This window comes from Cucumis melo, chromosome 3, assembly GCF_025177605.1.
Source record: "Cucumis melo cultivar AY chromosome 3, USDA_Cmelo_AY_1.0, whole genome shotgun sequence".
NCBI lineage: Eukaryota > Viridiplantae > Streptophyta > Magnoliopsida > Cucurbitales > Cucurbitaceae > Cucumis > Cucumis melo.
Window position 1 is genome coordinate 22,528,801 of NC_066859.1, and position 54,308 is coordinate 22,583,108.

Genomic DNA, 54,308 nt, shown 5'->3' on the forward strand with positions numbered 1-54,308 from the left:
GGCGTTACACTTGGGATATAGAAGTGAGAGGCCCATGTTCATAATGTGCCTGTGATTTTGTTCAACTACCCCATTTTGTTGTAATTTGTGGGAATAGGTTATATGATGTTCAATACCATGTTGATCACGGAATGGAATGAATGTTTTAAATTCACCACCTCCATCAGTCTGAAGACTTAAGATTGGTCGACCAAGGCATTTTTCAACAAGAGCTTTGAACCTTTGGAAGGCAGAAAAGACGTCAAATTTAGATTGTAAAAAAATAAATCCATGTATATATCTACTGTATGCATCAACAAATTGATGTCTACTAATGATCATATCTTATACATACCATCGAGGTTATACTGTATATTACCATATGGATATTTGTCTATCCTAAATAGAAAGTAAAATTGTGCTATATATGTATGCATAATCTATAAATAAAATACAATTAAATCAATTATTTGTGTCATAATTATTTGAGGGATATTATTAGAGAAATTACTGTAAATGAAAAATTGTTAAAAATATCTACAAAATATAACAAAATTTCAGATTCTATAAAAACACTACCTGATAGACACGACATTAATAATTATATTTGATTAATTAATTAAGTATTAATAGAGGGTTCTGTGGGTCTTAATTAAAGTGAAAAATGTGAGAAAAATTAACACATTTTTTTTCTTCTTATTCCAATTGTGTGTTTTCATCTCTCTATATTTTTAATTAATTGCGTAAATGTCACTCTCTCGTTGGTTGTCTTCTTACGTTATTTAGTATTCAATGATTTTGTACTATTAAATTTATTTACATTTGTTCTTTTTTTCTCTTCTCATCCATTTTATATACTTTAAACTAAAATACCAAAATGTCCTAAACCAATTTCTCATTTATTTAATTTTCTATTTGAAATTTCATTATTTTCGTGTGTCGTTATTTTTTTTTTCACCATCAACATAAACAATGATAGATATCTCAATCGTATAGTTTAAAAAACGACCAATAATAATAAATTGTTTATTTGTTAATTTAACTTTTTGTAAATATTTGTCGACATCAATTTTTTTTTTATCAGGGTTGATATTTAAAACATGTTATTTAATATATATTCTTTTTTGTCTTTGGACTATTTAGTTCATTACAATACAATCTCTAAAATTTTAAAATAATTAAACTCCAAAGTATTTTTGGTCCTTTGTTATATTATTTTCCCATCATTAACACACTAGTCCAATATTTATTTTTTACCTATATTTTTCTGTTTCTAATTTGTTAAAATCATAACAAATATTATAACTATATAATAACTAAAACGATAATTAACACGATCTTCTCTGATTTTATTTTAATATATTTTTAAAAAATAAATCTATAAAAATTTAAAAACTAAATTAAATATGTTTAAAATTTTAAATAAAAAATAAAATTAAATCAAAAGTTAAAAGATCAAATTAGAAATTTTAAAAGTTAAATTTGAGAGCGGTTAAAAACGTGGAATAATTTGACCATAAAAATTTTGTCCATTTTGATAGAAAGTGAAATATTGTACAAAATGTTTCTTTAAGTACAATATTAGACTAAGAAATACTCTTAAATTTGTATGAAAACTATTTAATCTTTGACCACAATAATAATCACTCCATCATTCTTTAATGCTTTTTCGATAAGCAAATTTAATTTAAATGTAAACCACTTTAGGGCTCTCTATGATTACCTTCATTTTAGGAATTTAAGAACATCAAAGCATAGGACTAAATATTGATGTCATTTTCCTTGTAAGTTAAATTACATAGATTTTGGTGGATGAAACATTCAATTTTATGTTTATATAGACAATCAAACATTTTAAAGTTAACTAATTTATTATTCATCTAATTAAATTTGATGCTTAATACATCAACAAAATTTTAATAACATTATAATCCCAGTTTTGTTTTCTTGTAAATGTGTAGTTGATCAAATTAAGGGTCTATCAAATTCAAAATTAAAACTTAAACACATTTCTTTACCAAGTAAAAACTAAATTTTAGCAAAACAAAGAGGGAAAAAGATATCGGTAATGTCAATATTAGGAAAGATATCAATATCTTAATTTACAAAATACTAATAAAAGAATATTAAAAAAATGTTGATGTTGATAGATATTTATTTTTGTATTTTTCTTGTGTTAACAGAATTTTGGAAAAGAATTATAATTTAAATTAATAAGAAATGATTGTTAATTTTTCTTTGTAAATGTTTTATTTTAGAAAATTTTGCATAATTATTATTTTGTAACGTTGTATAATTTATAATACATTACATGGAATTTGAAAAAACTATTTCTGTCTTTAGTGGAATTTTGACATAGGGTGTGAATATTTTGTTTTTCTTTATCATTCTTAAAAAGAATCCTATATAATAAATATTTTAATTATAAGAAAAAGATCAGACATGATATATTATGGTTTTAGATGTGATTATCTTTATTGGATATGATTATGCATTCTAAAATTGTTTTTATAATTAGCATCTTTATTTGTTTAACTTAGTAAATGTGAGAATATATAATATGAACAAAATTGCTAATCAAACATATACATATTTTTTATTCCATGTATTTTTATTAAATTTTAAATGGAGTATCTTAAATCAAACTTTTACTATTTTCACACAATAAAATATAAGAGAGAAAAAAAATACTATAATATAAATTTATTGAAAATATATGGACTAAAATTGAAAAGAAATTGATAAACGTTGTAATTCCATAAAGTGATGGGGGTAGAAATTGCAGAAAGGTAAAAATGATAGTACTTTACTGCAACGACATTAATATTACTTGTGGCAAGAGGGACATTGTGTTAATCGAATCGGACCCAAAACATTCACGATTCCAGTTGATTTATTGGTCCCATCTCATCGCTTGATTGTTCGTTCATTTGGTCATATGGAAATGGAATTTCTCTTCCATTCCCATCTCCTACCCTTTTACTGAAAACTAAAGTCTTCCTTGTTAGGGTTCATGGAAGCTTCATTCTAAGGTCAGCATGGGTTTTCTTATTCTTCATTTCCTCTTACTATTTCCTCTTACTATTTCCTCTCAGTCTCTCTCTCTCTCTCTCTCTTTTTTTTTATGCTTAATTTTTCTTTTTCATGTTTCTTATGCCGAGCTCTTAGTAATTCGTCCTATTTTTCTTTTATTTCTGCGTAGAAACCGGGAAGTTTGAGTTTGAAGCTGTTTTTATCAATTGAAAATGGAAAATCCTGATCAGGATCAGCAAGATCCGAGGTATTACTCATCTGGGTCTCTTTGATTTTTGTTGCTCTTGTGACTTTGGCTCTAGTTTTCAGTGATTGAAGTGGTTTTAGTTCGTGGGTAGTTTTTGTTTTGTCGTTTGAGCTTGTGTAATTCTGCGGTTGGTGGAATTGGTCTTGAACAAAGTGCGTTAGATTTAGGAGATTTTGAGTAACTTTCTTCTTTAGGATTCTGGAGTGTGAATTTACTTGTTTGTCGTCCTCCTGAGTTGAGTAATTGTTTTTTTTATTTTTTATTTTTTTTTTTTTGTGGTTTAATTTGTTTAATATCAATAATTGGGCAGGTGTAGGCTGCTGTGCATAGGAAAATTTTAATGTTTTCTTTTTGTTTATATTTGGCTTCAACTTTTCAGTTTTCTCACTTATGTTTTGTATGTTTGTTTTCATGGATGTGCTATCCCGTTCCTTTAGTGATACGATCTAGAAACTTTAGCTCCGTAAGGATGTAAATGGGTTTGTTTCAAAGCTAAAATTGAGGAGAAATTTCATGGATGGATACTGACATCGGACAAGAGAAATGGAACTTGAGGTTTCTATTTAATTTAAGATCAGATGGAACTTCTTTGAGTTAATGTTTAAAAACATCATACAATTTTATGGGTTATTGTGAGAACGAACCGTACTCAATACTCTGATTGTATGTTTGGTTTGCTTTTGAATGTTGAAGTGTGCCTGTGATTGAAGTTGAGCCATCAATAGTTTACATTCTTTACTTTCTCTGCTTTTTTTTTTCTCACCTTCTTGTTCACTTTCTCTCTCCAGTTTTTGTGTGCTTTAATGATCATTGGTTGTATCAGGAGTGTTCCTGGTGTGGAGGACACAACTGCCATGACTATTGAGTTTCTTCGTGCTCGACTTCTATCAGAACGATCGGTTTCAAAAAGTGCAAGACAAAGAGCTGATGAACTAGCAAAACGAGTTCAGTGTTTATTTGTTATTTTTGTTGGTTTTATGTGCCTTGTATCTCATGTATTTGATCTGGAAATATATTTTGTTTACTATAGGTTGCAGAACTGGAGGAGCAGCTAAAGATCGTGTCTCTTCAAAGAAAGATGGCTGAAAAGGCCACAGCAGATGTACTTGCCATTTTAGAAGATAATGGCGCTAGTGATATTTCTGAGACACTTGATTCGAACTCTGATCATGAAACTGAACCAAAAGTTGAGGATGGTCCTCCTAGAGAGGATGTGAACTCTGGTACAGTACGGAGGAGAAATGAACATGAAGAATATTCAGGTTCTAATATCAATACTTCTCCAGTGCTAGGCGGAAGCTTGTCTTGGAAAGGTCGCAATGATTCACCACATACTCGTGAGAAGTACAAAAAACATTCTATACGAAGTCGAAGCAGTTTTACTTCGATTGGTTCTTCTTCACCAAAACACCAACTTGGAAGATCATGCCGCCAGATAAAACGTAGGGATACAAGGTATGCTTAAGCTGTATATTTTTGTCCTCTATTTATGAAATTCCTGTTGATTTGACTCATTTGTTAGAATGTAGGCTATTGTTTCTGGAAATTAAGTGGCATGTTGGAGTGACTATTCCTAATTACTGAAGTGAGGTTTTGGATAGATCTGGAATTAATTATCAAGCCATTTCAACCTCTATTGGTTTTCAACCTTGAAAGGTGTACATGTAAGGCACAACGGAAAGTGTTTACAAAAAATATAGCCTGAGCATTGGAATTCACAAAACATAAACATCAATTTTTTTACAAAAGGTCTCAATAAAAATGATTGTGAACTGAAAATGACTACAATCCTTAAAATTCTCCAAAACTTCTTTGTCTAGATATTCTGAATTGTCATAAAAAAGCCTCTCGTCAAGAGATTTGTCCTATGTTTTTCAATGCAACTTAGCTAAGTGACACCTCTACACATAATTAGAGGTTTGCGATCCCTTCTCGTAGAATGCACAATGCTAAGAGACCAAAACCATAATGAATATCTCTGGGTAAAGTTTATGGTGTTGATCCTCCCCAAAGCAACCTAGGAGGAAAAAATCCTTATCTTCTTTGGGATTTAAGTTTTCTCAAATATGAGCAAAAGGAAGGGTTATTCATGTTTCCTTAATTCAAGTTAAATAAAGAATTTGGATTGTCTATCAACCATATGTATTCTATGTAGTGTTAGATCGCCATTTCTATAAATGGTAGGAAAAATTACTAAATCTTTCACATTCCACCATGCTAGCCGCGTCAAACTTTAGTTGTTCAAACATACTCTTAAACAAAATGCTATATTGTAATGTTATTCCTTCTGTTATTTTTAATTTTTTTAAAATATGAAAATAACCACTTTCATCGAGAAAAAAAATGAAAAAATACATGGGCATACAAAAAACTAAGTGCACAAAAAGGAGAAATGCCCTTTACAAGAAGGGGCTTTAACTATGCAAAATCATTCCTAAAGAATAATTGCAAAAGGTCTTTTAAAATTGAAGCAACATGTAAACAAACAACCTGCTCTACTCCCCTAAACACCCTCCTATTCCTCTCATCCCACAAGATGCATAACATTGCACACACGCCAGCAAGCCGAAGAAACTGACCTTTCTCCCCAATAAGCAGCTTGAGGAAGGCCTCTGGAGAAAGGTCTCCTCGTTCATACCACTGATATCTCTGTGGTGAGCACTCATCGTACCAAACATTTGGAAAAGAGAATCCCCAAACAACACTCGCTAAGCCACAGCTCCAAATGATCTAGTCCAGATCTTCCTCCACTTTTAAACAAACAATACTGCCAAAAGGCCCAAAAAGTAGAGGCACCTTCCTGCCTAGCGTATCCAGCGTGTTGGCCCGGCCATGGAGAACCTGCCAAGTAAAGAACTTTGCTTTCCTAGGGACCTTAATCCTCCAAACAGCCAAAAAGACCAACTCACCTAGGGAGAGGGATCGACCAAACAATGGAAAAAATGACTTGCACAAGAACCCATCCAAAGAACTGGGACTCCAAAATCTGACATCCCTTTTTCTCAATCTAAAATCTAAAAGAGTGACCTCTAATCAGTTCTTCCTGATCTCGCTCTCAAGTTAATCCATTTAGTTAGCAGGTATGTTATATTTTTCCAGTCATCTTTAATAACCTTCATACGTTCTTATTTTGCCTCTTCTCCTACAGGAGGTGGAGTTCAATCCTATAAACCTTTTGAATATCCCTTTCCTAACATTTTTCGACCAGCAATAAAGCAGGCTATTTGTGGGCTCCATCTCCTGTAAAGAGAAATCTATTTATCAATGTGATTAGAGCAGTATGTTGGATACTTGAATGAATGGTATTGAATGGAGTTTTCCGAGACTCCCTTAAAGGGAGAGTGATATTAATTTGAAGATAATTTGATAAATTTTAACCTTTCTTTTGCGCTATTTTGGGAACAATTTTGGATTGTTGTTGTGTTATTCTCTTTGCTGTTTTTTATTATTTTTATTTTTTAATTTTAATATGTTATACTCCTTGGCTGATGATTGTGACTGTTTGTTCCCTTCTTTTATGTTCTTTCTTCAGCAAAGCAAATATTGCCCCTTATCTTTAAAATGAAATAGTACTCATTAGTAATTCTAACAGGCTCTTACCGAACCTGTGTAGCATGTCTTATAGGGGCGACAGATGATAGTTGGATTCTTCTACTATGTGATAGATCGTTAAAGTGTAGTTCAATCATTTGATTAAGTGCCAAAGAGATTTTGAGTTTTAAGCACTTCTTGAACTTTGCACTTGAAATATTAATTGTTATTTATGTATAACAGACCACTGGATGGGGAGCAAGAGCTCAAATCTGAGGCTCGCATGGATAGTTCTGAAGAGATACTGTCGACTTCTTTAGAAGACTCTCGAAATTACTCTGTAAATGGGCACAATATATTGAGAGATAACTATGAAGTTCGTGAAAAGACATGCTCAAGTTCTTCAGGAATTCATAATAGTATAGGAAATAGTGATCAGGATAATGATGTAGATGGATATGAAAAAGTGGATGATATGGAGAAGGCATTGAAATGCCAAGCACAACTTATTGATCAATATGAAGCAATGGAAAAGGCTCAAAGAGAATGGGAAGAGAAGTTCAGAGAAAATAACAACAGTACACCCGTATGTTCTATCATAAACTGATTACTTATGATGGTTGACTGTTCCTTCCCTTTCATTATATCCACGATTTAATTGAGATTCTTATGAAAGTTCTATTTTGATGCTAGGATCACGCATTCCCTTTTTTCTTAGCATCTGCCTTATCTGATGAGCTATCTTTGTTAGACTGGTCACTATTTTCTTCAAGTCTCTCCTGTTTTAGCTAGGTAGCTTCTGTTCACGTTAGTAATGTTGGCCACCCCTTTCTTTTCTCTAGTAAGAAGCTCCAGTTCATTCAGAAACGTAAATTTCCTTATATCATGAGAATGAATATTATTCCTCGAGTATGAATAAATTAATCTGTGAGATTATGAGGATTGTTTTATATGCTTTTGTAACAAAAGAAAAAAGGGAAGCCATTGGTCATGGCTTTTATTGCATGACAATCATGTTATACAGTCAATTCTTTCAGACATGTCTTTGCACCCAACCTTGATTTTGTAGTCTTTCTCCTTGTATAAGTCTGCAAATGTTGGTGGATGGTAGGGGGGGCAATTTGCCCTCTGGTTTTGAGCAAATTACATTGTATACACCGTGACAGTTTCTTCAACAACTTATTCTTCTTCCTTGGTTCATTGCTTGTGTAGGATTCTTGTGACCCTGGAAACCATTCAGATATTACCGAGGAAAGGGATGAGATGAGGGCTCAAGCTCCAAATCTATCAAATAATCCTGCAAATGAGGCCAAACCACATATTGCAGTCGTTTGTGGCGATAGAGATTTGTCCCAAGTTCAAACCAATGGGCTTGGCCCATCTATGTGTGCTGCTGATGTGGAAGACTTGCAGGATCAGAATACAAACAGCATTTCTACTTCAAAATCACTTGAAGAATTTACCTTTCCTATGGCTAATGTGAAGCAATGCCAAGACAGCCAAGAAAACAGTGCACAAGAACCTTCATGTACGTCCCACCTCAATCATGGGCTCCCGGAAAGGCCATTGTCATCTCATAGTGGTATCAATTCCTATGATCAAGAAACTCCATGCAGTAATAATGATCTATATGCATTGGTACCACATGAACCGCCTGCATTAGATGGTGTATTAGAGGCACTTAAACAAGCGAAACTGTCACTAACAAAGAAAATCATCAAATTACCCTCTGTAGATGGTGAAAGTGAATCAATTGATAAATCCATTGGACCACTTTCTGTCCTAAAAATGGGGGACAGGTTAGAAATCCCCGTTGGATGCGCTGGGCTCTTCAGACTTCCGACTGATTTTGCTGCTGAAGCTTCTTCACAGGCAAACTTCCTAGCTTCCAGTTCTCAGTTAAGATCTCCAACTCATTATCCTGGTGAGGGTGTTGCATTATCTGCAAACCATCAAATTTTCCCTGGTCATGAAATGGAGGATAGATCAAGTTTTTTAAGAGACAGTCGTTTACGCTGCAGTGGGTACCGCACTGGTTCAGGTTTTACCCGAGATGCATTTCTAACTGACCATATTCCTGAGAATAGATGGAAAAATCCAAGTCAGAAGCATCATATCGATCAATACTTCGATGCAGTTCAACCCTCTTCCTATGTACCCAACTATCCATCACGTCCTGTATCCTCAAACATAAATCCCAATGATACTTTTTTGAGAACTTTTCCCAGTCGGAGCACAGAAATGCCTCCGAACCAATATTCATTTTATGATGATCAATTTAGGCCAAATATGTATAGATAGTTGCATGTAGTTATAAATATATAGATTTGTGATACATTCTTCAGGTTCCAGGAGAGCTGTTTTTCTTTTGCAACTATAGACTCATGTACCATGGAAGACCATTTCTACATTCTATTGGCTTCTACAAACTTGCTGAAAGGAAATTGGCCTTAGGAGATTTGACCTTGTATCATACTGTAAGTGTGTAATATATTATTGTTATTTGTCCTGTAACTTAGTTGTGGTTTTTCTGTCTAGACATCAGTTTACCTTCAACTTTCCATAGATAAAATAAACTGTTGAATATTTTGAATCATACACTCATTTGGGTTGACTCTTCTAGATTAGTTCATATCAAAAGCTCAAAACAAGTGTTTGCTTAAATGTAATCAGAAGTTCATGAATTCCTAAGGTTCTTTAGTAAATTGCTTCATTTTTCCCCTTCGGAGAGAGGGACCCTCAAGCTGTGTTTGTATTAGGATACCTTCTAACGAGAGCACTCAGGACACAAAGAACACTGGAAAATAGAAATGCAAATTATAATGTCTAAAGAAGTTACAATATAATGCAAATTATATTGGGCCAAACGGCTCGTAGAGTAAAAAGAAAAGAATAAGAATAATAATAATATTTTATGTGGACAGAAAGAAATCTTAAATTGATAGTCACATGTAAAATTAATATCTTCTTAGTTGTTAATATCTATTTCCTAGGGAATGACTATTACATCCATCCCCACTTTCAATATTGTGCTAATAAGACAGAAAGTTAATATTCTACCTTTGTCAAATCATTAAAAGTTAGAACTTTTGCAAGAAAACACCAATTGGAAATTCAAAAAATTAAAAAACCAATTGCAAATTAAATCGTATTAAATTATAAATTTGATCTCATAATTTAAAAAATAAAATAAAAATTGATCCTTGGTTTGTCGATATCTTCATAAAAAAATCCAACTTTCTCCAAATTATAGGGATAAATTTATAATTTAGAAAAACAAATAGTTAAGCAGTTTCTCAACAAGCAATTATACATCTTCCTTGATCACATTAAATTTTTCACAGATATTTTTACATATTTATTGAGTTTAGACATCTTCCAAAAATGGTATTAAATTTTTATAGATATTTTCACATATTTATTTGATTTAGATATCTTATTTTATAAATATTTTCACAAATTTATTGGATTTCACACCGACATAAAATGTGAATCAATATTTTCATTATATCGTAAAAAAAAGTCTACTAAAAATAACAATAGTAAACAATTTGATAAAAAAATATCTTTGATATGAATGTAATAGAAATAACAAACATTTTATTACCATAAAGTTGAGACATCAAAATTTAAAATATGGACATTGTTTCAAACTCAATTGTATATCCCAATTAATGGTTGATGAGAACACAGTTGTTGTTACAGTAAATACTATTTATCCTAATTAACTACAATCAACATTATTTCAAAATCCACAATTTTTCTTCTTTTACCTTCATCATTTTTTATTATTTGTTACTGCATTTATTATATCCTTCTCAAACTAAAATAATTTACATCTTAAACGCATACTATTATAATTATAACTAAAATAATTTATACTTCAAGTACAAACTATTGAAATCGTAATAACCAAAGAAAACTTAAAAGGAAAATTAACGAAAACTTTTTTATACATTACCAGTGATTAATTGTTGCTAAGAATATTCATAAACAATAATAAAACAAAGCACCAAAAGAGATTGACATTTGAAAACACCTATGCTAAGATATTTTGGAAAAAATCAATATGATATTAACATCATCATCCATTGGATAACTTTACAAATTTATTTATCTTAAAATATCTATTTGTTTTCTACCTTAGGCAAATATATGTTTCATGTGGTGGGGTGGTTGGTATCACCAAAAATGTCCTTTTCTTTCTATTTTCCCTATTCTATTTTTTCCCATTTTAAGAATTTCATGTTTCTCTCCCTCCCTCTTCTAAATATAATAATAATAATAATCTAAATTTTACAAAATAAACTAAAATATTTATAGTATATAATACAATTTGGATTCCATCGATAGATAGAAACTAATAAATTTATATTACTGTCGATTAATGTCACTGATAAAAACATATCAATATTTATTATCGATAAAATATGAATTTTTCTTATATTTTGTAAATATTTTGTTAAATTTATTATTTTTAATAATTCCCCTAATAATAACTTAGGTAAATATTAATTTATATCTTTTACTTTTAGATTATATCAGAGTTGTTTCAATTTAAATCTTGGGCTTTTATAAATTTTTGTTCTTAATTTTCTACTAATTTGTCATTGATTTTCACATAGAATTTGCACTATAAATTTTAGAAAAATATATACATATATTATGTTTTCGTACTTGTTTAATATAAATTAATCTTGAGAGATTAAAATTGATGCAATTTTTTTAAAAAAAAGTAATTGAAAATACAAAACAAAAATAAAATACTTATCAAGATAAAAAAAAAAAAAAAAAAAAAAAAAAGATATGAAAAGTTAAGTTTACAATAATATCATAATGAGGAAACATTTTCATAATCCTTTTTTTGGAATATTGAAATTGTCAACTTGGAGAAACACTCATTTGTCAACAGTTACACATTTCAAATTGGACCCAAATAAAAAAGTTACTTTTCCACCAACAAAAAGAAAAAAATAATAATAATGATAATTAAATAATAATTTCTTTGAATAATTTTTTTTTTAAAAAAATAATAATAATAATATAGAGGAATGAGGTGTTGGAATCTTGATGATGAAATGTGACCAAAGAATTATGTTTATTGTTAATTGAGAGAGAGAATACAAACTCTTATTCCTTTATATTGCTAATAAAATTAAAACAAAACAATGTACTCACTTTCCCCACCAAAAATTCAAATATTCCTTTCCTGCTCAATTTATACTTTCATACAATTTTAATCAATATGTATACAATTTCAATATTTTCTCCCCAACTTAAGATTTAATTTAGCCAACGAATGCTAAAGATTGTATTAATTTATTCATGGATATAACTTATGTTTACAAAACCTGATTTGAGTAAATGGACTAAATTATAATTATAAATGAAAGAGATGAAATTATTTATAGGATAAAAGCATACAACCAAAAACCAACATTTATCTTCAATAATGTGTTTTAAATATATATTATTCACTTAATTATTTTTATTTTTAATCCTCATGTTACATGCTGCTTATTACTACAACTTAATAAAATCTACATTCACATACCATCAAACTTTTTTATATATATAACTTTTTTTTTTTTTTTTTTTTTTTTTTTTTAACCAGCTAGTATAAGAAAAAACTTTATTTCATGGTTCACATTTCCAATCTCCAATTTGGGGGTTAGAGAAGTCATACATTTTCATAATATTTTTTCAACAAATTCTCGAGACTTTCAAATTCCAAATTCTCAATTTCTCTATAATTTATTTATTTATTTATTTGTTGCCTATATTTGCTCCTAAATTTGTGGAGACAAAGCTTTGAGACCTAACTCTAAAAACAACATAAATGAATAGGAAATAATTAAATATAGGAGCTTTGAATTGAAAAAACATGTCTCAATTTTGGGTTAGATTGACACACAAGAATTGAGGTACCTATGGGACTAAAAAAAAAAAAAGAAAAAAAAAAACAATTATATTAATATGAGAATGATTGTATTTTAAGTTTCGAAGAATTAGGAGTAATTTAAAACTTCACAACTCTAAGTTTGTATCCATTATTGTCTTACATTTTCTAAATAATGGTTGAAAAAAATATGAAATTTTTTCGTAAATATAACAAATCGATAAAATATTTACGGGTTTGTGTAATAAAATCCATGAAGTTAGTCATTTTTAAATATTTCAAGTGATTTTTTTTTCTTTCCATCGTCTTTCTCTATTCTTCTTCTTATTCTTTTTTCAGGCTGTTATTTGATTCAAAATCGTATATCAAATATCAAATATCAATTTTTTTTTTAATTTTTTTTGAACTGTTATTTGGTTGTTATGAAGTTTTAGATTTGGGTAGCCAAATCTAAATGATTGTGTATAAAAAAAATAACAAAATCTAAATGATCGTGTACCAAAAGAATATTGAAAAAAAAAATCGTTTAACTAAATCTAAACGATAGCGTACCAAATCTAAGCAATCGTGTAACGAAATCAAACAAGAAAGAATTTTGAAAAAAAATTCGTTTAGATTTGACCAAATCTAAACAATCGTGTACAAAATATATTATGCGCGTTGTTGACAGTGTAGTTGATGGGGGCATATTTCGTATTTTCCATTGTAAGCCTGTGGGCTTTTTCGTTTTCAAAATTGTTCTATATAGTAAATATTTTGCCGCTTTGTTATATTTTTTAAAAGACCCCCCAAAAAATATCGTTTAAGTTTTTGAATTTATTTTCATTTCATCTCTAAGTTTTAAAATGTTACAAGTTTGCGTTCGAGATTTGAGTTTCGTTTTTATTTATTGTCTAAGTTTCGTTCTTAAGTTTTAATGTTTCAATTTTGAACTTGAGATATGAGTTTCATTTCAATTTGGTCTTTAAGGTTTTAGGATTTCAGATTTTTATGTAACTTTCAAATTATTGACATTATTGTCTAGTAATTAATTTAGATAACTATAAAGTAAAAAAGTATAATTAATTTTATTAGCAATGAATAGACATCAACAAACTAAAGATGGGTTAGTGAAAATCTGAGGTTAAAATTAATATTCAATCATAGAAACAAAATTGAAACAAAACTCAAGTAAGATTGTAATATTTTGAAATATAGGAAATAAATTGAAACCAAATTCAAAACTTAAAATAACTAAATGTGTTATATTGGTAACTAAATCAATTTAAACATTGGTTGACGATTCTAAAATCGTGGATACATAATTTCTATGTATATAAATTAACTTTATATTATATAATATTATAGGAATAAACTTAAATGATAAACTTTCTAAACTTTATATTAATTTCTAAAGTTCTTTAAATGCATATTAGATAATATGCAAGTGATAAACTTTCTATGGCTTACCTGTTCGGTTCTCGATCTTGTCATTTTCTGCTCCTCTCTTTCGAATCAATTTTCTAGAACCACTAGAGTAAGGGTTCTTTCTGTTTGAAGCAACCTTGAGTTTCTCTCGACGCAACTCGTAATAATGTTTGATTTTTCTCTTTGCACATCATGCCCATGTCCCTGTGACCATACTAGCTATAGTGATGTTGAGATAACGTGCAGAAATTGAGAAACTAACGTCGGTGCTTTGAATTATGTTTAAGTTTTCATTTTTACTTTGTATTATTGATGTAATTTATATTTGAACTACCTAGAATGTGTAATTTTTTAATATTTCAATTAATAACAAATTCAACTTGGTATTTTTGTAATTTTTTTTCAATTTTATGTTAATTATAATTCAATTTAGAATTTTAATCTTTTTTTATTAAGTTTACATTAATTAATAAAAGTTAGAAGTAAATTAATCTTTTATTAATTTTAGGTTATTTAAAAAAATAAATATGATTGCACTGCCGATGCCGCGTACTAGACAACGCAACGCACACAATGACATCGGGAGTGAGGTATTTGCGATGCTGTTAACACGCGTCTGTAGTTTCGTACTCTTAACGAATTACCATGTCGACGAAGAGTGCGTCTGTAGTAATCTTTGTCGACGCCGTCCCATTCACATGTTGGGAGAGGTGACGCCGACGCGTTTCTCACGATGTCTTTGCCAACGTCTTTGCCGACATCGACGTCGGCGTAGCTTCTACCAATGCATTTCAGGATTATGCCAATGCAGAGTTGCATCGGCATACCCCTCCTTCTTATAATGAAATTCATACCTTAAATTGATATAATTTTTGGTTTGAGATTTAATTAATAACACCTTATAATAGAAAAGTTATATATTAAGGGATAATTTTTCTTTAACATAACCTTTTCTTGGGCCCTATTCTTTTCCTAGCAATGTTGTTTTGTTGAGATTTATTTTCCATTAAAAAAAACTTATTTCTATTGAATACTATAAGATTTATATACTAGATTTGAATAATACTATATGATTTATGTAGAGGGTTGTTTTGAAATATACATAACTCAAGATCATCCATGTTAAATTATCAAGAATAAATTACATATCCGATTTCATTCAATAAGTTACACATCGGATTCCATCTTAAAGATATTTTTCTTGATGCTATACATGTTTTAATATGCTAAGACCGTAACCCTAAGTCGTTATATATTAGTTCAATTAGGATTTTCATTAATTTTTAATCAATCTAAAAATAAATTTAGACACATTTAATTCATATTCAATTAAAAATCATAAAAGATAGTTTAAACATATAACCATAATTAATATATTAATCGGAAAGAAAAGATAAACAAAAAATACTTTGAAACTCCCTTGAAACCGTAGAAAAGAAGTCAAAGTATGCTACAAACTTATCTTCTTTCTTCTTCTATTTCTTTTTTTTTGGATAGAGTTGAATGAATAGTAGGAGTTTCAAAAAGAAAAAAAAAATGTAAATCCTTTATCTTGCCTTATAAAACTAGGACATGATCCTGCATGTTCAACATATTTAATTTAAACTTGAGTAATAACACAACCACAATAAAATATCAATTCAACAATTTTTTAAAACAAATTGAATCCCTTAATCACTCTTAATGTATGATTACCCTTTCTTTTAAAATTTAAAAAAAAAAAAAAAAAAAAACATACCACTTGACATATATAAAAGGTGATTGAGTAAAGTTGTTTTTTTAGGATTATGATCCAAGGGGTTCAAATGAAAAAAAGTCAAAATTTTTAAAAATTATATTTTTTCTTACCTTCCACTTACATCATCATACAATCAAATTATCATAACAAAACTAATTAGGGGTGAGCATTGACATCAAACTGATTATGATCGATTTAGTAAATGTTTAAATCGAACTTGATCATGAAATAGTGTAAACTAACGTTAGTCGGTTTAAGCTTTTGAAATTTTTTTAAAAAATATTATCGATTTGAATTTTTTCAAACCGACGCTGATTGATTATCTTATTATCTTTGATAGACCATCTTCAGTTTTGGTTTTCGTTGGTCTGTTTAGGTTTTCGATTTATGATACTCACCCTCAAAAACAAAGACAAGAAAGAGTATGCAAGAAAGTAAGAATTAGCGGTGAATATTGCAGTGAAAAGCAAACTCCATACTAGGAAGGGTTGTATGAAGCAACTAAACAAACTTAATTTTCTAAAGAGTGAATTTTTATTCATGCTGGAAGAGGTCAAAATCTCGAAATCCAAACACTGATTGACATATTTATATGTCATGCTTAGTTGACTTACTTTGCTCAAATTAAGACTTAGATAATAACTTAATATTGATTTCTATAAATGTCTGAGCAGATTTGTTTCTTCTTTTTTAAATATGCATAAGAAGATTCCATTTTCCTACACCACTTTTGTATTGCAATTCCACTCTCTCAGTGATTCCAATTTAAAACTGTATTATATTGGTGGGGTTTCTTGAGTTTCTCTCTCAATCTCAATCCAAAGTCCAAAATTTTCCAAATGGGTTCTCTCCTTTTCTGTTTTTGCCAATTCCCAATCCCTCCACCATGGATTCAATCTTTTTCTCTGGGATTTTTGCACTCTCTCCCACAATAAAACAGTCACTATCTGATATCGACACCCACCAGTTGATTAAACTTTAGTTATACTTCCCACTTCCGTGCAAATTAATTCAAAATTTTAGCCTCTTTTTGCCTTTCCCCAGTTGGGTTCTAGCGTTTTCTTGAAATGATTCATCATGGGAATCAAATTTCGTTTTGGTTTTGGCGTGGATGGGATTGGAATTCCTTCAGATGTTGAAGCTGCCAAAGTTAGCACGATTTTAGTTGGCAATAGAAGACACTGTTGAATTGTGGAAACTGTTTTCATTGGGAAAAATTTGAGTTTCGATTGGTGTAGAAGAGAAATTTTGAGTTGAGGAGAAAAGGGTTTTTGTAGAATGATGTCTTCGGGAGTGAATTTGGTGATGACAGTGATTGGGTTCACTGTGAGCACTTTGTTCATCGTGTTCGTTTGTACAAGGCTTGTTTGTGCTAGGATTCATCTCAATGCTTCAAGGCGCTCCTTCCCAATCGCTTCTAGATCCGATCTCAGTGGGGTGAGCATGTTTTCTCTTATTTAATTCCCTTCCAGATTTGATGTGGAGGATATATGTATTTTAATTGTCTACTGGTTGGTTGTTTTTGTTTGTGTATGTTAGTCTCCAAGCAAAAGATGGGATAATTTAGTCTCCAAGCAAAAGATGGGATAATTTCCCTTCTAGCTCTTCTCCCTTTTTCTTCCTTTTCTGGGTTTTGATTTTGTATGCTAATTCACATGCTATGTTTATCACTGGAAAGTGGATATGATTGCTTCTCTGCATTATGGTTGTAGTGTTATTACTTCCATACTTGCCTCTCTGCCATTTTATCGAAGTTTCAGCATTCTTTTCATGTTGTGGTTAATTCCTTCGTTTTGATTTTGCTCCCTTTTTGCTCATTCTTTTTTGGTTTGCTGGGTCAGTTTCCTAGGCTTCATAGGTCTGGTAATGCGTAATCTTCATAGCCTTTTTGCATTGTCGCTTTTAGTCAAATACTAATGGATTGGGAGGCTCTACCTAAACAAAAAGGGTCTCTTATACTCGATTCTTGTTTGTTCTCTCAGGCAATGGTTGTGCATTTCTATTTCACATTTGGTTGTTGTCCATTCCTTTTATAAATATACTGCTTTTTAGATTTTTTTCAGGCTTTATGTGATTTATTTTCTTTGTTTGTTTTTTCTTTATATAAATATATATATACTGAGAAAAAAATTTGAAAGAATGGACAGGCAAACAAAAAGGAAAACCCCACAAAAACAAATCAAATTACAAGATAGGGCTCCAATCAACAGAAATAAGACCTAAAGAATAATTACAGATGATCTGAGAAACTGAAGGTCTGAGAGAATTGCTAGAAAAACTCTCAGTATCTTGTTTACCCTGTCAATTGGGCCTTTTATATTTTGGGTATTTCATTTAATCAATGAAATTGTATCTTATCTAAGAAAAATCTTAGAAATTGTATCTTATCTAAGAAAAATCTTACTTAAATTTATTGTTTATCTTGCCCCGACAAAATAGCGCACAGACTAGCCTTTACTACAATTTTTTTGTGGACATCTTTTATTTACTCGTTGAATTTCTTTGATACAGTTGGAACGGGGATTACACGGTGTAGAGCCTATGGTTGTAGCCAACTTTCCAACTAAGAAGTATAATGATGATTACTTCTCGTCTATGAGAAATGCTCAGTATGTGCCCCTTCAATTCACAGTTTCTCATTGCATTGATTTTCATGATTTTTTCAAGAAAATCCCTTGGATAAAAAATATATTTGTGTGCATGTGTAAATAGATACACTGCTAGTCGAAAATTACCACTGGAGCATTTTGTAACTAACTGACACGTGAAACGTTATTAATAGTTTATTTAGTACAACAATTGTGAGTAGGGGCGTTGAAAGAAAAGTTGAAAACCGAAACCGAAACCGAATGCATGCAGTTTGGTTCAATTTCGTTTAAATTGAAACCGCTTCTTATGCGGTTCGATTCGGTTTATGACATTAAACCGAACCAAACCGTAAGAGGGTAAGTGATCGTATAGAAAACTAAACAATCGTGTATCATTTGAAAGCTAAACGATCGCGTAAGAAGGTAAGCGATCGTATAGAAAGCTAAACGATCGTGTAAGAGGTTGAACGATCCTATAGAAAGCTAAACGATCGTGTAAGAGGTTGAACAATCCTATAGAAAACTGAACAATCATATAAGAAGTTGAACGATCGTATAGAAAGCTAAACGACCATGTAGGAGGTTGTAGGCACATACGTCTATAGTATGGGACGATTTAAAACCGAACCGCATATGCGGTTTGGTTTTGACTTGGTTTGACACATATAAGCGGTTTGGTTCGGTTTCGGATGAGATTTTTTGCATTTTGCAGTTCGGTGCAGCTTCAGCTTCAAACAGAACCTTGAACACCCCTAATTGTGAGGATCGAGGGTTGAACCTTTGACTTGTAGGGAGAAAAGTCATGCCAATTATCATTGAGCTAAAGTCACTTTGGCTAAATATGTTATTATTTGTTTCCTGTGGATAAGATTTTATCAAGGCATCGGAGAAAAGTTTGGATAATGTGTAAATATCATTTTATGTGAAGTATAATGGCTTTATCAATGAAAGGAGAAAGAATTGTGAGTGCATGATTTAGATCAAGAATTGTGAGTGCATGATTTACCTATGGGAATATGATTAGCTTGCAATGAGTCGGTCTTCTAGTTGATTGCTTTTTCCCTAAACATACTCATTTGTGAATATTGGGTGGTTGGATGAGATGTCACAAAACCAGATATTTTACCCCCATCACACTGTTCAGGTGGAAAAGCAGAAAGGAAAAAGCAACTGTTTGGGCCATATAAGGTGTTTCTAGGAATGATTGATGGCCTTTTGAAAATATCTTCAAAAAGTTGGTAGAATAGTGACTTTTTGATGAGATATTTTGGTAAGTTGGCTTGAAACATAGTCCTAATCAGCCTGGGGCCCTTAGCAATAGGTGTGGATTAAGGAATTACTAGTTAAAATCTCATGCTTGGAACAAATGATAATGTGTTAATGGAGTGCTCTCTTTCTCTTTCTTAAATACATATCTACAAATTGTTCAATATGTGATCATTGCATCTTGGATGAAAGGTAGTGGTAACCAATATGGTCATGTTGGAGTGGACCAGGGATAATTCAAGAGCTCCCTATTCTTTTCCTTTACCAAAATTTCCTAAATAATAAAAAATATCCTGCTTCCCTCTCAGCCAACGTACTTGAGCATGTTTACCAACCAATATCTCTCTCATATCCCTCTGATGAGCAACTTAACTAAATGGGCCAAACTCATAAGTTCATGACAGAAACCCTTTCCCTTACTCACAGATCAAGCCTCACTACCCCTCCCCTGGTCCCTCAGCTTTTCTCCTTCCATATACTTACACAATAGGGGTCTATTTCTTATCTAAATGAGAAAAAATTTGAATGGGAAAAAAATTGGAGTAATTGCAAATATAGCAGTTGGGCACAAAATATTAGCAAATACAGTACAATGCAAAAGAATTTGCGAATAAAACAAAATTTAGATATGAATCTCAAAGTCTCATTGATAAACTATGTACGTAAGACTGATGGAGTTAAGTAGTGATAGATGTGCTATTTTTGCAATTTTTGTACACAATTATTATTTTAAATTTTTGTTACACTTAATTATTAGTCCCAAGAGTGCTACCCATTGCAATTGCCAAAAAAAAATATATATATATATTACTTTTATAGTTTGGGCTTTTGTTTGACTTTGGGCATCACATTTTGGAATAGAGAGGTAAAGGTTTCCTACTTCCTTTATATTCTATGGTGGTGCTGTTGAAAACATGAGGCTAGAGATAGGCTGCCTACACCTGAAATATGGCTATAAGTCGTAAAATTACAGTTTATATGCTTTGGTCTATTGAGCTAGATTTTAAAAGTTTAACACACCACCTTGATTATCCAAGTGATCTCAGACTGATTGATAATGTTAGAGAAGTAGTAAGTATCATGGAAACATAAGTGGTCATGGATACTCTTCAAGTGTTCTTTTTTTTTCTTTTATCTGCGAGGAAACAAGGTTTAATCTTCAAATCTTGTCCAAAAGTCATATTGTCTAAATGCTATACCTTTTGTTACAGTTCTTGATGGAAAATAAATGGAAATCCTTAAACTAGTGATTACAATTCTTTTGGCAGACCTTTTGGTTTTATGTGAAGCTACATTCTGTGGTTTTGTCATCCATGTTTGTATAGCAAATCATGGAGATGGATCACAGAATATTCAGTGTGCTATTAGAAGCTTTGTGAATTCCTTTAGCCTTGGCTCGTGGAGTTTTGTGTGATTTAAGAACTACTATTTTTGAAGTTTGATCCTTTTCAATAATTTAAAACATAGATTGAGGGTGCTTTGTTTGAAATGAGATCCTGTAATCTATCACCGTCCATCTTCCCTGTAGTTTAGCAAATTTAATATACTATCCATAGTTTTCCTATATGCTAGTATTAAATTTTATGCACGACCATGCACCAACTTGGCAGAAATTTAGGACCACTTGAAAGTGAAAGGAAAGGGTCTCTTGGACGAGAAGAATGTCTATGCTAAAATTGAATCCAATTGCATTTGTGACTCTGTTAATCAGATGTCTAACATAGCTTTTATTTGGAGTGACATAGTAGTAATAAGATTGTTGTTTATGAAGTTCTTAGCAGTTTTTTCTCACCTTTTCCTATATTAAGGAGATCATGGAACTGGGAAGTTATTTATTTTTGGAGTTTAACATGTGGGTGGATGATTTGAATTTTTAACCTCGACAAGAGTATATGTCTAAACCAATTGAGCACAAGAACAAGAAGGTATTTATTTTCAATGATATAAAATAGTATTTGGCAACTTTTTTTACTTGGAATGAGTACTTTTTAAGCGAGCTTATTCGTTTGTTGATGAAATTTAACTGATTGGTTTTGGAGAAGGTTACCAGAATATGACAAGCAAATCTTTTAGTACTATTAGTACATAGCGCAGCTAAATTAGATTTTGTTTTGAATGGCAGATGCACAGTTTGCTTGGCAGATTATCATAGTGAAGACTTATTGCGCATTCTCCCCTACTGTGGACACTCCTTCCACGTGAACTGCATAGACATATGGCTGCATCAGCACTCAACATGCCCGGTTTGTCGTCTATCGCTACGTGAGGTCCAAGACAAGAAACGAACAATGCAACCCTTGTTTAGCTCAGCAATTCGCTCTCTCAACTCAGATCCCTGCCGCGGGTTCCCATTAAGAGACCTTGAAAACAATGGGTTGGAACAACCAATCCAAGAGAATCACTACACACCTGGGGCTAATGGAGCAGTGGATCCAATAGAGAACGCTTCCCCATTTATCGAAGGTAACCAGAATAGTAAAGGCTGTAGAAACAAAAATGTAGAAAGTCCATCAAATGCTTGAGCATCTCTGATAGGACACTGGACCCGATCATATAGAACCGTGTCCTAAAACTAAAAGTAGATGTCCTTCACTTAACTATCTGCTTAGAAAGCTTGTCTATCTTGTTATTTACCACTGTATATAAGTGTTGTTTGTAGTGAATTAATCTGTTGCTGGTTTTTTGGGGCAGTTCTGTTGATTTTTCTTTGTACAACATTAGTTATTATTACACCGTGAACCTTGCTTTTAATAGTTCATCTCTCTCTTTCATATTTCTACCAATGCATGGTGATAGCAGTGTTTTTAAGTTTTAAGCTAAATTCTTACCTTTGGTATCAGAATCTCATTCTGCAGCCGGCTGTTATTGAATTTTGTAGTTTTTCATGTACTTTCCTGTGGGCTATGGAACTCTGCAAGAATTGACCCAAATTCTCTCTCTCTCCACTTTCTGCAGTTACATTAAATATTGAACCACTTTTGTTATCATTTTGTTGGATTACAGTTGACCCTCACATGGATTTATTATATGCATTTCCTTTCTCTCCCTCTTTTCCTGACACTTGTAAACCAAGTGCGTTTAAGTTTTAGAACACATACTTAGCAAAACCATTATTGTGTAGTATTTTGTAACTATCCTTTTTCCTAATTTCTAACTCAATCTAAAATGGTTTTGCATCTTAAATACAGATTATTGTAACTATTAACTATAATACTCAACTCAGCTGTTGAAACAACTGTTTCTCCATTTGCTTTCCATCTCAGGTGTTTATTGTCTTTTATTTTGGATTGTACCTTCTTATTTTCTTTCTTTTTCAGCTCAAACTTGAGTGGTTGGGTAATGGGTATTATTGTTTTCTATTTTTGTGGATTGTGAATTCAATTTGTTTTACTTTTTCTTATATTGTTCTTGGACCAACATCAATATAAAAGGGAAACGAGCAGTTTTCCACTACAGTTTTCCAATTTTGGAAAAAGGAAAAGCTTTGACTTCTTCGGTCAATCTTTTGTTCAACCAAACTTAAATTCCCATATCTCTCTCTTTGAATCATGTATTGTATGAATTTATATAGGATATCATTATTGATGATTATGGAATTATGGATCAGATTATTTGATTTAAATCTACCAAATGAAATTATCAATAATGAATTCAAGTCTAACAAAAATAAATCCTTTTTTTCTTTTAATTATTTTTTATGTGCTAAAAACTATAGTCTTAGTTTCATTAGGGTTTGGTTCTATTCTTTTTAAAGAAAAAGAAAGCTAAATACATGCCTTTGTCATTAACATGTTTCATTTTTTTTGTTTTTTTTTTATGAAGTAAATTTTTTGACTTAGTCTTTTACATTAATGATGTTTAGTTATACCTAATATCAAAATGGGTCAATAGTAATGCCATGACCATAAAAAAGTTGATAAGAAGTAGGATCATTTAAATTAGGAAATTCCTAATTCTTCTAATAAATTTTGAAGTTGACATCTTTTCTTCTCTCTAATCTCTCCTAAAAAGTATCATGTCATGTTTTTCATTTTTAATTTTGGGGTAGAATTGTAGCATGTCATGTTAGTTTATTGTCAACTCAATCATACTATTCACTAAATACAACAAGGATATAAATTAAAATATGTTTAAAGTATAAATGACTAAATTGGAAAAAGAATTATAAATTTAGTTGGGGAATATTTTTTATTTTTAGGTTTATGTTTATGTGGTCAATTAATTGATTTATTATATTAGACAACAAAAAAAAAAAAGATTCTTCATAGTTTGTATTAGACAAAAAGTTTGAATTTTTATTTAGTAGTTCCAAACTAGTTTTTAAAGATTTAAAAATTTTAAGAATCTATCCCATTCGAAATTAGAAGCTTAGACCCAGTTGATTTACCATTTGCTTTTCTTAACCTTAATTTTCTTTTTTAATATTAAACTCATTTGCTTTTAATTTCTTTGAGTAACTTCCAACATTTTAAAAAGTTCTTACCCAAATTTCTAAAAGTAAAAAAACAAAAAAAACAAAAAATCCAAAGATTAGTGGAAACCAAAACTTGTAATTCATTCCCTAACAAATCATTGTTCTACTTCATTTTCTCAACTCATATATGTTAGATACAATTCATCCATATTAAAACATTTTTGTGTATCTCTAAGTTTGGGATATTTTGTAATTCTTTTTTTTTTTCTACCTCTCGATTGTTTTTTCCTTCAATTTTGTGATTCATTATGGAAATATTTATTTACAATTTTATAGGTTTATTTTATAATTTTACTTTTGTCATAGATTTTAAACATCAATATGTTAATTTTAGTTTCTTTTATTCTACTCATTATTGTTTTTCTAATTTACTTAAAGGTTTCAATTTGAAAAACAAATAGATAAATAAAGGGTGGAGAATAGGCAGAAGATGTGAGAGATTTAAGTTTTGGAAGAAAAAGAAAAGAAAAGAATTAGTTCTAAATTTGAGTTTATTTAAATCAAATGTTATAATAAATTAGCAAGATTTTTTAGTAAGTTTATCAACTTATTAAATCTAGAGACTAATGATTCAAATATAGAAAGTCTCGTTATTCTTTCGTTAAACAGTTAATAATTCTAGAATAGAACAATATACAGAGTTAATTTAGCGACATAAATTAGTATTATAGCTTAAATTTTTATCTTTTAGAAAAATGTTTTTGAAACAAATTTACCCTTTTTCTTTGATTTATGGATATATATTTTGGTAGTTGTGAAGGTACATCAATGACGGAGAGAGAAAAGCACATTTTCAAATTCCATCTTTCAAATTGGATTTTGCATTTCACAGTTTCTTGCGTCTCTTTGTATTCATATTTTCTTTCAAACTAACTATGCCATATACACTCATATTTGCTTTAACATAATATATTCCATTTCTTATTTGATACATACATATATATATAGTATATTGACAAAATGAAGATTTTGACTTGGGATTTATAACATTATACAATTAATTCTTAATTTGGTGGAGTTTCAACATTCCTTTTTAAAATATAACATTGATGAAGGTGACCTATATGCATAGGCATATCAATATGCATGGAAGATAAAAGATTCACAAATATATGTGTTTGGGGGTTAAGCTCTCAATTGTAAAAATTAATAGTCTTTAGTCTGTCTATTAGTCTATAATTCTATGAATTAAAACCATAAATTTTAAAATAAGACAAAAATAAATAAATAAATAACACAGGGAATAAAAAGATATATATAATTTGATAATCAGCAAAAAAAAAAAAAAAAAAAAAAAGCTTTGGAAAAAGAAAAAGAAAGAGAAAAAGAAAAAGGGGGAAATATATGTTAATTTTAATAAGTTTTTACTACAAAGAAACCTAACCATTAAGAACATTAAACTTCATCTTCTTCGTCTTCTTGTCGTTCTTCAAGCAGCTCTGGTTGTGGCAATGGCTTTAAGAGAATTCTTCATCACAACAGTAAATTCATACTTCTTCGTAAAATCCAATTCGCTATTCGCCGGATACGGACTCCATTCAAATTCCTGAACCAACCTCGCCAGCATCAGATGAACGTGAATCGTCGCCATTCCCAAACCCGGGCAAATTCTCCTTCCAACTCCGAACGGAATCATTTTCATTCCTTTTATCCCTGTCATATCCACCTCTTCCTCCCCCGATATGAATCTCTCCGGCTCAAATTTCTCCGGATTCTTCCACAGTTTCGGATCGTTACTAATTCCAGCTAAATAAACCTCCACACTCGCCTCCATCGGAATATCATATCCCCCCAGTTTTGTCGGCTCGATCACTGAGTGTGTCAGCGAGAAGTACGTCGGAGGATGCTTTCTCAGTAATTCCTTCACCACCGCTTGAAGATACGGCAATTTCTCAACATCGGATTCATCTACTTTTCTATCGCCTACTAATTGCTTTATTTCTTCGTGAAGCTTTTTCTGAATGTTAGGGTTTGAGATTAGCTCTGCGATTCCCCATTCGATGGCGGTTGCCGTCGTGTCCACGCCACCGTTGAGGAATTCGGAACAGAGAGTGACTAATTCGGCGTCGGTTGGAGTAGATTTCCGGCCGTCGACTTTGAGATCAAAGAGTGTATCGAGGTAAGAAAATGAAGTTGCATTAATGTCTGAACCTGGATTTTGAAGTGCTTTTTTTCTTCGATTAATGAACTGAACAACGAATTCGATTTGCTCTCTTCTTACTTCCATGGCTCGTTTCCTCTGTTTAGCGAAGAACGGCCTCAAAATCGGGAGAAAATCGTCGATTCTCGGATCGACGGTGATCAGAACAGTTTTAAGAACTTGATCCATTTTCTCAACCGATTCCTCATCCATTTCTAATCCGAAACACATCGCTAAAAGAATACAGAACACAGCGAATCGAGAGTTTTTCAACACCCAAACGGCGCCGCCGTTCGCCTCAGCGTCGGTTCGAATGCGTTGAACAAGCTTATCCATGGCCTTCTTTCTAACATCGCGAAACTCCTTCAAGCGAATGGAAGAGAGCATGTTTTCAACCATATTACGGCGGAGTGAGCGCCAGACACCGCCGTAGACGGCGGCGTTAACGGAGAATTTGTTGTTGCTGAAGACGATTCGAGTTGGATTTTCAGCGGGACGGCTGGCGAAAGCAGGGCCACGTTTGATTAAGGCTTCGTGGATGAGGTCGGGGCCGGACAAGATGATCATGGTGCGAGCGCCCATCTGAAGAGTGAAGATTGGGCCGTAAATCTGGCGGATGTCTTCAATATATTCGAAGAAATGCTTGCCGGTGCGAGCGACCTGGAAGAGGTTTCCGACGATGGGCCAGCCGCGGGGTCCTGGGGGGAGGTTGAGACGTGGTTTAGAGGTGCGTTTATGAGTGAGGAAGAAGATGAATGCAGAGAGGGTGAAGGCTAAAAACGAGAAGAAAAGTTGATGATCAGAGAAAGAAGAAGAAGAAGAAGACGCCATTGTTGAGTTTGGGGGGAAGGATTATCAGAACAGAGGAATGAGGAAGGAGGACAGATGGAGCCTTTTTTAGAGGGAAATTTATAGAACTAAAAGTTGATTTTATTATTATTATTATTTATTTATTACTTTTTAAATTTTTTGAAATTTACTCCCTTTTTATTTATTTATTTATTTATTCACTCCATCTATTTCTAAATTATTTAATTTTAACGCTTCAATTTTATTTATTTTTTTTTTTGCTTTTGACCAATAAGTGAGTTAGGCTCCATTTTTAAAATGTAACAAAATAAAAGTGAAATTGAGCGTTGTTGTTCTTTTAACACATGAGCAGCCAAATTCAACCATTAATTTAGGATTATGAACTCAAATCAATCGCTCTATGCTATTATGTCCTTCTTTCACTCTCCCTTTTTCTCCTTTTCCTTTGTATTCTCCTCCAATTCTTCCACTACTAATCAATCATTCCTCAACTAACCTCTGCTGCCTACGTTTTAACCATATACTACTCTATCTTTTGTTTCTCATTTTTCAATTTTCTTCCCATTTCTCTATGTTTAATTTATTATTATTATTATTTGCTTAAATACATTATAGTTTTCTAATAACAAAAAATATTTGTGTAGGTATTTTTCTACAAGTTAAAATTACCATACAAGTTAAAAATACAACGTATATGTTTTAAAGATTAAAATTTGATATCTTCACTTTCAATGATGGTATATATTAAAATAAGAAACACGTATATTTAATTCAAGAAAACTTTTAATACTACGATTACGATGTTCTAAATTCCCTCCATTCATTACTTGCCCTACATTAATAACAGTATCTCACAAGTATACATAAAATACTAAATAATTATTAATTAATTAATTAATAATTATACTAATTTAAACCTTGAACTTTAGATACGTATGAATTTAAATCTCAAACTAATAGGTCCATCAATTTAAACTCTAAATTTAACAAATGTATCTAAACAAAAAAATAGTAGAACGTGCAAATTGATAAAATTTTTGTAATTAAGCTCTAAGTCTAAACCGATGTATTTATATAAGTGCAACATCTAAATGGATACAACTATTGGTTTAAAGTTTAAATTAATACATAGTTTAAATTGAATATAATTAATTTAATAACATGTCAAATAATGAATAGAATGGTTTGTAATCTTTTTCACCTTTTTCTGTCTGCTTAAAATCTAGGTTAATTTTCATAAATGTAACAAAACACCAAACTATTTACGATCCGTGTAATAAAGCCCATGAAATTAACCTTTTTCAAATATTTCAGATTTGCCCTTCCGTATTTCTCTTCCTCTAGCTACAATTTCTTTCATCTTCTTTTTCTTTTTCTCTTCTTTTTTTATGTCGTTTAATAATATTGTCATCATCTTTCTTCTTTTCTTTTTTTCGTTGCGATTTATTTTCATCTATTTTTTCTTTTTCCTTTTTTTTACGTCATTTAAATTTGGGTAACCAAATCTAAATGATCATATACAAAAAAAAAATAGCAAAATCTAAAAGATCGTGTATAAAGAATTTTTTTTCCTCTTCTTTTTCTACGATCGTTTAAATTTGACAACCAAATTTGAAAGATCGTGTAAAAAAATAGCAACCAAATTTGAAAGATCGTGTAAAAAAATAGCAAAATCTAAAATATTGTATATAAAGAATATTGAAAAAATCATTTAGATTATAGTAGTCAAATTTAAACGATCGTATAAAAAAAGTAAATGTAAAAAAATATATCATTGTGTACACAAATGTGAATGATCGTGTACCAAATTTTGAGCCAAATCTTACTTAAATTTGAAGAAAAAAATCGTTTAAACTTGGATCGTGTAACCAAATTTAAACATAGCCAAATTAAACGATGGAATTAAAAAAATAAATTGCAGCCAAATCTAAACGACTAAATCTAAATGATCGTGTACCAAATATATTATGTGCACGTTGTTGACGGGCGTGGTTGACATTGATATTTTAGGTATTTTTTATGGTTGATCTATGGATTTTTTTCGTTTTCAAAATTATCAGATATTTTGCAATTTTATTATAATTTTTAAAAGAATCCTAAAATCTACCCCACAGGCACAGCTAATAAAATTCAATAAATAATTTCCATCATCTCTTTAATTCTTTAATCTTAATTAAAGAGTAAAAGTAAAAAAAAAAAAAAAAAAAAAAAAAATCATTAAAAGCTCATCTTTGCTTTCCCTCCAATAATTACAGCTATTAATTAATGTCATCACACACTCGGGGAAAATTAAAATATTACAAATAACAAATAAGAATTTTTTGTTAGGTATCAGAGACAATTTAGTTAAATTCAAATATATCTGATTAAAATTCATATGGAGACTATTCTTTCTCCTCAAACTTTTCTCTCTCTTTTCAATTTTTATTTTTTAATTTATAACTTAAATTAAAATTGAGAGCATTACTTTTTTTTTCTTTTTTTTTTTAACAAAATCACAAAAACCGTCTCTAATTACAAATATACTATCAGGAAAGAGCTCTTAAACTTCTAAAATATTAAAATTGGCTCCTCAAACTTACAATAATGATAAAAAATTAAACCTACAAATAATAAAAACTCAACCCACAAATAGAAAAAAGAAATTGAAACTTCAAACTTATACGATTATTAAAATTTAAGGAAAATATTCAATTTAAACCCTGAACTTTTGCATTAATTTAAACATAAAACTAACGATTGTATCAATTTAGATCCTAAATTTTTATAAGTATATCATTTAGACCCTCAAGTTACATAAATATATATATATATATATATATATATATATATATATATATATATATATATATATATATATATATATATATATATATATATATATATATATATATATATATATATATATATATATATCAATTTAAACCATCCATTATGTTTTATTTAGATACATATAAAAATCTAGGTGCAAATTGATACGTTTATACAAGCGTTCAGGGTTAAAATTGATATACTTATAAAAATTCATGATTTAATTAATTGATATAACAATCGACTTGAGATTTAAATTGATACAACTTTTAAAGTTTAAAGTTTAAATAGATATACATTTATATAGTTTATGGTTCAAACGGATACAACTCCATAGTTTAAGGGTAAAAATTTATACAACATATCTATGAGTTTGAGAGTCAAATTTTAACTTTTTTTTTTTTTTTTGGGTCATCTGAACGTTTCTTAATAATGGAGAGTAACAAAATTACAATATTAGGGGAAAAAATGTTAATGTTATTGTTTATATGTATTAATATGTTGTCCTAAAGAAGGGATAAATATTTTGAAAGAAGATTATATAATATATTAAAGCATGTACACTGTTGAGTATCCATGTAACTCTTGCATATATATATATATATATATATATATATATATATATATATATATATATATATATATGTTTCTTTTCTAATTATATTTGGCAGCAATAAAATAGATTAATTTGATAGATATGTAATTTAATTAGGTTTTTCATGGGAAGTGGAAGTACTATTCATGAATGGTCAATTTCCAAACAACTAAAATAATACTTGTAAATTGGATGGAAAACAGGAGATCCTCATAGTGACAAAACCAATAGACAATAAACTAATTAATTAATAATATTTGAATTAATAAGAATAAATAAACAATTCCAAAATTATAATTGTAGAAAAAGGTAAAAAAATATATATATATATATAAAAATAATATATAGGGGAGGGAATAGATAAGTAGAAAAGAGGAGGGGGAAAAAGAAAAGGATAAAAGGAGTTGGGTGCAATTAATAAAGTTATATAGATAGAAATGCATGGAATGCATGCAATTGCATTGGTGGAGGGGAACGGAACTTGTGTGATATTATCACTCTTCATTATACCTCACCGCGTTTTTAACCTAATTCCCTTCCTCCCCTTTTTCCTTTTTCCTTTTTATTTCTATTTTTCTTTTTCTTTTTCTTTTTATTTTTAACTATTTAGTTTATATTTTTAAAATTTTGTATCAATTTAGTTCTTCATCGTTTTTTTATATGAGATAATATGTCTTCCACTTTCACATTTCTAACAATTTAGTCTCTCACGTAAATAAAACTTATCAAATTTTGATTTCAATTTCTAGTATTTTATGATGTAGGCACATTGTGTTTTACAAAATTATTGGATCTCTACGAGTCTATTGATTTATTTACGTACAAAATCTCACTAAATTTTCACACTCAAATTCTATTGTACTAGGGACCAAATTGTTGCACATTTGGGAATTCAAGGAGCTAAATTATTAATTATATAGTAAAATTTAGGAGCTAAATTGTTATAGAATTAAAAGTTTAGGGACTAAATCGTTACAAACTAAAGTTCGTAGACAAAATATAACCTAGGGGTTAACTTTAGATTTTTTAAAGTTTAGATTTATAATTTAACCTAATCTTTTATTATTTTTAAATATTTCATCCTAATTCCTAAACCCACAAATGTGTTAAAATTTTAAATTAATTGATTACATCATTCTACAAGTATTTGTTAAATTTTATTTTAAAAATAATTTAAATCTAAAATAATTATTATTAAGTTTGGAGATATGAGAATGTGATTTGATTAACTATGAACAACTGTTAAAATGAGCATAACACAACAGATATATTGTTTGTACTATAAGTTAGAGACTTAAAAAGTGTAAAATCATATCTTTATCGATACCGAAAGGAAATATTTTAAGAATTAATTAAAAGATGTTAGAATCAAATTAAATTTGTATAGAAATGAAAGCACATAAAAAGTAGTTGGATAGACCAATAAATAAGGTGCAACAATTAAGTTGAGAAGTTCATTAATGTATGATCTAATAATAGGTTGTTGATAATGAATTGATGATGGATTTGGAATTTAGTGTAAAAAAAGTCAAATATACTTTTTAGAGTATAAGAAATTAATTAATGGTTTTGTAAAGAAAAAAAAAATGGAATGGAAAATTATTAAATATTGTGTGAAAGTAAAATTATAAATTAATCATAGAGGAAAGTTTGGAGATTTATAAAGTAAAAAACTTTCCAATTAATGATGAAATTAAAGTTTTGATGGAAATAAAGTTATCCAATATAAATATATATTCCAATTGTTTTTTGTTCTTAAAAGAAAAACTTGTTGCAATTATATTGGGATTAAGAGTCAACACTAATAAATTGTAGTGTTGTAGCTTTTTGAATTAATTTATTCAAAATTTAAGTTTGGGAGAATTTATTATATTGTTGGGAAACTATATGGTGAATTGAATTAATTTCAATAACAAAAAGTGAGGCATCTAGGTATATAATATGTCAATTATCACTAAGTTATGTTTACGTTGGTGAAATTTCGTTTATAAATCGAAGAACACTCTGTATTTGTACCATAAAAAAGACGCATTTTTGCTTTTCATCGTATACTTTAAAATGTCAATGCTTTAGCTCATTCGCTTTCTCTCTTTCTAGGTTGCACGATGCATCATCTAAACGTTTGGTTGAAGGATCTACTGAATTCACTAATTAGCTCTTTCGATCCTCTTTAACTTTCACAATCACAGCCCGCTTAAAAAAGTAATCTTTTATAACAATGTAGAAGAAAAACATGAACATATTTTTTTTCTTATTGATTAAAACATCTTTCATTTTATTTCCACCATATAATTAAACTCAAATATCTATCATTTGAGCAACAGACAGACATCGATAGATATCTATATAAAATAATTATAGTCTATCGCTGATAAAAACTAAAAATATGATATATATTTTTAAATAAGTTATTTTATTATTATATTTTGTTATATAAAAGGTTTTTATATATATATATATATATATATATATATATATATATATATATATATATAAATGAATAATGGAAAAGTGGAGTTTGAATAAAGGAAGGGTGGGAGGGAAGTTGAGAAAATTAAATTCTGTATCCATTTGCAAGGGACAATCTGAACTGGAGGAATCACCAATATTGTTTCATTATTAATGATTTTACTCTTTCAAATATGAAATATCCAACACTATAAGTTACCTTTTTATACATTTCATATATTACATATATATATATATCTATATATATATATCTTTTTATTCCTATATCAATATATTAGTATCAATTCATATTATGCACACACTTTATTAAATAACACTCTTACTTTCCTATGTCATCTCAATTGTCTCAAACGATTTTCAAGAGTATGAGAAAATTTATCGACAAATTATTTAATGGAATAAGGGAGCTCAAATGACCCATATGAAAAACCTAAAGGAAGCATATTGTTAGTGGTACGAGGTCATAAGAGACAATCCATGAAAGAGTTAGTCTCTGAACAGACCAGGTACTATTGGAGTTTGAGTGTAACTGTTAATACCCAAGTACTATTGGAGTTTGAGTGTAACAACTAATTAGCAATTCCATAGATCATAGGTATCTATTACATAAACAAATTATGTATGGACAATCGGAATCAATCATATATTCTCTGCTACTACCAACATTCATCTTAACTCGTAACCGACTTGAAGGTAAGAGTATAGGTGAGTTGTGATAAAGGAGGGTAAATACCAAATGTGAAAAATATGTAGAGTACGTCAGATGAAGTACAAAATGAGAATGAAGTTCAATAAAGATGAAAATGAAAGAAAGCTGCAATCTAATTGGGAGGCAAAACTTGGCCACTTATTTATTGGTTGAATTTTTTTTTTTTTAATTCAAAACAACTTTTTAGACCAATCTTTGGGAGCCCATTTTTTTTTGCATTTAAGTATACATCAACTTACTCCATATTTTCCAACCCAATCATGGCCCCATTTGTTTTTAATGTTGAGTGAGTGAGTTCATCTTCATTCCATTTTAGTTTCTATTCATAAGTATTTTTAATCTTTAATTTTGTGTTAAATAAGCCTTCAACATGTGTTTTGGCTTTTTATTATATAGTTAATCGTTTATATAATATAGTTTTATTTGTATCGGAATAAAGTATCATTTTATTTAACTTTTTTCAAACACACGTATCATCCTTGAATTATGGTGTGTTTGAATTGTCAAAGAAGATTATTAAACATTATAAACTAATCATTTCAATTTTGTATTTAAAAACACTTTCATCAATCAAGTTTTTCTTTAGTATATGGTCAGTCGAATTGTTCTTCAGAGTTAGCAGTTGAAGATAATCGACAAAGTTGGTCATTTAAGCTAGTTGTTGAAGGTGAGCGTCATCAAAGCAATCACCTAATGTGATTGTTGAAGTTTGAAACTAGAATTGTCCAACAAAGTAGATCATAAAAGCACGTCATCAGCAAAATCAGACGACAATGATTGCTGCTCAAGTTGATCACTAACAAGTGAAATCGTTAAAAACATTAAAGGGAGTGAAAGTTGGATATCATTTTAACCAACTGAACCCAATTCAAATTGGTACACTAAACGCCTCGCAAATGGTTATGGTTAGATAGGCGTTTAAAATCCAAAGTACTCTTTTAACCATAGAAATGCAAGTGAGAAACATGTGTTCCACATTTGCCCTCACAATTACACTGTATTTTCATATTTGCCTTGGATTTAAAAAGAAACAGTTTATTTCCTATTTCTTAGAAATGATGTTTTTCAAATCCTTCAAATTCAGATTTTCCTTAAACCTTTATCTATTTTGCAAGTATTAATATTGAATCTTATTTAACTTTGTATTGATTAAATTTTCAAATTACAAGTTGATCACTTACACTCATTCTTTATCTATTTCCCAATGGTAAAAAGAAAACATTTAGACGAAATCCATACCTTCTGTTGTGGATATGTTCAAACATAACACTTACCCCTTGATCGATTTCATAATGTGATATAGTGTAATGATTATAAACCGAGTCAAATTCTTTGAAATTCAACTTCCTTTGAGAAAACAAGATTTGAGTGAGAGAATTGAATAGGCTGTGTGAGTTTAAGAGATTGAAGCTTCAAAATTCAATTGGGAATCATTTTCAAAAAAGGAAGAATATATATTGTTGTTAAGTGACATTTTAATCAATCAACTATTAAGAGAATATGGAGGAAGAAAAAGATAGAATAAGAGAGGCAAAACTAAAATTAAATTTCTAAGTTGCTTGAGACGACAAAATTTTGGTTAAGATGACGAGAGCAAGCATCTTGTGACATTGAGCTAACTTCTAAAGATCCATTAAAAGTTAGATATACCTCTTTTGAGACCAAACTCGAAGATAACAACTTTGGAGATGGACGAAAAAATTCCAAACTTGAAAATGTCGATGATAATACTGACCAAACCCAAAATACCCCTTTTAAAAAGTGTCTGAGTTTTTTTAGAATAAAATGAAATTTGATTGATGAAAGAGTAACGTTAAATAAAAATTTGGCCAATTTCATTTATAATTTTATAGAGTACCATCTAACATTATTCGACTTTAGTTGGAGATGCCTCTTGTAGAGTAGCATTGGTCCCCCATATGTGGAGAAGGAAGACAGATTCCAAACCTAATCCTATTTATTTCCTATTTTGATTGAAACTTGGTATTTTGCATGTTTTGCTGGAGAAAAATCAGTTAGCCCAACATTACCTCAATTTACTAAATAACCATATTGGTAATCTATAGTTCGAATCCAAAAACAACCCAATATTGAAAATGTGTACATAGTAGGAAAGTACATACATACTAACATAGGGAAATTTTGTTATGTTTTGTTATTTGGCTGTATTTTGAACATGTGTAAATTTTATATAAGTGGCAATAAAATTTACACTTCATGTTGTCACGTACCTAAACTAAATATTGTCCCCAATGATTAGGACTAATATGAACTAATATTTCAGCACACATGCCAAATTCACTGTTCTCAGCAACCTTCTTTTCAATACACTTGAAAACTCTTAACCAATTTCACTGTTCACTATAAGACCAAACATGGCGCATTCATGTCAGTATAGGAACAATTCAAACAATAAGTGTTGGGGACCACATGTAAACTATGTTCCATCTAAATAAGAAGCTAATTAAGAATGAGATTGATGAAACTGAAACATGATATAAACTATACATATAGATCTGACATGGTAGAACTTTCAAATTTACCTTTCATTTTTCCTATCCTTGAGAAGATCAGAATTGTAAGCCGTAAAAGCTTTGGATATAACTTCTTTTTTTTTCATTTTTATAAAAGCGAATACATATTACTAAAGAGCTTAAAAGTAATGTTTTGACACAAAATTTCACAGATCAAAACTAGGAGATTCAAGGTTATTGGGAAGGTTATCCCATCCTCCAGCATAAGAAACTGGAACAAGGCAAGGGCTTCCTCCTCCTTCCTCTGGTGTGATAATATTATAGCTTCCTATGAACTGAACCGTTATTCTAATCTTCATCGAACTTGATCTTCTTGGGAGTTGGTTGGACACTACCCACCTGCAAGTTATCAAGAGTCAACACATTAGAAAACCGAAGTGCAATTCATATAATAGGACCAAAATCGAACAAAGAGAAGTTTGACTTCGACCAAGCAGATCTCACGAGGGGGGCAGCATCATATGATGTTAGAGTTCTTTAAAAGGTATTTACAAGCACTTAAAGTTATATAGGTCTGCAGTCCATTTCAACTCAAAAGGATTAGCTAAATTTCATCCTCCTGAAATTTCCTATACAAGATTTCCCATTACAATATTTCACATACTCAAATAGCCCATCATTTCGTATATCTTTAGATACGTCTTTAGATATTTCATGCAATCAATAAAATAGTTTTTTATTTAACACAAGGAAGAAAAGGAAAAAGAAAGAGAGAGAGGAAAGATATTTCACATGGAAATATCATCAAAAAGTGGGGTGGCTCACAGTCCCCAACCGTACGGAGATAATGAAAATGTGTAGTTAGGATACTATTGAGAGCTCTCACGAATACTCCCTTGCTAGATTTAATGCTCCTCTTTTTGAATGTCAATACATTAGGTCCTTCACATCATCTTCTTAACCTTACACTTTGGGTTGGAGGCATTTAACGCTTTTTGTTGAGTTCAGTTTTGTTTGGATCCTTTTCGTGGGCCTTCTGTTTTCTCAACAAAATATCTGGTTTTTTAGACGACTATATCAAAAGCAGAGTTACTTTCGGCATCAAAATTGAGTTTGATCACAAAAACAGAAATCAATCAATCAAACTAAGGAATGAGCTCACCATCTATATTAATATTAAAACTCCAAGAATAAGTAGAAATTAGGAGGCAAAAGGAAGTCATTGATCACATATTCTTCAGAGTTGTTAGTATGCAAGAGCTGTTTGGAATGACTGCTTCCAAATGTTTGGTTTCGTACTTGCTCATCACAGGAATATTAGTGATATGATCATGAAGTTTCTCCTCCATTCACCCTTTTGTCACAAGGGTCTTTTTCTTTGGTTTGTGTGTGCGATTATGCAATCTATGGGGTGAGTAGAATAATCAAGTGTTTAGCTTGTTGTAAAGGAACCCTAGTGAAGCATGGTCTCTGGTTAGATTTCATGTTTTCCTCAAGGATTCAATTTCAAAGACCTTTCATAACTATTCTATAAGATCTATTTTGTATTAGTTGGAACCCTTATAATTGAGCTCTTTTTGTGGGTTTGATTGTTTCTAGGTCCGTAATGTCTTTCATTTTTTACTCAATAGTTTCGATAAAAGAAAAAATAATAATTAGCAGAGATTAATGACTGGTAAATAAACAGCTCTCATGTTTTAAATAAACAGTTAAAATTTAATAATCTTCCGAGAAAAAGAATTACTTAAAACTATAAAATAAAAATCTTCTTACAATTTCTGGACACTCATAATCAATCCCAGCAGCCCTTATCCTCTTCTGTCTAGCCTGATCCCGCTTCAATATTCTATCCACCAACTTCTTGTGTTCCACCAATGTCCTTTCCTGAGAATTATCATAGAAAAAAGTAAGAAGACATGTAGGTTTACATGGTCTACAAGATAAATTTTCAAGCTTAATACCTTGTTATGCTGCTTACGCTCAAGTTCAGACCAGTTTAAGGGCGTATGGCGATAGTTAAAACCTTTCCATCTGCAAATATGCCAACAGTTAAATGAGAAAAAAAAAAACAACGTCCTTTGAAATATTCAACGACCATCTCCTCACATGGGTAGTTGACGCAAAAATGTAGCAGGGGAATGCAAATGATTACTTACAGTTTAGGATGAACATGCTCGGGAGCAATTAGATGGACTTTCAGAATGTGTTCATACAACAAATAGTTATGCATGGAATCAGCTACAATTTTTGCTACCTGTGCTCACGAAATTCAATTTTGGGGTAAACTAGTGATTAAGATGAATAACTAACATTCAGAAAATGTACAAAAGTCCTAAAATAGATATAGCACCTCTGGAGATTCAAATTCAACGTAGCCAAAATGCCTCGACTTCCCCGTCTACATATAACAACAAAATCATAAATCAAACCATAGATACAAGTACTTAGAAAGAAAGTACAATTACTGGTGAAAGTTTTAGTTATCAGTAAAAGCTAGTAATTTATTGCAATGCAACATTCTCCTGCGAACATAAATTCTTTTTGGAAGAAAAAAGCTTCGCAGATTCAGCCAGCCTTACCTTTTTATTTCGTGCAATTCTTAATCTTTTGACTTTCCCAAACTGTCCGAAAAACCCTATAGAAAACAATAAGGGTTAAGAAATAGCAGAGAAGATAACGAAAAACTTAAACCTCAAATTTCATTGAATGTAAGATGTGGGTTTAGGGTATTCGACCAAACCTTCCATCTCCTTCTCGAAGAAACCATGGGGTATGCGGCCAATGTAAAGAACAGTAGCAGTACTTTCCAATGGCTTCTGTACCGGTAACTTACGCCCAGGACCACCCTCCAACGGCTGGAGAAAATAAAATCAGAGGAAAGAGAGAGGAATAAATACATAAATCCCAAGAGAGGTAAAGAGATAGAATAACCAAATAACAAATAAAAGATCAGAGTAGAAGAGATTGAAGCATACCAAGAAATCGGCAGATTCCTTCTTGTCGGATGAGAGAGGAGTAGCCTTCTTGAGTTTCTTCTTCATAGCTTTCTTCGCCTTAGCCCCCATTGAACTAAAACAAACAAACAAACAACGAAGAACTTAGGGAAAAGGAATATTTCAGGTAATGGTTTTCTAGTACGAATTCAGAAATTGAAAGTAGATGGTGGGGTATCGAAGTTGAGAATTAGGGTTTTGGAGGAGAAAGATTAGGGTTTGGAGAGAACTGACCTGAAAGAGGAGTAGAAGGAAGAAGGAAGAAAGCAGAGGAGTTGGCGGCGGCGGAATGAGAGGGCTCAAGAGAATGGAGGCTACGTAGTGCGTAGGTCGAAGACGGGTTAAAACGCTGCGTTTTAGCCTATGACTTAGTCTCCGCCATTCATTCCAATTAAAGTCGAAAAATGAACTTTTAACTCTAATCAATTTTATTAACATTAATTTTACATGCAAATTATTAAGATTCTTTCATAAATTTCGATCAACATTAATTTCAACAACTAAATTTAAACCAACTTTTTTTATTAAGTATAAAAGTAAAATTATAAAAATAAAAACTTCTTAATCTTGGGCGTGTTTCTGATACAAATGGCCAATAGAAGTGGTAAACGAATTTGAAACACATGCTTCATAATTAACGATGCATTTGGTATCTCATTTAATTAGTTATGTAAACTAAGTTATGAATTACTAATATATCAGAAAAAAACCATTTTAACGATTAGGTAGTAGCAATATCATAGCTAATGATAAATAACAAGTACTACTTTTTGTGAACAGAAGATTCAAATCCCTCAACTTTCAAATATTATACTATTTTGTAAATTTATATCTCCAACAAGTTTTGATATAAGGTTTTAAATTATTATGTTATATGAATTTATACACTTAGAACTCAAAATGTTCATTTTTATAAGTACAACAAGACAGAATATGAAAATTTGAATATCCAACTTCGAGATAATAGATGTATATCATCAACTAGTCAAAACTATGAAACTCAACTTGCTTATTGATATTATTTGAACATCTTGACTTACAAATAAATTGTATATGTTTCATTTGGATACGTTTGTTGTATCTAAATATGTTAATACTCTAAAAGTTTGTGATATTTTAGCTTTATAAAATTATTCCTTGGGGAAATCTTTAGGAGTTGTTTGGCCCTCAAATTATGAAGGAGTAAAGTGGGTTATTTTCATGTTTGGTCCAAGGGTTATTATAAACGAGGATTGGAATTAGGATCATTGTACTCATTCTCTTATTTCTCTTCTGTCACTATTCTTCACTCCTCCATTTTATTCTTTGACACTATTTCTCACTCTCACATCTCCTTTTATCACTATTTCTCACTCCTCCAAGGATTATTACATATTTTACAAATTTTAATTATGCCACAACAAAAATCATCTAATAAATTTTGTTAGAAAAAATCTACTTTGCAAAAATAACTTAAGAATATGGCTTGTTAGGAAAAATATATTTGTAAAATTAATGTAGTAAAAATTACTTCGAAAATATTTCTTTGCAGAAATTTAGAAAAATTGTGTTAAACCGTTAGTGCCTAAACATAATACAAAAAATCAATTGTATTAAACTTAGAAAAAAATAGTAATTCCCAATTTATTTCAAGTTTTCAAAAAAGAAAAAAACAAACCAAGAATCAACAACTTTTGACAATGTTTGCTATAGAAATAAATAATCATAATAAAAATAAATATTGGTTATTAGGTTGGGTAAAATGAAACTATACTTGTATTTTCATTGAATCAAACTTTGTTTTAGCTTTTATTTCTAAATAAATCAAAGGAATAATTTTCAGAAAAATTACGATTCAACTTTTTTCATTAAAAATCTATTTTAGGAAAAGATTTAGCATAAAACAAAATTTGAATAATCAAATTTGTATCAGAAATCTGAAGAAGAAAAGATATGCATCATAATGCATTTTTTTTTTAAGAAGACAAATTGTGTTATAAAAAGAATGATATCATGATAAAAGAGAAAAAAAATAATAAACTTCTACCCTAAAAAGAATAAATTTGTATCATACTTAGGAAAAATAAATAATCAATGTTACTATGGCAAATGCATTTAGAAAAAAATGACGGTATGTAGTAGTTAAAATCATGCAAAATCTTATATAATTTTTTTTTTTATTTTCTTTACAAAATTAACAAAAACTTCCTTTAAAAATCATTTTTTGAAAAAAAAAAAACACAAAGTAATTAAAAACACTAGTAATTAAATAATAAAAATAAATAATTAGTAATTAAACTTTATCCTAAAATTATTTTTATGACATTTCATGTACCATATATATGCATGGTAAAAAAAATAGTGAAAAACCAAGTTTGGAGCTAAATTTATTAAATGAACATTATATTTAACAAAATTTAATAAAATCAATTGAAGAAAAATGTATATTTCATGTACATCATATAGATAAAAAAAACAATATTGGAATATCCAAATTATAACAGTCTCATCTCAAACACGAGTTATAATAATATATACTACAATAGTATGCACCTCAAACACATACAATAATAAAACAGGATATAATAGTTTGTACCTTAAACACAGATTATTATGATCTCCATATAATTATAATACTCGTACTATTATAATCCCAAACTATTATAAGTCACTTCTCTCTCCAAACGCTCCCCTTAAAGAATGACTATTTGGTACGTTATGTTTAACCATTTTTTAATTCTCTTGTTAGATGAGTCACTAAGCTAAAAGTTATGGACAGGATAGACGAAAGTTAGAGTAGATTGAAATATATATCAACAAATCGATAAGTTTATAAATTGAAAGGTTTGATATCAGTATTACTTATTTTCGATCTTTTATGATATACGAATTCAGATAAACCAAATGCTAAACTTCAGATATCCTTGCAACTTTTAATAATTCTAATGGCAAGATGTCAATATCAAATTCTTATTTGCTAAAACATATTTTTGTGAAATAGCAAATTATTAATCTTAACGTGAAATATAATGACATTTTCGATCTCCTTTCAATTTTTAATAATGTGAATGAGGAAATGACAATATCATCAATGTTAACACAAAATACAAGATATATAGTTTAGTTTGAAAATAAAAATATTGAACATTTTCAAATACAACAACAAAAATAGAAACTATTTACGAAATATAAGAAAACATATTCTACTTTTTATGGTACATTTTAATTTTTACTTTTTGCTATACAAATTTTTCTTTGCTGTCCATAAGAAATTGTCTAAAAATAACTTAATTATTAATTTAAAGATCTGTTTTATCATTTTTATTTATAGGAATTGGCATCAGTATGGATATTTTAATTTAAAAATGTTGAAAACCCAAAGAGAATGAAAAATCTTCCATCTTCATTTTTATGCTCCTCTCATTTCATCAAGAAGAATCAAACTACAACACATTCAGAACAACAAAAAAAAAGGGGAATATTAACAAACACAATGACCCTCTCATGGAGCTTGTAAAGTAATAGGGAGCTTGAACCATAAAACGCTACAAGACGTTCAAATTCATATAAGCCAAAATGTTAAACTTTGTCCTAAAAGAATAGCTGTAAAAATCATTCTATTTCTCACTAACCAAATGTATCTTGAATCTTCGTTATGAAAAGAGGAGCGAAGGACCTCGTCTATCGCAACTCTAAACCAAAGTCAAGTCATCCCAAGAATTACTCGTAAAACGTATTATGTATCTCCATCGTGAAAACAAGAGTGAGCCCGACAATTCCTAATTAGCCGAGCAAGGTACCGATCAAAATGAAGAAGATTCATATCTTTTTTATGGACTTCATGTATGTTCCAGAGAGGAGCAATTCCAATCTAGACAAAAAGTTCTTCTTCTTCTTCTTCTTTGCAGCATGCTTGATTGAACGCACACAAGCAATAAGAACAAAGTTTTCACCATTATCAACATCAATCTGAAACAGATCATCAAAAACTGATCTGACGTTATCTACCAATGTTTCGAAGAACAACTTGTTAGGAGGAATCACATTCATCACAACAATCCCATCTTCACAAAGAACTGATCTAACTTTCAAAAGAACATCTCTACCAACAAACTCCATTGGAGGAGCTTGAGTGGATGTTCGAGCATCCTTCGAATCAAGATCAACCATAACCACGTTATATTCAGAAAACACATGAATACCAAAGGATGAGGTTTCACTCTTCTCTTTCTTCACTGCTTTTGAAGCATAATCAAGAAATTCAATGGCGTCTCCAATGTTGATGTGTATATGTTCATTCTTTACTAATCCAAAATACTGTTCTGCAATTCTTACAACCTCCATGTCTATTTCTACACCATCTACTTCAAAATCCAAATGTGTTGCAAGAAATGTAAGCAGAGCCCCACCACCAATTCCGAAACATAGGGCTTTTGGTTTATTACCGATTTGAATCTGTTTGTCAATGGACGAACTGATCAATGAAAGGCTTGCCGCCATTGCAGGTAAGTAAGGATGAACGAGATTCCTAGTATCTGGTTTGAATTTAATGTTTTGAATTTCAATGCTATCTAGATTTTGATTAGCTTGAGGAATTATACGAATTTCTGTTTGAACCAAGATTGGCATTCTTTTGAATCGTAAACGTCTCCTGAATTCTCTAGTTTCAGACATTCCTATCCCCGATTCTCTCTCGACTTCCACATTCTCGACCAGAAATTCACCAACGGAAGAACCGACGCATTTCTCTAAAACTTTACTATATATCACGTTATCGACATAACTGAGAATCGGCATATCAAGAATTCCATTCTCGAGACATGATTTTGGAAATAAAGCAAGAAAAAGTGGCTGCAAACTCACCGCGAGTTTACTCCACAACGAAGCCGTAACCTCCGCCGATGGACGATTGAAAACAGCGGAATTATCGCGATTCAACGGTTCTTGATCTCCGATTAGAATCAGACGTGAAATTCCAGGCGAACTGAATAGAAACTGATAATGTCCTGATTCCGTGGAAAACATCCAATCGGTTTCAAGCCCCGCGGGGACGAACATCGCCGCCACTGAAGGAGTACCGGCGGGTTCGATCGGTGAATCAAGCACCGCAACTCGGAGAGAAGACTGAGAGTGACATGGATTGGGGAAAGAGAATGTTATGAAACGAGAAGGACTAAAGACTTCGAACATTTTCTCATCAAACGCCATTGATTCCGTTATGCGGAAAGTCCGTACATATATAGGCAACATTTTAAAAGAGGAGACCGAAAATTCTTGGCTCATCTTATTGTTTGTTCTTTCTTCATATAATCCCTTTTTTTTTCACAACCATTACAACACAAAAACTTTGAATCAACACTCTCCTTCAACAAAGAAAAAAAAGAAAAAAAGAACAACTTTTTGGTATACAAAACTAAAAAGAATTGTGTATATAATAAGTTAAGAAAATGGAAAAAACTTCCCTAGATGATTCTTCTAACCATTTTTGGCACATAGGGAAGCAATGTGTGGAATAAATAATTGAGTGCGAGGTTGAGTATATGAATCTTTTAAGAGTTGGGAACCATAGTTCCGACGTAACCGACTCCGGCGATGAAGAAAGCGAACGATTGAAGGAAGAGGTAGATGAAATATTGGTTCTTCCCGAAGTTGAGATCATACCAGCCACAGAAGAAGAGGTAGGCTCCAACACAAAGCTCAAGTATATGGAGTCTGTTCATCCACAATCAGAAAGAAGGTGAAACCTACAAATTCAGAAACTTGCTACAACTATGGTATTCTACTCACTAGAGTCTATACATCACTAATGAATCTCGACATGCTTTGATTGTTCAGTTTCCATAGTTCCCGTAAAAAAACAACATATTTCTTATAGGAATGCATGTGAATGCTTTCTTAGCAAGCACAGTGTTGAGAGAAATCTAGTTAGATGTCATATTAGTGAGTCATTTATGAAGTGGGTTTAAATTTTAGTGTCGTAGTTGAAGCTAAACTATGTGTGCTATTGCTTATTGTAGATTTTATAAAATGCTTGAATGGGAGATCAATATGCATATCTTAATTATTTACCTCTCTCCCAATCTAAAACGAGGTTTCCGGGGAGCTTTGGAACCCAGTTTAGTCTTTAGCGCATCTCCCAATTTCTCGGTGACTACCCATTCATTTACTCTCCCTGCTTCCAACAGACCAATGAATGTTGCCTTTGTTCGGTGAAGCGACATGACGTTCTCGAAGAGAATCCAGAAAATGATAAGGTGGAATGATCTGCAAAGGATTATCAATCAGAACCGTAAGTATCAGTGTAAAGTTTTTCCATGTTCATCAACTTGAGGTGAAATGCTAGAACTTCTGGTTCTAAAATTAGAAACAAAGTGAAAGTTATCTATGCAGACTTCGAAAAACAGAAAGGCAAGACGATGACCTTGGAGTTCCAACTGCATTTAGGAGGGTGATCGTAGAAGGAATATATACAGCACCCCATTTTGGTACCGATACTTCAGGAACCAAGACTGTAGCAGGCAAAATGACACAATAAAAGACAAACGTGACGATATGGGCAACGATCTTCCGAACGAAGAAGAAGCTGTAGATCAGGTAAAGCTTCTTCCACAGGGAGACTTTCTGCAGGTACATAGAAAGCTAATGGTGAGATACATAAAAGAAAACGCATCAAATGAAACCAACATATCCAAGGAATACACAAAACATGCCTTGTTCCTCATGATTTCAGTGACCATCTTTTTGAAGAGGTTCGCAGGGCCACAAGACCACCGGTGTTGCTGATACCGATAAGCTTTGAAGGTACTAGGCAATTCATTCTTCACCTGAAACAACTCATTTACATTTATCATTGCTTAACAACTGAAAAAGCTAGCAAGATTAATCCCATTCCCCACTTTTACAATCATATAGACTAGAAGTACCCAACCCACGAAAGGGGGTCCTCTTTATAAGGTTAAGGTTCTTAGATTCAAACTCCCAAGTGAAAAAAACTTAACCATTTAGGTTTGAGCCCCCAACTTGCCTCGAGTGGAGTGGGTATTATAGCCCACTCAATATTGGGTCTCAATATAATGTTGAAAGTTCTCGATTATTATAACCCACACTTAGCTACAATAAAATTATTTGCAACCCACATGTCCACCGTGCTCACTATTTCCTTACCATCCTCGCTTATGACTATAATACCAACTCAGCACCCAAAGCAACCCATGAATCTAGTTCTCTCCTACAAGAGGCATCGATGTAAAATGTAAATGATGCCTTGGGAAAACTAGCGGGGGAAAACCATGAGCATAATACAAAAACTGAGACGTTTCGATACACCATCTTCGAGAAGTACCTTGAGGTCGCCTACATAGACAAACTTCCAGCCTTTGAGGCTAGCTCGAACAGCCAAATCCATATCTTCAACAGTGGTCCGATCCTTCCATCCTCCAGCCTCGTTCAGTGCAGCAATTCTCCAAACACCTGCTGTGCCTAATAGAACTCAACGGTTTTCAATTAATTCCATAGCTCAAAACTTTGCACAAATTAAAGCCATTAACAACAATATCTTACAATCACATCTTACCATTGAACCCAAAGAAGGCATAAGTTGCAGATCCGACTTCTTGCTCCACTTTGAAATGATAATCCAATGACATCTCTTGCATTCTTGTCATCAAACATTCATCTGAGTTCACTGGAACAGTCCCAACAAAATCAAATTCAATTCCGTACTTCAAAATTATCAAAAATCAAATCATAAATTAGTTTCTCCAATCACACCCACAAAAAACATAAGAAAGCTTACCGAACTTCCAACGAGCTTGAACAAGAGCAATCTCAGGATTGTTTGTGAGAAATGGAACGGTACGCCAAAGAAAATCAGGCTCTGGTTGGAAATCGGCATCGAAAATAGCAACGTAATCACAGAGTTTAACATAATTATGCTTCATTCCTTCCTTTAGAGCTCCCGCTTTGTACCCATTTCTGTTGTCTCTGATCTCGTATTTTATGTTTATCCCTTTGTTTGCCCATCTTTTGCACTCTAATTCCACTAGATCCTGATGATTTTTTAACCAAAATATCAAAAACCCACATCAGAAATCCGTAAAACAATGGTGGGTTTCGACCCAAATTTGTGTTGGTCACTGATTTTGAGGGAAAAATTTTCAACTGCTTGAAGAACCCAGAAGATAGAACTTCTTAAAACGGTTGTTTTCGATCCGAAAAATCTCTTCGTTTTCATACTCTTTCTTCAATCGTACAAAAATAGGTTGAAGAAGAAGAAGAACAAATTAGAGAAGGAATTAACTTGTTTCAAGAGATTGTGCTTTGTTTTTCTTTTAAACAGAGATTAAGATTTTAGTTAATGATTACTTAGACTTAATTTATGAGCACTTAGCTTTTCTCAATTTGTTTATTTTTTTACCAAAATTTAACTTTTGTTGATATTATCATTGTTTGTTTTTTTCTTTAAATTAAAAATCACTTTAGTCCATCCAAACACACTTATTTGGATTAAAGATGTTTATAAACCATTTAAAAGTAGAGATTAATCATTGCAAATTAATTTTTAATAAATAATTAAAATATATTAATTTCCCTCAAGATTAAATGATCATTCCCTTCTTTGAGTAGTTTTATATTGTTATTTCCCCATCATAAATCTTATTTCTATTTTTGGTTAGATAATAAAATGATGTTGTATTAATTAATAGTTAGACTCTTGAGATAGAGTTGACGATTTTCTTTTTGAATAGTAATTAATGTTTTATCTAATAAATTATATTTGAATTAGCTGATAAGACAAATATATAATATTTTGATCCATTAGATTAAACTCATATAGAAAAAGTAGAAATTCTATTGTTGCAACGCACTTAAATAATTTTACTGCAAAATATTTTAATTTTGTATGATAAGTTACGTAACATTTCAATTTAAATATACGAAAATCTAAAAATCATTATCAAAACTCTCTTTCTTTAGAACGACAAAACTCTTCTTTTTAATGATTTATAAAAACTAAAATAAGATTACGGTCGATGAATAATAATAATTATAAATAAAATAATAATAATGAAAAAGTAAACCTTGATAGAAAGATCAGTAGAATCATCAAGAACTTGAATTATGATTCTATTCGTTGGCCATGAAAGTCCACATGCTGCTCCAATTGACAATTGATAAACCTAACTCAAACAAAAACATTCAATTCAAATAAACTTCTATATGAACTCGAGACAAAACCTATACTGTCCCAAGTCCAAGATTCGGAATTCGAATTCAACAACTGATGGCTCCAACATTCCTCTACATCTCTTGGGACTTAGAAATGCCATATTTGCTTATTTCAAGGCTATTCCATAAACCAACACGGGTTCTTTCAGTTGTCGAATTTGGATTCCAAATTCTAGACGCAGAGGATATAAAATGAAAAGAAAACTAAAGTGTTAGGGTAAAATTAATATTTTTCACCTCCTTTTCATTGTACATTGGAATTTGAACCAAAACCATGGGGTAAGCAAAGTGGGCAAGCTCAAGATCATCTCTAATAGGCTCCCACTTGTAAGTTTTGTGAGGGTTTTTCCTAAAGAGTTTGACAAAGAGAATGACAATGCCCATATAAACTCTTTCAAAAAAGAGCATTAAAGACATTACCAAACAAATACTTACAAAAAGCTTCAAAAATGGAGCAATTAAAGGGGATGTTGTTTGGTGCCAAAAATTACCCATTTGGAATGTGAAAATGACTTCCTCCATTGAAACAAAGAATAAAAAGAATGAAAAAATTTTAAGGTTCTAAGGAGATGGGGTTTTTTGTGAGGGGAAAAAACACTTTAAAGACCAATTTTTGAAGTGATTTTTGCTTGTATGCGAAGAAAAAATCAAAGGAAGAGATGAGTGAGTGTTGTTTTTCTCTTCCTTTCTTCTTTTTGTGTCAGAATGTTTGCTTTTGTTTGAAAATAGGGGTTTTCTGAGATGAAACCCAAATGGGGAAAATGGATTTCTTTCTCTCTCTTTTTTTAACACTTTTTTGGATTGAGATTAATGGAAAATTGGAAGTGGGTTTTTTAGATTTTCAAGTGGTATTTATATAATGAAATTTGATTATGAAGAATATGGAAAAGAAAGAGACTGCATACCCAAACTTAGGGGACATTTTTAATTCAAATTATGTTTGGGTTTGATTTTAAATTGATTTGTTATTTGAACCCAAAAAAGATAGATTGGACATCATTTTCAAATTAAATTTTGGTGGTGTGCAGAAAATATAGAAACGAAGTGTTTCATTGTTGTTGAGAGTTAGGGACTAAGTCCTTAGTTGCAAATTATATGATAACCAACACATCATATTTTTATTAGTCAAGTAACCCTCAAAAGATTCAATAACTGTTTAAAGTTATTTCAAATCTCCGAAATAAGTGTTTTTTCTTTTAAAATATTTAGAATCAAATAGACATCAATTTTGAACGGCGGGAGTCAAAAGTACATCTTATCCATAAAATTATTCTCTACACTGAAATATTGCTAATTGCCAATTCCCTTCTTGGTTTGTTGTAAATTATATACAAAATATTTTATAGTTTTTCCACTAAACTTGAGCTCTTAAGAAACGAAAAAATTATAACGTGTAAAATTTTTTGCCTGTTTAAGAAAATATCTACATTTATTTTAACCTATATCAATATTCGAATCTTCATACATATTTATAATGTGACATTCTATAATGCAATAATGTTAAGTTCATGTTTATTTAGTCATTGAATTGTGAAAAGTTCAAAAAAATTCCATATTTAAAACGATTGAGAACCATATAATTAATTAGTAAAAAGAATGATAGGTGCATGATCTATTGTAATAAAATATCAAAATAATAAAAAATTGTAATAAGTAAGTCTCATCTAATGATTTGAGCAACTCAAATAAAATATTTAAAGAAATGTGTATGGTTTTCTCAAGTCTAGACCATCCAAATCAAATCAAAGTTGGGTTAATGACAACAATGGATTATTTATTGCATTAATTAGTTATAAAGTCATTGAAAGATAAAAGATTATTAATAAAATTTCCAAAAATAATAAATATAAAGTAAAGTTGAATAATATAAGATGAATTTCAAATCAAAAAAGCACTTGAATGATTTTATAATGAGAGAGAATGAATGAATCAAAGTATTAATGTGTATGAAATGATTAAAGAACTTCACCTTATTTAGATAAAGAAAGAAAATGCATTGTTCCTAACACATAGACACCAATTATATGTACTTTATATTATTATTATTATTATTATTAATTGGGAGTGAATGATTTTATAATTTCACCTTCCTTCCTTCCAACAATAACTGGAAAATCAAGTAATGTGTCATTGTTAATAATAATAATAATTTTAATTAAAATGTTTTTTTCTCCTTCTGATTATGTGTGAAATCTCGAGAGTAGGTGAAAGTATAAGATCATTTACTCGCTAATATACTATTTTTATTGGTTATTTGACATATTATTTTTAAAAATAAAATAAAAAAAAATTTGGTGTGAAGTTCATATCGTTAGCTATAATAATAATAATAATAGAGATTTCTTTGATTAGTTAGGTTTACGTTGATACATTTTATCTTATCATTTTTAGAAACAAATTTATTTTATTTAGTTAATTTGCATTAATTGTGATGTTTGAATTAAGAAACAAAGTGTGTGAAATTACAAAATCAATTTTGTACCATATAAATAACTCTTAAATCTTCACTGTCAATGGTATGTGAAATTATTTGGGTTTTTTTCAAAGAAAAAAAATTTGCCTTTTTTAGTTTCTAGATTTTGATAATATATGCATTTGGTACATAAATTATGAAAACAAACATTTTAGTCTCAACGTTTATAAAAATAGACTCATTTAAAAATAGACTCATTTAGTTCTCCCATTTTCAAAATATACCTTTATAGTTCTCGAGATTTTAAAAATAGGTTCAAAAGGCCCTTAAATAACTTTATACTTTTATTTTAAATAATTATAATTTTAAATCACATCCTCTGTAAAATTCTTTTTTCTAATTTTAACTATCATGTAATTGTTTTTTTTTTAAATATAAGGTCGACCTTTCAAACATATTTTAGTTCGGGGACTAAAAATGTACATTTTGAAAACAGGTAGTTTTTTTTTTTTCTTCTTTTCTAGTTATGTACAAATGAATTGAGAATAAAAGGAATAGGTCATCTATCTAGTGTGAGTCCACTTATCTTTCTAATGTGAGATTCTCAACATTTTAACATATTTGAATCCTTAATCTTTATAACATCTTAATTAATTGGGCTAAACTTAAGTAAGTAGAAAATGCTTAGTTAAAAAGACTTAAATCATGAGTAGACAGTAAAAATATAAATTAATAATAATAAATTTGAATGGTGAAATTAAAAATAGTATAAAATAAACATCTTCTTAGGGCTTTTAAATTATATATTCAACTATATTCGAAGTTTTTGTCTTTTGGCTTGAGAGTATATGCTTATTAGTTGCACTATACTTAGAAAATATTAAGAAACTTAATAAGTTTTAGGTTTAAAAATGTTTTTCGAAATAATTATTTTGTCTCAATTAGGCTTCTATACTTTTAATTTTCTAACCGTTTAGTTCCAAAAACTTTAATGCATAACAATTTTAATAGGTTTCTTTTAACCTAAAACGAAGGACAAAAAGAGAAAGAAGTTACTCAAATCGTAGATTTGCAAAAGGATGAGTCCATGTGGTCAACCTTGGGAACTAAGTTTAGAAGAAGTAAGTGTTAATGAAGAGGTTGGAGTGTCAATCTCAATCCTCATTCTCATTCTCATTCTCATTCTCATTGTTGTTGAAGTTACAAAGGAACTTCAAAAGGAAAACAAAACAAAAGCTATCTTAAATCACAAGCTTTAAAACAAGCAAATCAATCAATTCATCATCAAAAAAAAAAAAGGAAAAAGAGAAGAATAGGGATTTTGGGGTAATTGGTGGATGGGAAATCATTTTTTGTTAATGCCTTTAAGCTTTTAGGCTGTCTACCTTTGAGTTTCTCACCAACTACCACTCCTTTGGTTAGGACTTACCAAACACAAATATACTCAATTTGAGAACAATAATTCTCTTCGATATATTAATAAATTGATAGGTTCCAACCTCTTTTATAAATGTTCATAAAACGTAAAAGAATGACATCTATTTAGTTTCATATGTATAGGAATATTACTAATTAACAATTTTCGTAACTTAATTTGAAAGTAAAAATATGGAACGATTGGGGTAAGAAGTTTACTTACGAAGTCTAAAGAGTTGTAAACTGTGTAAGAAGTTGATAAGACATGAAATTGATGTTTTCTTGTGATGGGATACATAAACTCTTTGAACCAAATAAAGAGTGAAATTTACTTGTCAACTCCTAATTTTAAAGTTCTTGAGCCAAACACATCGGTATCTTAAACTTGGATAAAGACAAAATAATAAAAATGATAATAATAATAATAATAATAACAACAACAATAACCACCCGTTGTATGCCAAATAAATTTCAATTTCCTCAACCCTTGCAAATATTATAAGAAAGTTTTTTAGATTTGAATCCATTGGGGGCAAATTAATAATGGTATTGATATCCAAATCAACCATTTCTTTGCCTATCTATCTCTTATCTCAATTATAAACTACTTGGTATCCATCATCAAGTTACACTAATACTGATCTAAATATGTTTTGGGTTAAAAACATTATTACTTTCAAACATCTAAATTTAGTGTCAACGTAGCTTTAAAATTTTAGGGTACGCTATTTGTTTCAAGTGAACAATAATAATTATGGATTGTGTACCTATGCTTGAAAGCAAAAGGTGTTGTTTTAGCATTTGGCTTCAGAGGATTGATTACAAATACATTCTAACAAAACTTGACTTTTACTTTATTTGTTGTGCCCACCAAATCTTTTGTATTTGTTCCCTATAATAAATCATAAAAAGGGGACACTTCAACCTAACTAAGTGGATGCATGCCTACATGATAGACTTCCCATTCAAGCATCATCTATCTGGTTGTAGGTTACTATGAGATTTGTATCTATTTTATCCCATAACTTTTAAGGTCATTTTGTTCAATAAAGTTCTAATAAATTTGAACTTTAAGAGGATGTTTAGAAGAAGGAAAGGAAAATGGAAAAGAAAGAACTATATAATCATCTCCATGTTTGAGACCATGAATAAGGGGAGTAAAAAGAATATATTTAATCCATTATTCCTTCTGAATCATTCTCTTTCTTCTTCTCAATTTACTCTTATTCCTTTTTAATTCTTCTATTTCTTCTTCTAACTGCATTCGAAAAAAAAAAACATTTGTTTTCCATATTTCATTTCATTTCAATGCTATTACGTTGGTCGTCGTTTTTTTAAATTGATTGTTAACAATACGTAATTTTTCGATATTGTATTTACAACATCAATTTAAAGGAAATACATATAATTTCTTTTGCATGTAATGCATCAATTAATTTTTTGATACAAAAAGTTTGCGTACAAAACATTCAAAATAACATCGTATCTACGAAAAGTAAAAATTCCAACTTTCTGTAAATAAAATATGAATATTTGTATATTTAATTTACGATACAAATTAAAAAAAATACATTTGTACGAATTAAAAAAATGATAATAAAATATTTTAAATCGATTGTTAACGATACGCATATTCCCGATATTGCACTTACAACATCCATTAAAAGAAAATATATGTAATTCTTACAACATCCATTTAAAGAAAATACATATAATTTCTTTCACATGTAATGCATCAATTAATTTCTTGACACAAAAAAACTTACATACAAAATGTTCAAAATTGACATTGTATTTACAAAAACCTAATGAAAATGTTCAAAATTGACATCGTATTTACGAAAACCTAATGGAATATGTTTTCCGATAAAAATTTCAAATTTTAGTAAATAAAATACGAATATTTATGTATTTGATTTATAATATGAATTTTTAAATATATATATATATATATATTTGTACTATTTTAAAAAAAATGAAAAAATAAAAAAATTATCATATTCTTTCTCACTTGTTTCTTCCGGTGAAGGATTATAAATAATTTATCATAATTCTTCCACTTATTCCTTCCCCAAACAATGATTATTATAATCTTTTCATTTTCATAAT

General features: G+C 30.4%; 6 protein-coding genes across 6 annotated transcripts; 2 read left to right on the top strand and 4 right to left on the bottom strand.

Annotated features, from left to right (window-relative positions):
• Window positions 1-2,818: 2,818 nt before the first annotated feature.
• On the top strand, window positions 2,819-9,304 carry LOC103496496 (uncharacterized). Its single transcript, XM_008458361.3, has 6 exons — window positions 2,819-3,011; window positions 3,182-3,259; window positions 4,083-4,203; window positions 4,290-4,714; window positions 7,034-7,376; window positions 8,003-9,304. The coding sequence occupies exons 2-6, from the start codon at window positions 3,225-3,227 to the stop codon at window positions 9,089-9,091; spliced, it is 2,013 nt and encodes a 670-aa protein (XP_008456583.2). The 5' UTR covers window positions 2,819-3,011; window positions 3,182-3,224; the 3' UTR covers window positions 9,092-9,304.
• A 7,219-nt stretch (window positions 9,305-16,523) lies between these two features.
• Window positions 16,524-22,439, top strand: LOC103496494 (RING-H2 finger protein ATL8-like). Its single transcript, XM_008458358.3, has 3 exons — window positions 16,524-17,271; window positions 18,346-18,443; window positions 21,811-22,439. The coding sequence occupies exons 1-3, from the start codon at window positions 17,113-17,115 to the stop codon at window positions 22,208-22,210; spliced, it is 657 nt and encodes a 218-aa protein (XP_008456580.1). The 5' UTR covers window positions 16,524-17,112; the 3' UTR covers window positions 22,211-22,439.
• Window positions 22,440-25,404: 2,965 nt separating this feature from the next.
• On the bottom strand, window positions 25,405-27,206 carry LOC103496495 (cytochrome P450 77A3-like). Its single transcript, XM_008458359.3, has one exon. The coding sequence runs from the start codon at window positions 27,131-27,133 to the stop codon at window positions 25,592-25,594; it is 1,542 nt and encodes a 513-aa protein (XP_008456581.2). The 5' UTR covers window positions 27,134-27,206; the 3' UTR covers window positions 25,405-25,591.
• Window positions 27,207-36,172: 8,966 nt separating this feature from the next.
• Window positions 36,173-39,554, bottom strand: LOC103496493 (uncharacterized RNA-binding protein C1827.05c). Its single transcript, XM_008458357.3, has 9 exons — window positions 39,398-39,554; window positions 39,146-39,239; window positions 38,911-39,025; window positions 38,750-38,805; window positions 38,521-38,568; window positions 38,327-38,424; window positions 38,132-38,201; window positions 37,944-38,054; window positions 36,173-36,569 (listed from the first exon to the last, which is right to left on the bottom strand). The coding sequence occupies exons 2-9, from the start codon at window positions 39,233-39,235 to the stop codon at window positions 36,519-36,521; spliced, it is 639 nt and encodes a 212-aa protein (XP_008456579.1). The 5' UTR covers window positions 39,236-39,239; window positions 39,398-39,554; the 3' UTR covers window positions 36,173-36,518.
• Window positions 39,555-42,528: 2,974 nt separating this feature from the next.
• On the bottom strand, window positions 42,529-44,425 carry LOC103496654 (uncharacterized). Its single transcript, XM_008458594.3, has one exon. It carries the CDS (start codon window positions 44,423-44,425, stop codon window positions 42,962-42,964), a length of 1,464 nt encoding a protein of 487 aa, XP_008456816.2. The 3' UTR covers window positions 42,529-42,961.
• Window positions 44,392-49,179, bottom strand: LOC103496490 (glucomannan 4-beta-mannosyltransferase 9-like). The gene is made up of 9 exons (XM_008458356.3): window positions 48,608-49,179; window positions 48,223-48,321; window positions 46,938-47,190; window positions 46,716-46,826; window positions 46,485-46,621; window positions 45,853-45,966; window positions 45,564-45,763; window positions 45,212-45,406; window positions 44,392-44,854 (listed from the first exon to the last, which is right to left on the bottom strand). Exons 1-9 carry the CDS (start codon window positions 48,890-48,892, stop codon window positions 44,692-44,694), a joined length of 1,557 nt encoding a protein of 518 aa, XP_008456578.1. The 5' UTR covers window positions 48,893-49,179; the 3' UTR covers window positions 44,392-44,691.
• Window positions 49,180-54,308: the final 5,129 nt, after the last annotated feature.

Bases quoted from the DNA above. Each gene is read 5' to 3' on its own strand.
- LOC103496496 (XM_008458361.3), top strand. From the start codon at position 3,225: ATGGAAAATCCTGATCAGGATCAGCAAGATCCGAG. The intron at 3,260-4,082 runs GTATTACTCATC...TGGTTGTATCAG, and splicing joins CAGGATCAGCAAGATCCGAG to GAGTGTTCCTGGTGTGGAGG. The intron at 7,377-8,002 runs GTATGTTCTATC...TTGCTTGTGTAG, and splicing joins AAAATAACAACAGTACACCC to GATTCTTGTGACCCTGGAAA.
- LOC103496494 (XM_008458358.3), top strand. From the start codon at position 17,113: ATGATGTCTTCGGGAGTGAATTTGGTGATGACAGTGATTGGGTTCACT. The intron at 17,272-18,345 runs GTGAGCATGTTT...TCTTTGATACAG, and splicing joins CTAGATCCGATCTCAGTGGG to TTGGAACGGGGATTACACGG. The intron at 18,444-21,810 runs GTATGTGCCCCT...TTTGAATGGCAG, and splicing joins TCGTCTATGAGAAATGCTCA to ATGCACAGTTTGCTTGGCAG.
- LOC103496495 (XM_008458359.3), bottom strand. From the start codon at position 27,133: ATGGCGTCTTCTTCTTCTTCTTCTTTCTCTGATCATCAACTTTTCTTC.
- LOC103496493 (XM_008458357.3), bottom strand. From the start codon at position 39,235: ATGGGGGCTAAGGCGAAGAAAGCTATGAAGAAGAAACTCAAGAAGGCT. The intron at 38,055-38,131 runs GTATTAAGCTTG...GATAATTCTCAG, and splicing joins AGCGTAAGCAGCATAACAAG to GAAAGGACATTGGTGGAACA. The intron at 36,570-37,943 runs GTAAGAAGATTT...GATAACTTGCAG, and splicing joins ATTATGAGTGTCCAGAAATT to GTGGGTAGTGTCCAACCAAC.
- LOC103496654 (XM_008458594.3), bottom strand. From the start codon at position 44,425: ATGAGCCAAGAATTTTCGGTCTCCTCTTTTAAAATGTTGCCTATATAT.
- LOC103496490 (XM_008458356.3), bottom strand. From the start codon at position 48,892: ATGGAGGAAGTCATTTTCACATTCCAAATGGGTAATTTTTGGCACCAA. The intron at 46,622-46,715 runs GTAAGATGTGAT...GAGTTCTATTAG, and splicing joins TGCCTTCTTTGGGTTCAATG to GCACAGCAGGTGTTTGGAGA. The intron at 45,407-45,563 runs GTCATCGTCTTG...AATCCTTTGCAG, and splicing joins AATGCAGTTGGAACTCCAAG to ATCATTCCACCTTATCATTT.